Below are 69082 nucleotides of genomic sequence, written 5' to 3' on the forward strand. Positions count from 1 at the left end.
AACCGTGAAAAGTAAACCGCGTTATAACGAGGGATCACTGTATTTAATTGGTAAAAAGGAGAATAATAATATTCATATATGATATTTCTTCATTCATTCAGTCCTTGTCCAGACAAGTGGTCTGTAACCATAAAATCCATCTAGGTGCCATAAAACTTGTAAAATGAAGAGAACGTAATGTATGACGGTTTTATATTCAATTGTTTGTCATATAGGCATGTTCTAAAAATTGGAAAAAATGCCCTATTGTGTGAAAGACAGAGAACGGTTGTCGGTCGGTTGCGACCAGTCCAGAGGGTTCCGGCCTCTCGCCCAATGACGGCTGGGACGCGCTCCTGCATGAATGACTGAGTGTTTATGTTATATATAAATCAGCTCTAGATTGCACAAATAGAATTCTACTCAAAACTGTTGACATTTTATTGCCGTCTTTATAAACGAAAGCAACGCCTGACATTTATTGTTGTTTTCTAATTCCTGGTAGTCGATCAGTCCCTTTGTGCAGAATTTGACCTCTTTTGGATTTATCATGGCTAGCCAAAGCTAGCGGCCGCTAGTTTGTGTTGTTACTGCTAGCGTAGCTCGTTGCTCGTCTCTCTCGTCCGCTTCGCCTTAGTCACAGTAACACGTGCACCCGCGTCTCGTTTCTTTACTCGCTGCCGCTCACGACTCAGCAACGCTCGCTCGCTACGAACCTACACACACCCTGCGTGCAGCGCTTGTATAACATCATTACATAAAGGTGTATCCAAAAACATTTGTTTTTGTCCGTATTATCATTCGACTGCCTTTAAGTGAAAGAGGATTGCTCGCACCTGTTGGACCCGGAACCAATCCCAGCCGTCACGGGGACGAGGGGCGGGGCTTGACCCAGACAGATTGCCAAATTACACTTCTGACAACGATTTTTTTCCATTTTTTTGCAGCCTCTTGTGTTTCCTTTCTCAGATTTTGGATCCAGTCAGCTGATGTCTGTAGGAGCTGGATGGACAGGGAAGCAGGTAACCCCCCCCCATCCCGAGTCAGCGGCGGCGCGGCGCCGGCGGACAGTTCATCGGGTCCTCAGAGCAGATAAGACGTTCAGGGCGGAGGAGGGTGGAGTGTTATTGACCCAAACCCCCCCACGCTCCCCCCCCCGATCGCCCCCACATTCAATGGCCTTGTTGAAAAGCAGAGTCATAAACCAGGAGGATGAGCGGAGCGGGGGGTGTAGGGGGCAGCGCTTTCTCCCTCTCTCATGCCGTCTCTTTCTTTCCCTCTTCCATCTAACCGAAGCCCAGTTCCCCCCTGAATGTAGGGAGAGATGAAAGGATAAGAAGAAGAATGGAAACAAAAGAGAAGGGAGGTTGTGTTACAACCTTCCCCCCCCCCCACACAACCCCTGAAAGAGCGGCCATGAAAGGGTTCGGGGGTGGGAGAGACAGGGACCAGAAGAGAGGCGCGCTGGGGTGGAGGGGTGGGGGGTTAAAAAAATCTGAGACGCTAAAACGGGTCACTTTTGTAAAGAGAGGTGGATGAATTGTCGTCCTCACTCGGGAGCGTTGGGGGAGTGGGGGGGGGTCACACTACTCGTTCGCCAGGATGGAGGGCGGTGGTCGTGGGGGTTGGGGAGGGGGGTGTCCATGTCAGCGCGGACGTTGACTGACGATACGACCACATGGAAGACGGTGGTCTCCCTCCCGTTGGGTAGCGCCGCTAAAATTAGATTCTTCGCCCTCACCGATCTTCATCGAGACACACACACACACACACACACACGTCGGTGCCTCCCTCTCGGCGTTGAGTGTCACTGGCTTCCTCCGCTCCTACTCCTCTGTCTCAACTTGTCCTGCCTGCTTCTAGATATTTCCGCCTCGGGCCTGAATGAGGCGGGAGAAAGTTGGAAGGACAAGAGAAAGTTGTTTCTCAGGTGTGGACTGAGGAGGTTTGGGGGGGCGGAGGGGTCACAAACAAAGATGGCGCCCGGGGGGGTCGGAAGCCGACGGCGTCTCGGTGTTTGGGTGCTTGTCAACTGTTTTTGTTCTGTCATTTACAAGCAGGCTGGAAACAAAACTGTGACACACACGCACACACATGCATGCATGAACACACATAATAGCATGCTGGCACACACACACGTCACACTCCGTTAGAAAATGGCCTTCAGCAAAATCAAGTCGGTTCACTGTTACGGCATGATGACATCATCATTGTCCAATCAAATTCCAGGACTCGGGAGTTTAATCTGCAGGATTTAATCTGCCCCCCCTCCTTCCACGCGTTCGCCCCCGACGCCGACGTCCGATTTAAACGTCTCCCAAAGTTGGGCCGGAGTGTGCGGAGGCGAGATGTGCTGGGTGGTTCTGGAGCTCCAGAGGATCTGAGGGGGATCCCGCTGCTCCTCTGCAGGTCAGGGAACCCCCGCCATGTCTCTGCCCATTGGTCGCTTCGTGTGCACGTGCGTCACGTGCACCCGTTGCTGCTGTGATAACACTTTACTCACTACTGAAACACACTTGTGATTCTTTCGCAGATAAGACCAGACTCCCTTTCATGTGTGTGCATGTGTGTGTGCATAATTGTGCGCCTAGCTGTGTGTTCTGCTACGTTCAAAATGAAATCTAGAAAAAAAAACGCTCGAATGGACCAGTTTTGATATAATTGTCTGCAGTCTCATACAGAAATCAATAATTATAATTGATGAATTATGATGATATTATTATTATTATCAAATATAAGGATGCTGCAGGAGAGTAAGTTGAAATACTCCAGCAACTCACTTCCTCAGCATCCTGGGAAACCTGGAAAACAGACGTTCAGTCGCCATGGAAACCCCCAGCGTAAAATCCGGGTGCTGGTCTTTATCTTTCAAATATTACTATTTGAAAAACGTTTTGAATTTAAGCAATTATTGACTGATTGACAGCCCGTGCAATGACAAAAACGTTTTGGGGAAAAAATAGGAAAATAACGGAAAATTCTTGGAATCCTGTCGTAAAGATATATATCCTCCGGTCATAAAAACAGTCACCTCCCGCGGGCTCCCCTCCGCTTCATCACCTTCTCTTCCATCATCTATTTTCTTACTTCTATTCATGTTTGATTTACTTTCCATCGCCTCCTTGCTTCAGTCCATCACAAGCTGATTATCATTTCCTCTGGCTGGGACGCAGGCGCTGCCACTGTCCCCGCACACACACACACACACACACACACATACACAAGGAGGTATGGTGACATATGCTTCCAATTACAGGAGTAATGCTCGTCTCCTCGCTCTGCAATCTGACCCAATTACCTCCTCCTGGAAACATCCCAGCACTCACGGTGGCGGCAAAGAGGTAAGGGGTCAAAGGTGAGGTCATTCTCGGCAGGGAGGAGACGTGGGGGGGGGTCAGACGCTCCGACGATCCCGTCTGGTCGGCGCGAGGGCCGTCTTCGCACCAGCCCGGCGCTACTGTCTCGCTCCCGCGCAGACGTGTTTGGCACAGGTGCAGGACGCAGCTCATGCTTGAAATTGAATTTCACAGCTTACTAAAAGGTCAGGATGGGGAGGGGTGGGGTCTGGAGCCAGACCATGCAAAAAAAAAAAAAAAGCCGCGCATGCACACCCAGGAAAATATGCACGCATGCACACACAAACACGCGCGCGCCTGCATCAACGCCACAGCGCTCTGACAAACAAACAACACATGCGGCTGCAAGTCTTTCCTACATGAAACAGAAATTAGTGCATGGAATGTTCACCTTTCAGGGGAAGGCGGGCCAGGGGGAGAGCGAGAGCAGGGTGTGTGTGTGTGTGTGTGTGTGTGTGTGTGTGTGTGTGTAGGGGGGGGTTCGCCGAGCCCTCATTAGCTGAAACTGGGGAGCCGGTTTGGTAATTCTGTTTAATGCTTAATGGGAACCAGCTTTCATTGGGTGCAAAATGCAGCCTGGCGCTGCGCTGCATCCTTGCCAGTCTGGCCCGACTCTCCAGGACCGCCGCCGGTGCTGGAATCGGGTCCCGATCCACTCAGCAACATGGCTCCACAGGGCCGTACACACACACACACACGCATGCACATACACGCACACACTGTAGTCCGGCTTGTTTACATCGTCTGCATTGCGCCGCCTCTCCTCTTACAGCCCCTCGCTATATCTCCTGCCAGAATCGCTTCTCAGGAACTCCTCCTTGTCTCCTTATCTACCCCACCCCACCTCCACCCCCATCTCACCCGGGCGTTGGGTTACGGGGCCCGGTTCTCCCGCGGCGGCTTCACTTTCATTTGCCACCTACGCACCGGCAGATCAGACCCGTAGCCTGAATAGCGAATCTTCTATTTGCAGTGACGTCTTACTCTCTTGCTCCGCCGTTTTTTTTTTTTTTTCCTTCATCCACCCCGCGGCCCGCCATCCCACCCCCCCAACCCCCGCCCCGCCTCTCGCCCAAGCCACGTTTTGTCTTCCTCTTGCCAGGGGAAAAATGTTTCACATTGTAAACTTCGCTGACTGTACAACACCCAGCCGGCTTGGATTTCAGAGGCAGGCCTTGTGTTTGAAACGGTCGGGCAATTAGTTAAAGATCGGTTTACAGCGAGCCTCCTGTATGAAGGAGTGAACACACACACACACACACCCTACCCCTGTCGGGCCCTCTTCCATCTGTCACCCCTCTGGGACCATGTGGGGCTCCTCATGTTGACATAGTATTTTTTTTCCGCCGCCGGACGATACAAAAGCAGAGCGATTCAACCGAAACGCTGTCGCTAATGGAGCCGCTCGTCGACCTGGCCGCTGGAGCGATAATCCTCACATTCATCTGATTGGCTGGTTTATCATCGATCACTATTAAAACCGACCGGGCTAGTATTTGAAGGGTTAACACTGATTGACCAACCGCCATTTATTAATTTTTTTATCAATCTGTGATTTTATTTTTCTTTGGTTCAAAGAGTCGAACACTTCTGTGATAGATACTGATAATCGGAATCAATATTCATTCGGTATTAATATGAAAAAGCATTCATTAATAAAATCACAGTTGTGTAAAATGTACACAAAAGTCTCTTTTGTTCAGCTTTTGCGTTGTTTACGGACGCAGCCCCGGGGTCGCTGCAGGGTCACAGCGCCCCCCTGTGGGCGGGAGGTCAAACCATCGCACGCTAATGACTCCCTCCGAAAGTAGCCTCCTCCAGCGACGCCACTATCAAATTGAGGCAGTGAAAGTATCTGTGGAGGGATGAAGGGTGGCAGGGGAGGGGGTGACGTGGACGGGAGCGGCGGAGGGGTGGAGGGGTGGAGGGTGGAGGGGTAGTCGGCGCACCAAGCTGTTGCATTAATCTGCAAATTTTCCTCAGATGACGCAAAGGCTGTGACTCTGGTCCTCTCTTCATCCCTCCTCTCTTGGTCCGTCCTCCCCATGCTGGTCGGATGGGAGACGCCATCACTCAACAGGTATGTCTGTCCGTCCGTCCGCCTCCCGCCTCCTCCTCCTCCTCGCTTCCACCCGCTTTCCGTATTGTCACATTCATTTCTGTCATTCGTTGAGTCGCAGCTTCGTTCAGTGTCCGGCTGATCGTTCTCTCCCGGTGAGGTTTCGCCCGCCGTGGCAGCATACATGGTGTTTAGCGTCCCCGGTGGGTCTCCCGCGGGTACCGGTTGTGTTTTAGCTCCCGTCTGCTGTCGGCGATGGAGGAACCAGGAGGGGGAGTTGGGAGTTATGAGTTTTTCCACAGCGTCTGCGGACCAAATGCAATGATGGATTTACTGTTGAGAATAAATGAGTTGTGTGGAGCCCGGTTCTGCTGGACCGGAGAAACTGGGACGAAAGATCAAAAAGGAGTTTGTGAGTGTGAGTGTGTGAGTGTGTGTGTGTGTGTGTTGGGGGGGGGGGGGGGAGTTTATAAATAGCAGATCTTTGCAAGGGTGAAGAGAGCAGATGTGATAGACAGTCTGTGCTTAAGGAGTTCAAACAACAGATTAATACACTCAGATTATCCCAGAGGGGTGGGGGGGGCATGTGCTGGGCATGTGTGTATACACACACACACACACACACACACACACACACTCTCTCACACGCATAGTTAAAGACTAAGTCACACACATTATACCACACAGACCCCAGTGTTTTCGCTGTCTCTCACACTCCATTAACACCCAAGATGAGATACTGACAACAGACACACACACACACACACACACACACATGCACGCGCACACAAATTTACAAATGTTACCACATCATAACAATGTACTGACATCCAGGCCATCTCAGACGTGACCCCCAACCTGTTCTGACCCGGACCTTATTTTCCCATCTGACGGCTGACCTCCAGGGCCTCACACACACTTGTGTGTCCTGAAGTGGACCTACCCCGCCCCCAGCACACACTTTTACTCTGGGGGGCTTTGAGATCCGACGGCAGACGGCAGATGTCAGCTGACTTTACCAGTGTAATCGTGTACAAGGACAAACACACATAAACTCGCGTACATTTTATTCACTTTTGTATCGATGAATCTCTAAACGTTTCCCTGATGAAATGACAATTCGATCGTTCATTTTCTACGCTGCATATCTTGCAGTCGGGCTCATGGATGGATCTCAGCTGACTCCGGAGCAGGAGGCGGGGCTTAATCCGGTCAGCTGTCAATCACTGACACCCAGCCATTCATTTTTTCATTCACACCGCTGGAAATTTAGAGCCTTGGATGAACCTACTGGCTTTTGGACTGCTGGAGAAAGGTGGAGAACCTAGAGAGAACACACAGAAAGAGCCCAGCTGACCTAAACACCCAGGACCCTCTTGCTGATCCTTGCGCTGCTCTTCCGTCCCTGCAACAATATTTACTTTATTTTTTTATGGTCTTACGTCTCTTTAATTAATTCCTATTTAAATGCCACAGACTCTCTGAGACGTTTACCGAAGTTGAATAACTTCTAAAGTAGGTATGACTGCGTCGCGAACCGTTTCCCTAAAATCACTCGACGAAATAAAGAAAATAAACTTCATGGCCGATCAGATGCAGCCGCCAGGTTCTCACTGCTCCGCTGTGTTTACACTCACCCTGACAAACCAATTCCTCTTTGAGACTTTTCAGAATAAAATGGGCTTCCTGGACCAGACTCTGGCTCTGAGGGTCAGGGCTCTGTTGAATTAAGGTCAGATTTGTTCTGTTTGAGAGATCATGAGGTTCTGATCAGGTTCCATCCAACACTGGTGTCGGGATCTGTTAGCGTTCTCCCCTCTGGTCCTGGTAGGAACGTAGCTGTTCCCTCTGTAATCCCAACTTCCTGTTTCCTGTCTCATATTGCAAACAGGCAGGTGTGTCTTCTCTTCTGGTTCCACACGGTGGACCTCACATCCATGGCTCTCAAACTTATGTTTACCTCCTGGACCAGATCTTTATCAAAATCTTATCTGTTGCTCGGCGGTTCCTTGTGTCTCCTCCGGTGAGCATCGCCGTTACGTATTTCCATCTTCATGGGGTTTCCTCTCTACCCTCATCCTGTGTCCTCGCATTTAGTTATCAAGGATTTTATCTGGTTCTGGGTTGCTAAGCAACCATATGCACGCTGCGGCTGCGATGTCGGTCACGCTGTTGCCGGACTCTGAGAAAACGGCTTCGGCGAATCCCGACATGACAACTACAACTCCGTGGAAGAATTGAGATATGTTTGCGTAAACTTTCTGTGTTAAGAACCTGAACCTGTGTCTTTTACGACTCATTCTGTTTGTATTTTGATAATCGTCAAATACAGTTTCCTGTTCCTTTCTTGAAAAACAAAGGGAAAACAGATAAGACAGATTAAGCGCCGGGTTCATCCTCAGCTGATCGGATCCCTCGTTCGATCAATGGCGAGCGCCGTGGCGTGGCGTAGTGAGCATCCTCCCATCCCGGCGTTGAACGCGGAGCAGGTGGGGGGGAGGGAGAATGGAGGAGGAGGAGGAGGAGGAGGGAGGAGGAGGATTATATCCCCTTGCAAAGCTCACACCAAACAATCAACTGTCTGAAATAATCCCCCGGGATACACACAGACCCAAATATGGCAGGCACACACACACACACACACATTCAAGAATACTTGTAATGGTATTTTGAACAGATAAACTTGTAGTCCATGGATTGGGTGGATGGGGGGGTCAGTGTGTTTTGCATTTGTCAGTCACACAACCTGGAAATGTCCTCCGATCATCAACGTTCCTGATGTGGATGTCAAAATCTGTATTTTGCTCCATTAGGTGTGGATTCACCTTTCCCCCTTCCCGATCACGTGACTCTTATCCCGAAAAAACAGAATCACCGCAGCGAAACTCACTGCCGCCGTTATTCGGGCGAAAAACCGGAAAAGCACGCGTGACGGAGACGATCGTTTCTAATATTTACAATCCTGTTGGAGTCATTTCACAGACAACGTAAAGCTAGACATTGCTGTGTAAGAAGCGAGGCTTAACCTAGGAGGGTAACCTGTCAGTCACGTGCGCAGTCTTCAACCTGCAGAGAACCCAGGCAGGAGAACGTGGAGGCTCCTTTCAGATCGAACCCAGACATGTAAGACGGCGAGATGCCTGGCGGGAGAACAAACCAAAGTGGTGAAATCATTATCTGAAAAAAAAACAAACGGACCGCAGACTTTATCCAGCGTCTGTTTTCACTTCCTGGTTGGGTGCAGACAGAGCTTCTGATTAGTAAGGGGGGGGGGTTCTTTGCCAGTATGGCTTGCTGTGATTGGCTGGAGAGGTCGTGGGGATTATTAACATGTGAGACAGTGTGTTTCTCCTGGGGGGGGGGTGGGGGGTCTCTTAGCCTGCGCACCTTTACCAGCAGCAGCCTTGGTTCACTTATAGTGTTCAAATCCTTCTCTTCAAACCGGGGGGGATTAAGTCGCTCCGTCGACAAAGCCCTTTGTCTTGGAAACCGTGACGATTAAGAACATGTGTGGTGTATACGGGCCCGTCTGATTGCACGAGGGCCGCCCGTGTCATCTCTATCCAGCGTTGTCTCTGAAATATGCCGGTGTGCCGTAGTGGTGGTGGTGGGGGTGGTAAGAAGGCATGTAAACACAGAGGAGCGCCGAAGTTTCATCATTTCAACAGACCTGAACGCCAAGCAAACATGCACACATGCGTGTGTGTGTGCATTTATGTTTGTGTGTGTGTGTTGTGAGACGTAGACGTCCCAGAGCTTCGACAACAAAAATGGGCGTAAACATAGTTGTATAGAACCCAGATGGCGGCGAGGGGCCTCGGCTGGGGGGGTCAAAGGCTGCCGGTGCTGGTTCTCGGGCCCGCTGACATCCATCTGATCCCGGTGACCCCGGAACGGAGTTTACGATGGCGGTCGTGTGAACCGAGACGTCCCTGCTCCTCATCCGTTTTTTAATCAAATTCTGTTTTTTGCACTCAATTGTACTCAAAGTACTTCACATATAAAGTACAAGATGCGGTATATTTTTTTGTCCGGGGTGAAGTGTTGGTCGGGGCTCCGGCTTCAATCCCACACACACACACACACACACACACACACACACGCCCGTGCCTGCCAGCGCACGAGTGCATGTGTGCCACCAAACAGCGCTAAGATCACAACGATGGAAAGATGGAAAAGAGGATTTGTGAAGACTGTAACAGTGCCCCCCCCACACACACACACACACACACACCCACCCCTCTCGTGGAGGATTATACCTCCGCAATTGAAACTAGGCAGGAGATCCTCCGCCCGCTCACTCGGGTGCTGGAGTGAGCCGGGACTGGCCGCCGCTGCAGGGACTGGGGAGGGGCGAAGATGAGAGGGGCTTTGGGCTGAAAGTGTGAGGACCAACTGACCCGAGGTAATTTATACATCCGTGTCTCCGGATGACCCGCCGCCGTCGGCGGATCCGTCCGGTCTAATGGAGGCCTCCCTCTCAGGGAGCGGGACTGTTTGTAAATCAGACATCCAGGTCTCTGAGGAGGACCCACGGCTGCCGCGCTCCAGATGTGTTTATTCGATGGCCCCGCTTGAATTTTATGCATTTATACACCGGTGGTTTCACTCTCCCTCCCTCCCAACCCCCCCTAACCCACTTGCCTCATGCGGATGTGCGACCGTGTCGACAAGCCGCGGTCTGCGGCTCATTATTTGATTTTTGTTTTCTCGAGAGTTGAAAGGAAGTCGCTGGCAGGGGGGAAGATGCGTTCAAGGACCTGTGATTCTACAGGCGATCTTTTAGGCTCGATGTTACGGGTTTGTTTTTTTTTTTGAACCTGTTGTTTTTCAGATCGATCTCGGGATCCCTCTGGTTATTGACTTCATGCACCTGATGATTGAATGCATACGGTGTTTCTCTTCCTTTTACGTCATTTTGTTGACCTCGACGGCAGAACAACCAACTGTAGTGTTTTTTTGTGCGGATGCATCTCACCGATAGAAAGCTTGCGTTCCCATTTCTTACTCGTGGGTCAGACGCCCCCCACCCTCCACCCTCTGGTGGAATGCTGCCCTCTGTTGGTCATTGGCGGGGGTGTGAATTACAAAGTGCATCTTTAATCCCCCCCCCCCCGCACCTCTGTATGTCTTCAAGCAGAGACTGCAAAAGAGCCGTCAGCGGCCTCGGGAGAAATATCTGCTGCGCTCAATATTTATTAATGGGAATGTTGTCATGGCAACAAGCAGAGTTTGCCTTACGGTTGGTTTTCCTGACTGACAGAGGAGTTTCTGTGAGGATGTGAATGAAGGAGGTGACAGTCTGAGTATTGTGTGTGTGTGTGTGTGTGTGTGTGTGTGATGGGGGAGCGGTTTTGTTTCCATCTTTTATAAAATAAACCGTCAGGAGCGCCGATGTCTGGCTGAGTGTAGAGAGGAGGGGGTGAAAAGTCACAGGTTTTTAGGTTTTATTCATGTTTTGGTGTTTCCTCTCGGCTCCCCTCAGTGGGAGAACGAAGGAGACAGAAGTTGTATCCCCATCCATACACTCGACCCCTGCCCAGCTCGGTCGGAGGGGGTTCCTCCGCGTGGAGTCTTCATGTGTTGGTTCTCACCGGACTCTCCATCTTCCTCTCACGGTCCAAATAGTTTATTTGAAATTCTTCCACCGACGCTGCGATCACGTCAACTGGGATGCGATGAATGAATGAGTGAGTGAAAGCTCGATCTCGATCCCTCTCCGCAGGCAGGATGACAAACCAGCCGATGCTCAAGCAGTCCAACACCTCCAAGGAGAAAGAGAGGGAGGACAGCCGACGCGATGACAACACGGAGATGGCGTACAAGGATGCCGGCCACTGCAGCCGCAACACCCACAACCTCCTGCTGGGCCTCACCGTCATGGGTAGGGGCCGGCTTTCGGCGCCCCCCTTTTTGTCCACCGAGGAGGGCGGGGGGGGGGTCAAAGGGGGTCAAGGGGGGGCCTGAGGGAAAGCCCGAGGGAGACCAGAGGGAGGGTCGGGGGGAGGTCAGGAGGGGGTTAGAGGAGGATCAGAGGGAGGTCAGAAGGTGGCTATCAGTCAGAGCATTAGGAACACGGTAACCTTTTTTTAACATTTCAACATTTTCACCCCCCCCCCCCCCCCTCTCCCCCCCAGGTGTTGTGATGGGGGCCGTCTTTGGGATGCTGCTGCGGTACATGAAGGTGACTGACAGCTCCGCCCTCACCATGGTCTCCTTCCCCGGGGAGATCCTGATGAGGATGCTGAAGATGCTCATCCTGCCCCTCATCATATCCAGTCTGATCACAGGTGAGGAAGTGCACTTAGGTGCGTGCAGCGACACATAATCTTGACCCGATTCTGATATCCTCTTATTCTGACAGAATATTAGGGGTTGATGATTTATACTGGGGCAAAACAACGGGTCAGAGGTTAGATCCCCCCCTATCCCCGAAATAAAGCGGGACTGTTCCACAGTTCCAGATTCCAATCCAGTGTTCAACGCTCCTGCCTGGGTTCTCCTCAGGTTCTTTATCTTCCTCCGAAAGTCCAAAAACAAACTTCAACGCTTCCATGAAAGACTCTTAAATTGTCCGAAGGGGTAAATCAGAGAGGGAATGGTCGGATGATTGACGGCTGAGCCGGCAAGGTTAAGCCCCGCCTCTCGGCCAATGGACAGTCCAAAGAAAAAACGTCTCTGTCTCGCAGGTCTGGCTGGTCTGGATGCTCGCTCCAGCGGCAGGATGGGCAGCCGGGCCATGGTGTACTACATGACCACCACCGTCATCGCCGCCATCCTCGGGGTCATTCTCGTGCTGAGTATCCACCCGGGGAACCCTAAGCTGAGGGGGGGCGCGGCCGGCTCGGCACCCAAGAGCCAGGAGGTCAGCAGCCTGGACGCCTTCCTGGACCTGCTGAGGAACCTCTTCCCGGAGAACCTGGTGCAGGCCTGCTTCCAGCAGGTACCGGATCCAAGTGTTCAGGGTTCTTCTGAGCGTTGGAGGAGGTCCTTCTCTCCAACGGCTCCCAAAATCGAGCCCTGAACGAGATTAGCAGAATTACGACCGTAAAAGCCTTTTCTTTTCTTATGAATGGCCCCTAAATGAGCACTTTGCTACTACGGCAAAAGAAAAAGAAAAGGAAAATTAATATATTTTCATTGGCATGTTCTTCAGTGGGCCTTCAAGGTTTTTTTTTTTTGTTTTTTTTGGAGGGGTTGTTGGGCCGGGTTTATAGAAGAGCTCCAGAACAAGGGCGACATTGTGAGCCGAAATCTGGCGCTGCCGTCGGCTCCCGGCGATTATCTTGTTTTCGATAATTGTTTGTGTAGAAAAATGGACTGGGTGAAGTTTAGAGGAAGTAAATCACCAGCCATATGGGGAGGTGTGGTGGGGAGGAACAACACCACCTCCCGCTTGACTCATAGACCTCAGCATTCTTCTTCCGTCCCTCCAGGTTCAGACGGTTCTGAAGAAGGTTCCGGTCGCAGCTCCCAACCAAACGGAGGCGATCATCGCGAGCCAGAAGAAGCTGGAGTACAAATGGGGGATGAATGTCCTCGGTAAGCCACGCCGGGGCCAACTTTCCCTTCGTCTCGTTCGTCGTCGCTTCTTTAACCCCCTCGGTTCTCCGTTCAGGCCTGATCGGGTTCTTCATCACCTTTGGGATCTGCATGGGCAGGATGGGCGAGCGGGGGAAGATCATGTGCGAGTTCTTCAACATCCTCAACGAGATCATCATGACAATGGTCTCCTTGATCATGTGGTCAGTGTCTCTTGTGCGTGCATGTGTGTGTGTGTGTATGTGCGAGTTAGCCGGCGCTAACAACAGGCAGCTCTGTTTCCTGTCATTGGGCCGGCGGTTCTGTTGCTTTGACATTCTGGAGATTCCTCACATGGTGCTCACTGACAGTGACGGATAAAGAGAAGCTTGTGTACAGAGACGGAGCGAGGAGGGCGGAGACAAAGCAGGACGAGAAGGAGAAGGTGAAGGCGTGAAGGACACGCACAGATGGCGAGAGGGCTTTCCCCCGGATGTAGCGTCCGCGGTACGCTTGGGAGAAGCGAGAGCTGGCCTTGGTCCTCCTTCTGCACGGCACCTCCTCACCTCGAAGGAGGTGGCGCCCGGAGCGGGGAAGGGGCAGTTAAGGTGGCGCGGAAGGCGAAATAACAAAAAATGTCCGCCGCACCATCTGCACACGCAGCTGGACACCAGAGGAATCGCATCGCGCGGCTCAGGCAGTATAAACACATTACTCTTCGGTCGGCGCGGCTCGCCAAACACCCGAGACCAGTGTATACAGAAACAGCGGATGACACGGGGAATGCATCCATCAAGTCACACACATGGCGGGTTCCGCCAAACAACTGTCGCTGGATGCCAGGCTCAAGGCGAGGGGGGGGGGGGGGCTGACTCAGGGTGCAAAGGGTAATTCACAAGAGTGACAGTGGTGTGTATTCATGAGGGGAAACAACTGCCCACCAGCGCTGGACACCAGAGACCCAAGAATGCGTCTTTGCCCGAGTTCCAAAGACTCCCTGGAGCTGCGATCGATCCAGCGGCGTCACAGATGTTAGTCACTTCCTCGACCCCCCCTCCTCCCGGTAACTCTAAACCTGAGCCGCTTTGTTTTGTTTTCGTTTCAATCCCATGAAGTTTCCGGTCGCTGACGGTCGCCTCCGAGTTCACCTCCGGGCCAATTTACATCCAGGCATTCATGAGAAAGAACAGACATGGCGCCGAGCGCGGGACGCCGATGTCATCATTCTACCGCATGGCGTCAGTCAAGAATAATTCGCTCGCTTTTGCCAGGGAAGATTATTGTGAGGAGAGGAAAGTCCAAAATGATTCAACATTGATGTTTATCTTGAGAAGAAGTGTTTTTGAGCCAATCCCAGCTGTCAGTGGGTCGAGGGGCCGTGCTAAACCTGCCGGAGTCAATTCAAGCTTTCAGTCATATACAGACATCCAACCGCTCACTCTCTCATCCACATCTATGGACGATATAGAGTCTTCAATGAACCTGCTGAATGTTTTAAGACTCTGGAGAACATATTATTTGGTCTGTTTACTTATATATCAAACACGCACAAATGGATTGACTCGACAACTCCATGGCCAAACCTTCTTTGCGTTCTGGGTTCCCAGGTACTCTCCCGTGGGCATCGCCTCTCTGATCGCAGGGAAGATCGCGGCCATCGGGAACTTGGAGGTGGTGGCCCACCAGCTGGGAATGTACATGGTGACGGTCATGGTTGGCCTGGTAATCCACGGCGGTCTGATCCTGCCCGCCATATTCTTCGCCATCACCAGGAAGAGCCCCTTCACCTTCTACTCGGGCATCTTCCAGGCCTGGATCACCGCGCTGGGCACGGCTAGCAGGTAGGGCCGTAAGCTGGGAGTATTGTGAACAGATGGACGTGCTGTAATTGGTGGGGGGGCCTGTAAACTGGGCCTCAGTCAACGGGACTAATTCCATCGTGGTTTTCTCTAATTATTTTGTGACCGGAGAGTCCGGTTCCCCTGAGGGTGGAGCAGTGACAGACACCAGCTGGTAGCAGGAGGTTAAACACCCCGCTCACATTTCTGTAGATATCCATTTATCTCTACGTTCACCCCCCCCCCCACCCCACCCTCCCGCCCCATCGACCGCCATCTTTGTTTTCCTCTCTCAGCGCCGGGACGCTGCCCGTCACCTTCCGCTGCCTGGAGGAGAACCTGAAGATCGACAAACGCGTCACGCGCTTCGTGCTGCCCATCGGCGCCACCATCAACATGGACGGCACCGCCCTCTATGAGGCCGTGGCGGCCATCTTCATCGCCCAGATGAACGACATCTCCCTGGACGGCGGGCAGATTGTCACCGTCAGGTGAGGCGGGGGGGGGGGGGGTCGTCGTTGGTGAAATAAGCATCGGCAATCTACCGCTGACACGGGAGGGATAAAAAGTTTACGGTGTTCATCCCGCAGACGAGCGGGTTCACCGTCATGTCAGGAAACGCAGCACAGCTTCTACCCGTTTAAATATTTTTACTCACATATGCCGCAGATGTTCCTCCTGCTCAAGTCATCTTGTAAAACTATTTACAGCACAAGCCCTAATTATTAACCAGTTTGATCGTTTTTATTTGTGCGGTCAGTTTTGGCGACCCCCCCCCCCCCCAGAGGAAGTCATGTGACACGCCAGTTAGATTATTAGGCTCCAGCTGCAACCATTCTGATCTTCTTTCTCTCGGTTACCGCATTTTGCATTGACCCTTGCTGGGTTTTACTCGCAATGAGACTTTCGTAGCTTCAGTATGGAGGCCTGGAACATTTCATCCATATAACCCACCAAGTGTCTGGAGGTCAGAGGTCAGACCCGCCGCTTACGAGTACATCATCTTTTGAATTTTCCAAGATTTTCGATTTTTTGATACAAGCCAAGATCTGGGCTGTTGCCGTCAGTGAAGTGGTGTTTAAAACCAATTTATTTCTCTACATATTCTTTGATTCTATAATTCTTTGTACATTTTTTAATTCATAATTATTCATAATTAAAATTATTTAATTATTTAATTTAATTATTCATTATTAAAACGTAACAAAATCTGGATCTGGTTTTAATTCATTTCAATCGACAAGTCGTATTTGATGTATGAGAAAATTGGGTTACAGAATGAATGAAATTCGTAAGTCAAGGTATGACTGTATGTATGTACATTTATTTTGTGAATGATCTTTTTTCTCGCATTTCCCCGCAACATGAGGCGTTCGGCAGCCCCGCCCCCATCTATGACTCTGAAACCAACCACCAGAGGGAAATTATCCGAAGTCACGAAAAAAATGCGATTGGAACGTAATTGGCGAAGATTATCTACGTGCTCGAAGATGAGACACACACGCATAGCTTGCAAACACTAAACACAATTAGTGGAGGGAAGCGGTGAAGAATGGAGTTCCAGCGAAACTCTCAAGTCTGGCTGAAAAACACGCAGCTTCAAACGAACCGCGGTGGCGGCGGAGGGTTACAAATGACTCTGAAGCCCATAAGTTCTTGATCATGTCTCCGAGCAATGAATGTTTACCAGCAAATTCCAAAAACCTGATTCCCCAAACGCCCAGGTCACATGTGGAGCCGTTCTCTCCAAACCAGATCCACATGCAAGCGTGTGAGTCCCCGCAGCGGCGGCGGCGGCGGCGGTGGCAGCAGGGGAGGAGCGCGGCGTGTCAGAGATGATTGAGATGGAGCGCAGGGGCTGACATGGAGTAATGGCGGGCCTGCTCCGACACGCCACATTCTTCCTGCCGCTCAGAAGCTCAAAAACAGGAAAGATGTACGGAAGCATTTATAAGCTTCCCGGCACGATGAGACAACGTACATTTTTTCCTCCTGTTGTGAAATATTTTTCTTTTTACCCCAAAGGTCGACGTTCTATTGGCGGGATCAAATTATTAAGAGAGATTCGGGGACCCTTTGCACGGGGGGGGGGGGGCTGGAAGTGTGCACGCTGTGCTTGAAAAGGTGAATTAGCATGGTTGCTATGTCGCTGTGCATCAAGTCTAATGGCACTATCTTACACGGCGCCACCAAATGTAGCAGGACGGATGAGTCAAGATGTGAGAAGGTGGTTGCGTGATGAAGATCGACACAAACATTTAACTTCATTGCTTGAAATTGGAACCAAGAGCAAAGAGTAAAAGTAGGCTCTCACTGCGTGCTGGTTTTCTCCATGTTATCTGTCTTCGCTGTCGGTGTTCTCCCGCCTGGGTTCACTCCAAATTCTCCATCGTCTTCTCACAGCAGGTTCACTGAAGCCTCTAAATCAGGGGTGCCCACACTTTTTCGCCTTGTGAGCTACTTTTCAAATGACCACGTGAAAATGATCTACCTCCACTAAAAATGCTGAATATATCATCTACTGAGTATACTTAATACAATAAATGTTTGTGATTCTTGCAGAACTGCATGAACCCTTATAGCACACTACAACAGAGTACTTTTTTTGGTAAATACCTTATTCTGATGACTTGAATGGAGTCAGCAGCATGGTTGAAGTTAGAAAAATGACTGCTGGGATTTTAGTTCCTTCCCCTTTCTCCTTCTCAGCTCACTTTTGGAGGGAAGTCAGTGCTGTAGTTTTAATGAACGTTCTGAAAATGCCGCTCCGCATTTCTCTTTTTCGGTATAGCGATAGCAGACTAGCAGATGAGGCGAACGCAATTTGAAAATGAAATAGTTAAAAAAAGAAGGCCACCTCCCATTGATACATTTTAGTCTTTTCACTCGGTCCAGCTCCCCCACTCAATTTTACACCCATAAGTTTAGAAGACATAAATTGGAGGCTAACTCGCTAGCTTGCTAGAACACGCCGTTATGTACACATGCGCAGTGACGCCGTGTCAGAAAAGGTCAGATTGGACAGACCGACTGTCAGTAAAGTGACAAATTTCATAGTTTTAATGCCACGCCATCTACACACACTATCTTTGCGATCGATCGGTAGATCGCGATCGACGTATTGGGCACACCTGCTCTAAATTGTCCGTAGACGTGAATGAGAGAGTGAACGATTGACAGCCCCGACAGCTGTGATAGCTCCTCCCGCTAGTCATGCTATTTTCTAAGGAACAGATTCTCCACATGAAACCCAGGATACATGAGGTTGCCCCACAGACACACACACACACACACACACACACACACACACACAGCAGTGAACACTGTCCTCAACTTCTAATTTGCGCAAAAAAACCCATCTCAATCCAGTCCAGATTGCAGACTGTTTGGGATTAGAGAGCTCAGTTTGTGTCCTCATCACCTCCTCGCCTTGTTGACCACTCTCCCTTGAATTTTTTACAACTTTGATTTTATTAGTAGTTCCTCGCAGCAAGATACAGTTTTCGGCGGGACGATGTAAGAGGAGAAAAGTGGTTGAGATGGAGTCAGCAGAGCCGAGCCCTCCGGCCGATGGCTCCGTGCCAGCGATCCGAGCGGCCGCAGCCGACATGTTGGCAACCTCCTTCGCTGGGATGATGGCCGTCGCTCGTGAAAGCTGGTTTTTGGACGTTTTATTGACTCCTCTGGATCTATTAGTAGCCTGAAACATCCAAGTAACGGCATTTACTTCAAACAGAGGTTCAGCATGAGGTAGAAATACAATACCCCAATTTGGCGGCCCAGGCGAGACTTTATATGCACCCCCTCCATCGCCGATTTACGTACAACTTACGAAAAAATCGTTTTTTTTTTTTTCCATGGTCTTATGAGATAGTTTATGAGATAACAACATGTTTAATAAATTACAATTACATTCAGAAAATCTGAAATACAATATAAATACCCTTAACACAACACAAAAATCTTAAATAAGTGAATAGATAATAATGGTCATAGATTATGATTCGATGGGTTAAAAGTTAATTTAGGAAGTCCTTCTAATCAGGACTCTTTTACACCAGAGAAATCTTGATTAAAACACGTGGCCTGTTGTGTTTCTGCCTGCAAATATCTATCACGTTGATAACAGTTGAACTTTAAATGGATCTCCAGAGCACCGCCTGGAGGTTATCTGGTCTCCCACTCCACTTTGTCCCCTCAGCTGGGTTTGGGCTGCAAGTGCAGATGGTCAGCGCCACCTAGTGATCGGTTGACACCGTAAATATATCACAACTAAGAAAGGTTCATTTGAAATAGTCACTTTGTGTTTTGTCCACTCAAAATTAGGAAGTTCCACCTATGGAGCTTCTAAAGCTCTGGGTTTCGATCCGAAAATGGTTTCTCCCGGTTTCCTTCATTTGTTTCCTCTTTCCTCCCAGTATGACCGCCACCCTGGCCAGCGTGGGAGCAGCGAGCATCCCCAGCGCCGGGCTGGTCACTATGTTGCTGATCCTGACGGCGGTCGGCCTGCCCACCCAGGATATCAGCCTGCTCATCGCCGTCGACTGGCTGCTGTGAGTCAGGCGTCTGATGAGTGGCGGGGGGGGGCTCGGGTTAGAAATCGAGCGCCGTTGCGAATCGTTTTCCACGAACCTAGACGGGCTAGAAAGACGCGGGAGGACTCGGTGGCCATATTCTCGTCGATGACGCCCAAACTGTTCCGCCCAGTGACAGGATGCGGACCTCGATCAACGTGGTGGGCGACTCGTTCGGCGCCGGGATCGTGGCCCACCTGTCCAAGGTGGAGCTGGAAGAAATCGACGCGGCCGAGATGCAGATACTTCCCGCGGAAGAGGAGCTGGATTTCATCCCCCCGCCCCCCATCCTCACAGAGATGGACCTGGTGGACCCTCTAAAGCCCCCTGACCTGCCGCCCCGCTCCCCCCGCCCCCCCAAACAGAACCACCACGGCCACATTCTCTCCCAGTCCCAATCCATCACGTACTCGCCTTCCCGTTCCATCCGCTCCCCCTCGCCGCGCTCCATCCGTTCTCCCTCCCCACGCTCCGTCTGCTCCCACTCCCCCCGGCCCTTCCGCACCCACTCGCCGCGCCTCCTCCGCAGGACGGAGCCGGGCTACTGCGCCCTGCCTAGCCACGACAACCAGGTACCTGTCGCCTCCTTCTCCCCGTGCGTTCTGAGTTTCCGGTCTTATTGTTTTTATCGCTGGAGCAAAAGAGTTGCAACTGAAATCAACTGATATGTAGGGAAAGAAATAAAAGGGGGAAAAGGAGAAAAGATGACCGAACACCGTGTTGTTAATCATGACAATCTTATTATGATTAGGTATTCTATTCTGAATATAGTGATTATGATGATAATGGTCGCTTTAATTATGATTATTATTATCATTATTGTTATTGTTGTGATTTTGATGATGGTAATGATGTTGAATATTGTTGTTGTTGTTGTTTGTGGTGTTATTTCTTTCAATCTTTTTGCCATTTCCTGTAAGTTATTTTCTAAGCAGTCAGTATATAATTACCAGAGTAGCACACATTACAGTGAGGCAGTAATGGGTGGTGGCGGCGGAAAGAGAGGGGACAATGGCGTTAGGAAGTGATGTAAACGCCTCCTTGTTCACTCTGTCTGACCGACGTCTGGCTCAGACATCGCCTCGTGATGGGTTTGATAGGGAGGAGGTCTACTCCTGACATCTGCAGGCCGACAGTAGACGCTTTCTGAAGGTGCTTAACCTCTGCAGGGTCTTCAATAACTGAATTGAGACTCGAACAAGTTGACTTAGTATGTCCGACTGAAAAGAAATACTGACATTTTTGTCAGCAACTGTTTTACCCTTGTACCATCTTCTCCTTGTCCTGCGGCTACTCCCTTCAGGGGGCGTCACAGCGAATTCCTCTCCTTTCCAGATATCTCCAACCGTCTAGATTTCCCTAAACCTACGCCTTGCTCTCACGGCAGATCACAGTGTCATCTGCAAACATCATGGTCCATGGAGATTCCTGTCGAACCTCATCTGTCAGCATTTCCATCACCACTGCAAACAAGAAGGGGCTCAGAGCTGATCCCAGATGTAGTCCCACCTCCATCTCGAACTTCTCTGTCGCACCTACAGCACACCTCATCACTGTCTCGCAGCTAGCATACATGTCTTGCACCCTTCTAACATACTTCTTTGTCACTACAGACTCCTTCATGCAATACCATAATTCCTCCCTTGGCACCCTGTCATATGCTTTTTCTAGGTCAAGCTGCTCTCTCCAACCTTCTTTGTACTTCTCTATCAGCATTCTTTATACTGAAAATGCTGCATCTGTAGTACTCTTCCAAGGGATGAAGCCATACTGCTGCTCACAAATGTTGACTTCTGTTCTCAGTATAGTTTCAACTACTCATTCCCATAACTCCATTGTATGTCTCATCAACTTTATCCCTCTATAGTTACCACAATTCTGCACATCTCCCTTATTCTTAAAAATGGGCACAATCACACTTCTTCTCCATTCCTTAGGCATCTTCTCACTCTCTAAGATCCTGTTGAATAATCTAACCAGAAACTCTGCGACCACCTCTCCTTGACATTTCCACACCTCCACAGTTACATCATAAGGACTGCCTTTCCACTCATCCTCCTCAATGCCTCCCTCACTTCACCTTTACTAATCTCTGCCACTTTGTGCCCCACAATAGTCACCTCTTCTGCCTTTCCCTGTCTTTTACTTTCCTCATTCATCAGCTCTTCTAAGTCATCTTTCTATCTTCCCATCACATGTCTGGCACCTGTCAATAAATTGTCCTCTATATTTAATAACCTGAACCTACTGCATGTCCTTCCCATCTCTACCGCTCTGTTTTGCCAACCGGTGTATATCATTCTTTTTCCCCTTACTTTACAACTTATCATTCAAGTCATCATGCGCCCTTTGTTTGGCCTTTGCTACCTCTTCCATCCCGTTGCGCTTGATCTGCCCGTACTCCTGTCTGCTCTCTTCAGTGACCTCAGTGTCCGGCTCTCTCTTTGCTAACCTCTTAATATGCACCTTGCAAAACACTGGCTTAGCTTTGGCCATTTAAAGTCAGACGTGCATGAGGAGAAACCTTTGCCAGGTTACAAGCCTGTCTGGGACAAAACAAGCACACTGGCGCCGGCAGAGGCCCCGGCGGGCCTCTTTCTGGTCATTATACCGGACCCTCCTGCTTCGAAAAGCATTGATCCCGATCACTTTGCCAATAACGGCCTCTGAGATCCCAGGTGAGAAAACAGAGTTCGGGCTTTTAAAACACCAGAATCCCCTTTTGACAAGACTTGTGTTTATATAACGCGGAAGCTGGAGGCACACGGAGTCAGATGGCCCGGCATCTGGACGCATCGGATTACCCCTTGCTGCGACAATGACGTGATTCATCTTGTTCTTTGCAGTCGCGCAGAACTCAGTTTGGGTTCAGCTGCTTTTTTTTGTATTTATTTTTTTATTTTTTTCAAAAAGTCGGCAAGGTCACGGTCTAATATTGCGTGGCAACTGCAAGTTAGACAACATCCCTGGAGACATTTCTAGGCCATTTCTTTCCTTTCAATTGTATCATTGCTCTGAGAGACGTGCACAGCTACTCACATCCAGGAGAATTCTAACCCTGAGTTACGTCAGATTTTATTTATACAGTGCCAAATCACTGCACAGTTGTCTCATGATACTTTCCACTTAGAGCAGGTTTGGAGCACACATGGTGGAAATGATCTACAGAAACCAAACACTTGCTTATGAGCAGGCATTTGGCAACTTTTATCAGTCGCAGAAACTTTGGACGGATCCCAGCTCAATGCGGGCGGCCTTCCGTCTCGACCAGCAGGGTAGAAAGAGAGAGGGAAAAGGAAAGAGAGATAAAAAGCAAGTGTGTATGAGATTAGGGGTGTATGGGGGTTGGGAGAGACAGCGCCAAATGACCTCATACTGATAATACCAGTAGCGCTAACAGCTACATGGCAATAGCTTTAATATTCCTAAAAGAAATAAGAATGGTGGACGCCTTTCCAGTAGGTCGAGCCACACCCCAGAGAACCTGCAAAACGAGAGAGCCTGGGGACTCGGAAGTAGACATGAGAGATGTGCATCATGGGATATCTGTCAGCAGAGTTAGCCTAGGGCAGCATAGTGGCTATCCATTAGCTTGCTCAAAAACAATTCAAGCCAAAGATGGAGCCGCCCCCAAACCCCAAAGGCCTCTCGCCTGCCTTGCTCCCCCTTTTCTTGTCTCACCGAGGTCGCCTGACCCTTCGTCTGCTGCTCCCAGGTGCCGGCTCTTCCTCGAGGCTACCGAGAGAGGGACCGGGAGCGCGAGCGACTCCGGCGCGAGAGCGAAACGGAGGAGGAGGAGGAGCGGGAGAGGGTGATGTGCGAGATCAGCGACGGGGAGGAGAGCGACGACACCGCCTACGATCGGAGGCACGCGATCCCGCAGTGTGACCTGCCATAACTGGGCCGAGCCCGGCCCCCCAGAACCACCACCACCACCACCACCACCTCCCATCAGTTTGTCACCGTTCGCAGCAGCTCCCCTCTCTCCTGTCCACTTCCCAGCGATGAGGAGGGTGTTTTTAGACCAGCGGCCATTTTAACTTCTTAGATGTTGACGTCATGTGACCAGCGATTGATTGACAGGACGACTTCCTGCTTGCCGATTGAAGGGACTCTCGTGTTCAGTCCGGCCGAACCAAGAGCGTCTGGACCCTCGAGTTTGTCTTTGGGTTGGTTTCGCACAGTAAGAAAAGAAAAGAAATCAATCACCTCCCTCCCACACAACCCCAACTCCAAACCGGTCAGCCCCCAGGGCCCTGTTAAGTTACAAACATGACTTTTTTATTCCAGATCAATAAAATTTCCGTTTCCATCTGAGCGGCCATAGCGAGCGGCTGTACTTACTGCCCCCGCTTGCCTTTTATTACAAATTGGTTGATGTTCCATTTTAAAGGAAATATAGGAATTAGATTGGGGAAAAAACAGAATGGCAATCAGATTTGTAGTATTCGGAACTGCGGGTCTGCAGGTGTTTTTTTTTTTTCTACATGGGAACGTCATGACTCATGAGATAGAGAAAAAAAAGAACGCCCAGCATGTTTGTTTGTTGGGTTTCCGTCCAACGAGCCACGTCTGGACACGTTCTGGTTTGTTATTGTCTGAAAAACAGCTGCAGCTGGTTTCCCGCATCACGGCAGGAGAAAGCCTCGCTCCAGTCCCCGTCTGCCGGGACACAAGTGGCAGCTTTAATGACCAACATTAATGACGATGGTTGGTTTATTTTTCAGAGCGGGGGTATAAAGGAGGCATTGATTCTGCTTCTCCACCTGCAGGCACCCCAACATCACCACCTCCGGTGAATTTTCAAAGAACGCCCCGAGTTCAGGTCCCGAAACCCCGGCCTGTCAAAAGGTTCAAGGTTTTTTTTTTTTTTTACTTGATGCACTCAAAAAGTCAGTTTTTCAGGATTCATCACCCCCTTTGCTCAGAATAGTTCCCTTCCCAGAGTCCGAGGTGGCCTGGCGATGGGTTAGCCGGCGTGTTGACCGGCCTCTTGATGGTTCACTTTGCCTCCTCAATACCAAAAATTCAAAGGATTACATAACTAGCGTTTTTTGTTTTTCAGACCCTCCCCAACCCCGATACGCCCCAACAAAACAGCCAATAGTGACGTCGGTATCGTTTCTGCTCCAGTTCGTCTTTGCTTCGTGTGTCCTTGTCGTGGTCTGGTGTCTGAAACGAAGGCGTCGTCTTTGCGGAGATGCCATTTTCAATTCCCTCCCGTGTCCAAATAGCCGAGTCGTTTTTCTATATATTTTTCGGATCGCTGTTTAGTCATTTAATTGGTCTCTTCTCAACCCCCCCCCAACCCCTAATTGCCTCCTCCCCGGTCTGAGGCGGAGGACCGCCTCCTCCCGACCCCGGCCCCAGATGTCCAGGTCTTTGTGAATATTTTACGTAATAAAGTGTGGAGGTTTATCTAAAATAACGGCTCCTCTGGGTTTTTCTCTCTGCCGCCGGAGTCACTCGCACAATCCCCCGCCAAAGGATTTGCAGCTGAAAGGGGTCACACGTCAGTGTTTGGTTACTTGGGGGGGTAAAAATCCCACAGACAAAGAAATTACTGGATGGAAAAACAGCGGACGCACACACGAACGGCGCGCACGCGTCAACACAGAGCTGCCGCATTTAACCATTGATGAGACGAAGATATCAACTCGCTTAATCCTCTCAGGGGGGAGTTAGAGACGGGCGAAGGGCAGCGGAGGAGGCGGGGGGGTGGAAGGGGATGGCAGATGGCCACAAAGACGTCAATCCTTATTTCATTCTTCCCAGACAGCACATGGGCACTGTGGGTAATTGCGCGCAGGACTGACGTTCGCCCGCCGCTCCGTGCGCGTCGAACACCGGAGCCGCCGGAGAGGTGAATCGCGTCATGGGCAAGCCCCGCCCCCCCCGAGACCCGGGTCTCGGTGCTCGGACCCGCGTCAGCCCAGGCTTTTGGGTGCGCGGCGCCCGCGGAGCCCCACGCTAATCTGTCCCGTAGCATGAGAGCGAGCTGTCCCACAGACACATGACACGGGGATATCACACCATCTGAGGTGTCAGGGGGGTCAGGAATTTAATCACAGTGTGTGTGTGTGTCTGTGTGTGTGTGTGTGTGTGGGCATGTCATCTGCTTCCAAAACTCAATTTTCTTCACAGGAGCTCAACTCAAAGCACTAAACACTGAACACCAGAGCTGGAGAGTCCGTTTCCTGGTTCAACCCCCACCCCCACCCTTTGGCAGTTTAAACCGTCCATCATTCTTCATCACCATCAAGTGCCACCTCAAACAAACCCTGGTTGTTCTGCCTTTTGCCTCCTTTCTGATCCAGCGGAGTCAGAACCGCAGGTTAGTTCTGTCGCCCTGCAGAGCCAATTTCAGCTGACACTGGGGCGGAAGACTGGGATTAACCTGGATGGGTCAGCTGTCAATCGCAGACATCCAACCATTCACTCTCTCATTCACACCTGCAGACAATTTAGAGTCTTCAATAAACCTGCTGAGTGCTTTTGCGAGGAAGACGAAGAACCCGGAGAGAACCCAGTCAGGAGAACGCAGAAATTCCACTGGACGTCAAGTAGGAACCTTCTTGCTGACCTGTGCTCCTTGGACACTGTTGATAGGAATTAGTTTTTGTGGATCTTCTCCTGTCATTCTCCTGTTTCTGCCAGATCCCGCGACCACATCTGTCCATCTATGGTCCAACCAGTTCAGCGGGTTCCGTCGCTGATGGAACGGACGCATTTCCAGATGAAAAACCCTGTCAGAATGTAACTGACATCTTCAACCAGGTGCGGTTCTACTGAGACATCTGAACCTCAAGTATCATTTCAAAAATATGACAATTTTTATGAAATTCCTTTGTGAGGTCTCTGGTTAAAGTTAAACAACCTTTAACGAAAGACACTGCTTGAATTGTTGCCATCAGAATGGAACAATGGAACATTTTATGGTCTGAATGTTTTTTTCTTTTCAATCAAGAGCACCGGGAAACATCTTGAGATGCTTTACCGATTCACGAGAATAATAATTTATAGAAGTAGATGCGGATCTCACACAGATCTCAGCGGGAATCCATCTCGAATCCCCTCTAATCTGGTTAATAATCCCGCAAAGCCGTCGTCTTTTCAGAATCTGGATGAGGATCTCCACCTCGGGTTTGGCTTCGCCATGGAATCGATGGCGGACCCGGGAGGAGCCGGAGCGGGAGGTTTTGGGAGCACAGAGCTGACACCTAGAGGCCGGCGTTGTCATGGCAGCGCTCAGACCGCAACATCAGCCAACGCCGCCTCCAATCTGTTTCCTGTAAAGGGAAAAAGAAACAGATTAAAACCCCCAACGCTCTGGTTTGTTTTGATTATGTTCCTTTAAATCAAACACCTGTGCTTCTGTCCAACGTGTCCTCTGAGGGGAGGACTGCCGGCACCCGTTGTTCATCATGGAGTCTTCAGGCGGAATTTATTGTCTGTAGGGATTCGCGAACCCGACCGCTTCATTTTCTCGCAACACAATGGTTCCTTTTGTTTTCGGGGGGAGCCGGGTACGAAGCCTGTGTTTCTTCTATTATCGATTCGTGAGTTGTAATTTTAAATTCCTGCCAAGTCACTGACGGGAGAGAAGAACAATGGAGTCTTTGGAAATGTGAAGATGTGTTCCTGCAGCCGCCCTCTCGCGCTTCTGCCACGGTTTAGCTTCATAACATCCACTTCCAGGGTCGCGGAGGGCAGGTTCCCGGCGAGGAGCCCGGACCGCTGATCATCACCGCCGCCGTTGTACCCGCGTCCAGATCTCCGTCCGTGCTTTGGCCTTGTCTGCGAAAAAAAATGTCAGCGCACAAGGAGCTTCCCGTGTTCATCTCACTTTCAACCAAATCCCTGGTCTCATCTCTCGCTGGAACCCAAAGTATGTTTCATCTCATTTCCTGCACGGCACGTGTTGATCTATTGGCGCCATCTTCAAGCTTCAGGCTCAGGACCCGGCTCATCTGGCAGCCATATTTGTTTTTGTTTTTTTTTTATGTCTTCTAAGGTTATGGTGCCCCTTGGGCCTGTATAATGTGCAAAGTGAGCAATTTGTCATATTGATTGAGAATCAACACGTCGGCACCTTGTTTTTTTGTTTTCTCGCCGCGGATGTTCATCCCTGTTTACTATAGAAGCAGATCGAACATCTGCGGAGTCGCTAGGAGGTTCTTCGGCACAGTGTGGAGGTGTGTGTCGGTCAACCGGCGGACGAAGGCGGTCAGACCTGGGTGTCCAAAGCGTCCTTCAGGGACCGCGCTGTCCTTCTGTGATCGCACAGGCCAGACAAAATGGTCTTGTCCAGAGGTAGGCGGATGCTCCGCCCCGTGCGGCGGCGACAGCTAACATCCAGGGTCGTGGAGTCACATGCGCGATCTAATACCTTCTCGATCCCGCCTTCCTCTTCCCGCTCCTTCTCCTCCTCTTTTTTCTCGCCGTCCATCTCCCAGAGCGTCGGGGTGGCGTGACGGCGCTCGCTAGTGTCCTCGCACTCCATCTCGCGGTGGTAGAAGTAGCTGAAGTTGGAGACGATGACGGGAACGGGCAGCGAGATGGTCAGCACGCCGGCGATAGCGCACATGGAGCCCACCAGCTTCCCAACGGCGGTCTCTGGGTACATGTCGCCGTAGCCGACCGTCGTCATGGACACCACGGCCCACCAGAACGCCTCGGGAATGCTGGTGAAGGAAGTGTCGGGCCTGTCCGCCTCCGCGAAGTAGACGGCACTGGAGAAGAGCATGACGCCGATGAAGAGGAAGAAGATGAGCAGGGCGAGCTCCCGTAGGCTGGCCCTCAGGGTCTGGCCCAGGATCTGGAGGCCCTTGGAGTGACGGGACAGCTTGAAGATCCTGAAGACCCGGACCAGCCGGATGACCCGGACCAAGGCGAGCGAGACGGACGGTGCCGCGCCCGTGTCTTTAGCCAGCTCCGCCCCCAGGCTGATGAAGTAGGGAATAATGGCGAGGAAGTCGATGGCATTCATCACATCCTTGAAGAAGAGCAGCCGTCTGGGCGCACAGGCGAAGCGCACCAGGAGTTCGAAGGAGAACCAGCACACGCAGATGGTCTCCACGGTGAAGAAAGGGTTTTGGAAGGAGGCGAAGCCGGGCGGGACGTGAAGGGTCTGGTTCCTGACGGCCGGGTCCACAACTGTCGCCCGCTGGAGAGCAAAGAAACACACAGATGGGGAAGAATCTGTTTTTTTCGCTCGTGTCTCCGGCCGCCTGCTGTTTCTCGACATGAAACTAAAAGCTTTTTTTTTTTTTTTTTTTGCACGAAACAGGTTTTCTATTTTTAACGCGCATAAACTCGAGTTACATCCCATCTGGCCCTTCAGTTAACAAAGATACTGACAGGTTAGATACAGTTACCATGAGCTGTTGATTCCCCCGGCTGCCTGGTCGTGTTTCACCTCCGGGAGCTGCTCGGGAAAGGAAACCCCCGACAACCCCCCGCATCGAGTACGAGTTCTTAATCATAAAAAGTACAAGCGTCTTACCGCCGCTTTCCTCGGGGGGCGGTCGAGAGCTTAAATTCGCCGGAGCTTTTTGACTGACAGCTGTCACTGAGGGGGGGGGGAAGGGGCTCAACCCTGGATGTATCAGCTGTCAATAACAAGCTTTCAACAATTCACTCTCCAATTTACACCTACGGAAAAATTCCCAGTGTCTTCAACGAACCCGCCGACCGTGTTTGGCGAGAACCCACCAAACAAAGGCTGTAACTCGGGTAAACGAAGGGGAGCCGCGACGTCAACAGTTGGATTTGTTGGCTTCTTTTGGTCGTCTTGTGTCCACCCGGCAGTGGCGAGATCCACCCGGAATGAAAGACAGAAAGGGAGGCCGTTGCGCTAAACCTATGTAACGACAGTGTAATTGACAGTTGTAATCGGTAACGCGCGGTAGCGTCTCCCTTCGCTGAGGTGCCGCCGCGCGACAGTCACCGGAGAAGTGTATGAGTCATGGTGTGTGTTCATGCAAACACACCGTTGGATGGTGGACGCTATATTTAGCCCCTCGGTTCTCCAGAGACAGAGGGGTGTGTGTGTGTGTGTGTGAGTCGCTCATTTCTCCAGAGTTTCCACATTAACGGACCCGCTGGTTCTCGGTGGCTCCCAAATCCAACCCGGACCTCCGTGCTTCCCGATCCCCCCCCCCCATTGAACTCCCTGCTTCCTTCTCCTCCCTGACCTCCATCTGCTCAGATCGTATTTAACGACGCGTCCAAAATAATCTTCACAATCCTCTCACCTTCTCATCTCTCCTGCTCTCGGATTAATAAATCTTTTTTTTTTTTTTTGTTTTTTGTACCCCCTCAGGTCCCCCCCCACCCCTATCTGGACAGAGTTGTTACTTAGTGATGGGTCAGATGATGCCTGTCAGCACCTGTTGTCCCCCTGTCACCCCGTTAACCCTCCTGCGGTGTTAAGCGCTCGAAGCTTCGCGCTCCCTCCGCCGCGTGAGCGCTGCTGCCCCCTAGCTGGCCCCCCCCCTCCCCACCTCCATCTTTACGCACCTCCCTTTGCTCCTTCTCCTGCCTGAATTCGGGCAGCGTCTCCAGGCAGAAGATAAGTATGGAGATCAGGATGACCACAACGCTGATGATGGCAATGATCCGCGCGCCGCCAGAGGACTCCGGGTACTCGAACAGCGTCCAGAGGCGGCGCTGCAGCTCCACGCCGGGCAGCGGCCTCGCCTCCTCCTCCGGGATCCCCTCGTCGGCCCTGAAGCGGTCGATGACCTCCTTCCCGAGCCCGTAGAAGTGCAGCTCCTCCAGGAAGATGTCCAGCGGGATGTGGGCGGGCCTCCGCAGCCTCCCGCCGGACTGGTAGAAGTAGAGGACGGCGTCGAAGCAGACCCGGCTGCGATCCAGGAAGACCTCCTCCCGGATGGGGTCGAAATAGGGCAGCAGTTTGCTCGGGTTCCCCAGCAGGGAGTCGGGGAAGCGAGCGAGGGTCCGCGGCTGGGTCTCGTACCGCATCCCCGACACGTTGAAGACCACGCGCTCCCTCGGATCCCGGCTGCTCCTCCGAGAGAGGCGACGGCTACCTCCGTTAGCATTTCCTCCGGGCTTCCCCTCCTCCTCACACCCCGAGTGTTCCTGCTCATCATCGGCCTCCTCGTTCTTCCCGCTCTCCTTCATCCACTTCATTCTCCCTCCTCCTCCTCCCTTGTCTGTGTTCGCCATCTCTTTCTTTCTTAACTTTTCTCACCAACAAATGATTTTCCCTGCAAACACATGACGGAGAATGTTCTTCCCGCTTCTGCAGGAACAAAACAACGACAGCTCCGATCTCGATGCGTTCTGATCCGGGAAAGCAGACGGAACATGGAACAGTGCGGGAACGTGTTTCTGAGGTGAGCGATCTTGCGGGTTTAAAACCTCGGTGTCCGAGGTGGGAAGGAAACACTTGTATTCCCCCCCCCCCCCGCCGCGGTCGGAGCAGGGGGTTGCCGGAGGAACCGGTCTCCACAGCGACGCGAGGTGTTCAGCCGAAGTCTCGCCGTGGAAGCTCGGAGGAGAGAAAGGCTGGCGGAGCTCGAGGCAAAGGGTTTTTATGAACAAACAGCTCCTTCAGGCAATCCGAGATCCCGCCAATGACATGATCCACCTGGCGGTGTTTGCCGTGCACGAGTTCCGTGGGGGCGGGGGTTCGGGGGTGGGGGTTCAGGAGGAGTGCTAGCCAAGTAGCCTCCCTCCTGCACATGGACGAAAGCACTTTCCCCAGACGATGACTGAGAGTCGTAGGGAGTATAGTTTGAAGCGTGCACGCGTGTGTGCATGCATGTGTGTGTGTGTGCATGACCCCCCCACCCCCCCGCCGCCTCAGAGAACCTTCTCTTTCTGGAACCATCAACGTCTCCAATGCCTTCATCTTCATATCATCCCCCACCCCCTCAAACGGGATGATGTTGAGCTTGTTTGTAGGTTGCTGGCCATCTTCACTGCTCCCTTGGCGGGGAAGGACGGGTCCCCCCTCGGAAACGCTGTCGGGCCGAAATTCAATACTCGACCCTCACTTGCACCTTTAGCCCCTACACCCCCACACACACACCCACCTCCTACTTCCCCGTGCTGCCCCCTGAGCCTCGACCTCTAACCCCCCCTCACACACACAATCTGAAGCCAAAATCTGTTTGTCGCCACATAAACCTGCATTCTTTCTCCAAGTTCGGGGGGTCAAAAGTGTGTGTATGTGTATGTATGTATGTATGTGTGTTTGTGTATGTGTGTGTGATGCTGGCATGCACCCACACACACACACACACACACACACTCAGACCTTACCCCCGTGCTTGGTCCATATTTGCCCCCAGTGTGAATCTGTGTTTTTGATCAGACCCCCAGAAATGACATCACTGCAATTTTAGATCACGTTCATTTTCCTTAATTTTCTTATTTCCACGAGGCAGCAGAGTAAACACTGTGGTTCTGTGCGACGTAAAACGCAAACAAACTGCAGTTGTCTATAATGAGCTGAGGAGGAACGAACCACGCGCACAAACTCAGACCTCTTGGGGAACCTGGAGAAGCCATAAACTCCCCTGGGGTTATTTGAGATGCAGCAGATAGACGACGGCGCTGACAAATGTCGCTCCGCTATCACAGCAGAGTGACAGTTATGACGGGGGGGCGTCTTCGGTAAACTTTTGTAAATCATATCACTTGAGCCAAACAATGGATAGACTTGGTAAATCCTTACTATCTCGTCAGGGGAAAACACTGCCAGGCTGGTGTTCTGTGCTTGAGGAAGTGAGTTTTTTTTTTTACATTACATTACATTTGGCAGACGCTTTTATCCAAAGCGACTTACAAGGAAACACTAAGGATTGCAAATAACACTTGCAAATACAAGATGCAAGATTTTTTCCTTAATTCTTTATTTGACAATTAAATGTGTTAGATTTTTAAAAAGGGACTGAATCCTTAGGTGAGGTGAGGAACTGGAGGCCCGTCTGAACAAAGTTATCAGATGTGATATTTCCAAGGAGGACAAGGTCAAGGTGAGGTCGCTGCCTCGCAAAGACACGTTCACAGAACACGGAACGTCGGGATGTCCTACGTCGGACGTAAACACGCAGGGTTATTGCTCTTCCCGACTTAGGTTCCTCAGAATTTGACTCCTATTTGTTTGTTTGTTGCAACTTCCTGGTTTCAAAAGTAATATTTTTGTTCTTAAATAACAAGAAAAAATGTTAATAATAAAAACAACTGCACAAATTATAGTGCTAGAATATCAATTTTAGTGTATTTAAAGGGGATGTTTCTTTATTCTTCGTTCAGTCCGTTGTTCAGGTGATGAAAATGCTTTACTGTGAGGGGAATAGAAGATCTTTGACGTGACAAGAGGTGAGTTGTGACGTGGCGCTTCGTCCACCAGGGGGCATCATCTCCATGATTAAAAACCAGAATGCAAAAAAAAAAAAAAAAAAAAAAGGCCCACCCAATTTTACCTTCGTTAAAAACGATTTTGAATTATGTATAAAAAATTAAAACTTATGGAAAATAAAATAATGAAATAAAAAAAAACGGTTTATGAAAGGTATTCCCTTAGATCCATTAAGCTAAATACACATTGGATTCCCTTTGCCTTTTTTTTAGGTTGCTTCTCAAATTATACATATTTTTTCGACACGGCTCCACTCAAGTTACTCTTTCAGTTATTTGATTGTATACAAAATAAGAGTCAGTTAAATGTCATTGATCTGCAATTGAATTTATTTTTGTTTATATGTTTTGTTTGGTGGACTGGATACTTAATTCACAAAAAAAAAATACACAATATCTTTATTTTTGAAATTTAAAAAAATGAATATATCTGTAAACCTATTGAATTTTCATATGTTATTTTATGTGGTATATTAACTGATAATAATCTATAAATAAAATGTACATACATATGTATGTATATATATTCTATGTACCAGATTCCTGGGCGTGTTTGTGTTTCAGCATCTCGCCAGGTAACGCGATGACGTCACGGTGGGAGGAGCTAGCAGGTAAGGCGGCCATTAAGAATAAGAACAACTTTATTTATCCCGAAGAAATTGTTGTGCCAGAGTTACAAGAAAAATACACCAATAATAAATAATAGTAGAAAAATGTATAAACAGTAAAAAAAAGTTTAAAAAAACAGAAGAAAAAAAATGGGAGATTTTTTTTAACAAATCTACTTACACAACAAATCTGTTTCGCCAGGGGAAATGCAAAACAGGAGAAAATGTAGGGCGTTGCAGGCGTGCAGATAAATAATAATAATATTTCATCATTTATTAATCCCTCTTGGGGAAATTCTTTCTATGTAATTAACCCATCATAGATGAACCACGAGGAGGAGGCTGCTGTTTTTTCATTTAATTTTATTTATTTATACATATAAATGCAAAATGAATGAACATATATGCTCAAATAAACAAACATGGTTCCATTTAGATTTTAAAATAATTTATACTTTATTAATCCCTCTTGGGGAATATTAAAGTTGCTGTATGAGGGAACATAAAAGGGATCCGACGACAAAGGATTGGTGTTAAGATGATATACTATACTGAATAATCCATCCATCCATCCATCTTCTGCCGCCATAGACAGACAAACATTCACTCATTCGGGGCAATGTTACCAATTTTTTATACTAAATGATAATAATGATAATAATAATAAAGTAACGTAGATGATGCCGGTAACAATGATAATAATAATAATAATAATAACAATAATAATAATAATAATTTACAAAAAATATATACAAAAACGTGAAAAATACATTTAAATTGTTTCAGATGGAATTGATTAATTAATTTAAAATAGGAAAGTAAATAAAGAGGTGAAGGAGGTGTCTTCATCTTGTTAACTGGTAAGTACTGCCGGTCAAAGAACAGGTCAGTTTTTGGGCTTTCGGTCCTCTCATTAGTTTTAAAGATTTCATATAAGATTCAAACTCAGTCTTATCTGTAAATCATTCGACTTAAATTATTAACATAATATATACCATGTATACTGTGTACCATATACCAGACCAATACATACCATTTACATACTGTAACTGTGCTTATCATAGCCGCACTTGCTGATTTTTTTGCACTTCTGGTTAGATGATAAACTGCATTATGTTGCCCTGTTCCTGTACATGTGTTATGACAATAATGTTGAATCTAATCTAATCTACATAAAATCCTCTTCTGAAGTGGTTAAATTTGGAGGGACATTTCCTCAGAGATGTTCTTGTTCATGAGTATCGGTCCAGAACCCCACAGGGTTTTGAGCCACAAAGCAGTCACTGCACATCTGCTCCCAAAATGAAGCAGGAAGTCATGAATATTTTTTCCGTTCACCCTCTCTTATTTGACACTGCTTACATACAAATGAACATAAACTGTCAGTGAAAAAAATATGACGATAGATGAAGTTGCTGTATGATGGGACATACATTACATAACAACAACAACAATAATATTAATACAGATTAAGGAATGGTTACAAATTATAAATGAATGAATCGATAACATAAAGGGATTCAGAGTGTTACCTAAGGGGGAATAGACCTGTACAGTATCTGGGCTTTAGGTCCTTTCATTGATTTTAAGGATTCCATTTACAAATATAATTTTATTTTAATTTACACATTCTGTTTTCCTGATAAAGAATGTGACTAAACAAAAACATTAACTTTGAGTATTTCTATTTTGTTGTCTGGCCTTAAAGTGATGTCATCTCAATGAGGGAGGAACTGATGATGGAATATTTCAATTTGACCATTTTTGAATCTCCATAGGAAGTTGTAAATAAAGAACACCTGCGAACAGCCAGACATTTTAAGATAGCAAACAGGCTGACATTGAACGTCATCAGTTCTGCAGCTATTTCAATCTGTTTGTCAGTCATGCATGTATTTTTACATTTAAATATCTTTAAAATCAAACAACACAGTTGTTTTTACATTCGAAACAGACAACTGAGGGGCCATTTTTTATCATGAATTAGCTGCTTGTTTTTTTTTAGCTAAAATGATATTTATTTTCTTTATTTCTTGCTCATTTCCAGGTAAAATATCTTTTTTCGCTGATTTTCCATTACCCTCCTTAACAATCTCCTCCCCTGCATTTACGATTTTCTCTGCATTGTAACTCTGCTTGTACCTTACCGGCACCATTTCACGTTGGCAGGAAATGGTTGTTATAATTGTAGGGAAGAGTCGGAGAGTGAGTTCCAAACCCCAACACCCCAGGAGCTATCCCCCATCCAAACACACACACACTCACACTCACACTGTAATTTGAATATAAAAGACCAACACATTCCTTGAAGCATTTATCAGTGTCATACATCGTCCTCTTCAGACATTCAGGCTGAGAGGAGGTGAAACTCCAACAGGGGATTGCATCATGTTGTAGCCGCTCATGTGACAAAAGATCTTACAAAAGAAAAAAAAAAGCATTGCCCAATGTTTTTACATTCATAATTAAAATATTCAAAGTCATTATTCACAAAAGGAGAACATTTAAAAAAAGAGTAATGTTAACTGCACTATTTTCACCAGACACTGAGCAGATGTCACTGTTAATCATGAATGCAACTAAAGGAAAAGAAAAAATTCACTTGTCTTAAATTAAACGAATAAGAAAAAAAAGTTGATTTGAACAAAAGTGTTAATTTGCAGAGAGAGCAGATGCGACCGAACTGCTAATATTTGCAGGCGGAGAAAGAAAAGACCCAGGGGTGAAATATATATTTGCATTGCATCAGGAATCTCTATGGACTATGATGTTTGCGGATGATATTGTGATCTGCAGTGAGAGAAAGGAACAGGTTGAGGAAATCTAGAGAGGGGGAGGTATGTGCTGGAAAATAGAGGAATGAAAGTTAGTCACAGCAAGAGAGAGTATATGTGTGTGAATGAGAGGGACTCAGGTGGAGCGGTGAGGCTACAGGGAGTGGAGATCGAGAAGTTGGAGGATTTCAGGTGCTTGGGGGTCAACAGTCCAGAGCGATGGAGAGTGCGGAAAAGAGGTGAAGAGACGGGTCCAAGCAGGTTGGAATGGGTACTATGTGATAGAAGACTTTCAGCCAGAATGAAAGGAAAGGTGGACAAGACAGTGGTGAGACCAGAGATGATGTATGGACTAGAAATAGTTGCAATGACCAAAAGACATGAGGCAGAGCTAGAGGTTGCAGAGATGAAGATGTTCAGGTTTTCCGCGGGAGTGACCAGGATGGATAGGATCAGGAATGACTCCAACAGAGGAAACAACACGTGTTAGATATTTTTGGTCAGAGAAGCCAGACTGAGATGGTTCGGTCATGTACAGAGAAGGGATAGTAAATATATTGGTAGACGGATGCTGGAATTGGAGCTTCCAGGCAAGAGGTCTAGAGGAAGACCAAAGAGAAAATGTATGGACGTAGTGAGAGAAGATATGAAGGTAGTTGGTGTGAGAGAGGAGGATACAGAGAATAGGGTTAGAATGGAGAAGATTGATTTGCTGTGGCGACTCCTGAAAAGAAAAGCTGAATGAATCAGGTCTCATAAGAAGAAAGAAAAAGCTAGAATCCAAATCGAATGTGCACGGTGACGTGCATGGGGGCTGAGTAATCCGGAGGATAAACGGGTTGCAATATCAATCCCGACCAGAGTGACGGGTGTGGCGCCTTTTCCCCCTCCTCTCCTGCAGCTTCTGTGAAGCGGACCGACGATGGGTTCTCGGCGGCCGACGCCGCTTTCTGCACCGGGACGAGGCTGCTGCTGCTGCTGCTCAACCGAGCCGTCAAGAACCGGATCGCCCCCGGATGCAACCTCAGGGATGAGGAGCTTCAGTGCACGAAGAGCAAAATGTCTGCAAATCCAGCTTCTGAGGCAATAACACACCAGTTTTGACTTGGCTAAAACCCGCCGCCGGGCGTGAAACGACGTGTTCGGCATCCCGGCCAACAGGGCGGGGATCGGTACCCGCCCCTCGGATCCGCCAATCAGCGTCCAGTTCGGGTGACCTCCAAAAACCCCCTCCCGCCGCCACCGGCAGCACCGGCTGCACCCCGCCTGCAGGCGGCCGCCAATCGGTTGCCAAGCCGCCGTCACGCCTTCGTCCTCCTGTCGCGATGTTTCAATGAAACCCCCTTCCACGCACCCACTCGGTGACCTCCGCCGCGTTTCACGTACCGTGACGCCACGGCGTGAGTTCAAGTCGCACCCACGACAAGCCGGCTCCCCGCCTCCCCCTCCCCGCCTCCCCTCCCGGGCTCCCCTCCATAGTCAGCTCGGGGTCGGATTTCCACGCGGAACTCGACTTGACGCCGAGTGTGTTTCCACACGAACCACTTTCACGGCATCTTCACGGCGCGGCGGACATGGCGGCCCTCCGATCGGTGAGCGATTGTTTTGTTTTTTTTTTGTATCTGTTCGACCGGGTTAATCATTAACGCCGTTTTCCAGAAGCATCTCCCGTTAAGGGGCGACGGGCTTCTAGAAGCGGCTGCTCCCGGGGAGCGGCGGCCGGCGAGCCGCCCGTCTCACCGGCAACCGCCGTCCCAGCGACCGACCCTTCGTAAACAGAGGACGCCGAACCAAATCCCTATTATAAAACAACCGAGTTGAACCCCCCGCGGCCAACTCGCACAGTTAAACACGTAAAAAGACGCCTTCCAACCCGATACGAATCTTCAAGGTTACAACTTATAATCGGCCATAAATTCACCATTGGAATTGAATCGATTGTTTTAAATAGTCGATTTTGGAAGAGAGTCGACATGACGATGCGGGACATGCGAACGTTTCCATACAGTCGTCGGCGGGGTTATCGTGTTTTTAGCCAAAGTAGTTTCCCCCGAAACTGTCGGCCGAATGACAGACCGTCCCATTCGTAGTCCAAAACAACATAGTTTATTTTATTTTCTCTTATTTAGCAATCACGATCAGGAAGTTTATCTTGAATACCATCATTCTTCAATGGAGTGTCGCCTTTGAATTGCGCCACTGTGCTTCCCAACGTCCCTGGAGCGCAGACTGCGTCCTGCATGGAGAGGAGGGATGAAGGCGATATTCTGTTTTCATGACCCAAACACGGTGTCTAGCCCGAGCTGCCCGCCTAATTCGCGATAAATGAGCATTTCGGCCGGTTTCTGGGGGGCGAGGGGTGTCTCGTCTCAAGTCGCAACCTTCAGGCCGTGGAAGTTGGATTTTTCCGCGTCGTCCCCGCAAACAGACGCAACGGGAAACCAAACTTGCGTCATGCAACTTTTCACATAGACCCCCTCACACACCGAGGGAGAGGGGGGAGAGGGGGTGATGGTTTAGAGACCCTGGAAAGCACAAGGTTCTCCAGTCTCCGAGAACAGCTGGGATCTTTGGCCTCGGAGGGACCGGGACTTGGATCGGCGAGTCAGAGACCAAGGTCTTGTTCTGGATCCTGGACTTCAAGAGGTTCCTTCACTCGTTCGAAAAGTCCCCCTTTGGCTATATAAGTACAGAGGGTGGGGGGAGGGGGCCCGGCTTGGGTTGTTGTGTGTGAGTCGTTGGGAGAACGAATGGCCTCCAGTTATAGAGCTCTTTTTGTGGCCTTGCAGTTTGAAAGACGCCATTCACACACACACACACACACACCGACGGCGGGATCACCAGGTCTCAGAAGAAAATGGGTGTTCGCTGACAGGAAGGGCCGGGAATCTACCCGCCGACCTTCCGATCGGAGGGTGGTCTGTGCGCTGGCCGGAGACGGCCGACGGTTTATAGAGGGAAGACGCCATCATGGCGAAACAACACCTCGGCATCACTAAGAGCGTTACGATGACCGGGCCGGGAACTCCTGGCCCCTTCGCAGATATGTAACGGCCGTTTTTGACCCCCTCGCCCGCTCCCTTGTCAGCACCGCTAATCTGATCCGGTGATAGGATTCCACTCAGTGTGGAGTCAAAGGAGAAACCTGAAGTGTTGTGAAAAGCACCAACGCTAATCAGGTTTAACCACACCGGTGTGTCAATCTAAGCCCGAAGCCTAGATTTACATTCAGGGTTTATTTGTTTTTTTTATGAAACTATTCAGATGAGGCCATGAGTCACAAACGCCTGAATATGTGTGTGTGTGTGTGTGTGTGTGGGCCGTGTTTGCCCGCAGGCACTGCACAGACGGCTCGCCAGCGCCCTGTCCTTGAACCTCGGGTCACAGCGGCTGGCCAGCTCCTTCAAGGTAATACCGCTAACTTTTTGCACCGGCAGGTGAGAAGCCACCTGTCGCTTTCATTTTTTTTCCAAAAACACAAGGAAGTGCAAATGAATGGCTGCTTTGTTTTAGCCCGAGGTGACTGAGCTGTTTGAAAAAAAAAAAACAAAACACTTTCCTGTTCCTCCTCTTCTGTCTCTCCTCCTTCTTTTTCTCTTTTGTGTAATTTATGTCTCAAAGTTGTAATTGACATTAAGCGTGCAATTATCCGTTTTGGGGGTCGGGGGGTTCTCCGTTAATCGTCCCCCCCGGGGAAGCATGTCAGCCGTGATCCAGACACGATCAGCCCGCTCTGCTCTTGTCCCGTCGACCTCTATTTCTTCGTCCTCGTCTTCCGTCCGCGTCCCAGGCGGCCGACCTCAGCGTCGAGATGAACGCGGCGTGCAAGCCCAAGCCGGACCCCGCCACCCTGGTGTTCGGCAAGCAGTTCTCCGACCACATGCTCACCGTCAACTGGTCGGAGCGGGAGGGCTGGGGGACGCCGCGGATCAAGCCCTTCCAGAACCTGTCGCTGCACCCGGCCAGCTCCGCCCTGCACTACTCCATCGAGGTGAGGCCGAGACCCCGCCTCCGCCCGGCACCGGATCCAAACGCCTCCCAATTAGCTTAGCTCGCCGTGACTGAAATCACATGAGGGAAATCTGCTTCCCGGAGAGATCACATCACGTGGATTCAGGCAGGGGCAGGAGTTTGTAGGCCTTCAAATTCACAGAAGATGGTTAAGCCCCGCCTCCTGCCACCCCTGCTCGCTGTGATTGGCTGCCGCTAGCCCCCAATCCAGTGTGCAGGATAAGAATAAGAATAAGAATAAGAACAACTTTATTAATCCCGAAGGAAACTGCTGTGCCAGAGTTACAGAAAATATAACAGTAATAAATGATAAAAGAAAAGGCAGAATTAGAAATAAAAATAAACTATAAACTAAAAAGTGTCTCAGTGAAACTATAAAGTGTCTTGGTAAACAGTGATAAAACTATAAGTGTCTTAGTAACAAGTGAGGTAAGGAGTGCACAATAGTATGATAGAAGGGAAAATTGTAGTGTAGCTGTTATGAGATGAAATATTGCACAGAAGCAGTATTAGATCAGAAATGCTTGTTTTTTTTTTTTTTTTTACATTTTGTGGTGTTGAATCTGAACCTGATGAGTGTGTGTGTGTGTGTGTCTGTGTGTGCGTGTCCAGCTGTTTGAAGGCATGAAGGCCTTCCGAGGCGTGGACAACCAAATCCGTCTCTTCAGACCCATGCTGAACATGGAGAGGATGCATCGCAGCGCAGACAGAAGCTGCCTCCCTGTGAGTTTAGCCCCCTCCCCCCCTCGCCGTCACACCGCCATCTTTACTTTTGCATCCAGAACGACGCAGCAGCTCTGACCTCTATCCTGCCGCCGCACTTTTTTTTTTTATTTCCCCCCCCCCACCTGTCACCAGGAAATAGCCCGATCCCAGTTAAGCTCCGACACACACAAACGACGCTCACACCTTCAGCCTGAGGGAGAGACAGGTTCACCTAACAGAGTCTTTGTATTTCCTCCTCCTCTTTTTTACAGCTGTTTGACAAGGCGGAGCTGCTGGAGTGCATCAGGAAGCTGGTGGAGGTCGACCAGGAGTGGGTCCCCTACTCGCAGGACGCCAGCCTCTACATCAGACCCACCTTCATAGGAACCGAGGTCCTGACACCCCGCGATGTCACCGCATTAGCTTATTTCGCTTGATGTCGACTGACGTGATCCCCCCCCGCCCCCCGCCCCCCTTCCAGCCGTCTCTGGGCGTGTCTCGGGCAGGGGAAGCCATGATCTTCGTCATCGTCGGCCCGGTGGGGCCCTACTTCGCCACGGGCTCCTTCAACCCCGTCTCTCTCCTGGCCGACCCCTCATTCGTCAGGGCCTGGAAAGGAGGCGTGGGTGCCTACAAGATGGGCGGGTGAGAGCCGATCGCATTAAAAAAAAAAAACAAATTTGAAAAACTCAAGGGCCCCTCAGGGGCCACTGGGGTTACTCTCTTTACCGCGGCACAAAAATGCTCAGTTTTTACTTCGACGGGCTCAAATTGGGGGTGGGATTGGGATCCGGCCTGCAGTTTATGTGTGCGTGTGTGTGTGTGTGAGGGAGGGAGTGGGAGAGAAATTTCTGCTCATTCATCCAGAAGAGTGTATGTGGTGCAGCCTGGGGGACGGCAGGGTGGGGGTTCTGGCTCGTAGCCGCTGTTCTGGTTCTTTCCAAAGATGTGGGACGGGGTCCTGGTGGTGACCACCACCAGTGGTTTGGTCGGGTTCCTTTGTGCCAGATTGTGTGTGTGTGTGTGTGTGTGTGTGTGTGTGATGGCAGGGTGGGGACTTTTAATGTTTGACAGGCAAACATATATCTGACCTCCAGGAACTACGGCCCGACCATCGCTGTGCAGAACGAGGCGGTGAAGAGAGGCTGCCAGCAGGTGCTCTGGCTCTACGGTGAAACAGAGGAGATCACCGAGGTCGGAACCATGAACCTCTTCATCTACTGGATCGATGAGAGCGGAGGTCAGGCTCAGGGTTCTCCTTCGGGGCCCTAAATAATCCGTAGGCGTGAATGACGAGTGAAAAGTTGGACGGCTGTGATTGACAGCTCTCCCGTCCAGGTTAAACTCGGCCCAGCGGCTCCTGCGATTGGCTCTGGGACGAGCGGTGCGGTCGATGACCAGAGGAGCTGAATGAGCTGTGACTAATCTTGAACCCGCGTTGAATCTGATCCTGAGCCGTTGGTTAAACACTTGTGTGTGTGTGTGTTTGTTTACAGAGAAGGAGCTGATCACCCCTCCCCTGGACGGCATCATCCTCCCAGGGGTCACCAGGCAGTCTCTGCTGGACCTGGCGAGGGCCTGGGTGAGAACCAGAACGCACCCCGCGGGAGTCCGGCGTCAGCACACCATCTGATGATCCCTGCACGCATGTGTGTGTGTGTGTGTGTGTGTGTGTGTGTGTGTGCGCATGTTTTTTTTCAGGGGGAGTTTAAGGTGACGGAGCGCACCATGAAGATGAAGGAGCTGCTGGAGGCTCTGGACGCTGGGCGGGTCCTGGAGGTGTTCGGTGCGGGGACGGCGTGCGTGGTGTGCCCAGTGGGGAGCCTCCTCTACAGAGGACAGGTGGAGCTGGAAACCACTCATATCATAACTTTTTTTTACTATATTATTATACCGCTATTATCGAAATAGGCATTTTTGTAAACACTGTGCATGGCCGGCGGTGTCAGAGCTGCCCCACAGCGCCCCCAGTGGCTTGAAACAATCCTCTTCCTCTTCAGACCATCCAGATCCCCACCATGCAGAACGGGCCAGACCTGGCCAAGAGGTTCTACAAAGACCTTACTGATATTCAGGTACCGGCTATTTGTCACTCCTTTGCAACTATAAATTGTATCATTTGTCTATAAAATTCTTCTATGTACGCCTCTGCACAACATTGAATCCTTATTAGCATTAAAGAAACGAAAGAAGTATAGATCCACTTGCAACAAAGAATAACATAATAGTGCTCGCTGGTTTACTGAAGTAGCTTTCACAAAGCGAGATGATTGTTGGCAATATTCGGCATGTTTCGCTGAAAAAAAAACTCAAGTGGCTTACCAGCGTAATAGGGGTTTATTGTCTTTAAGTGAGACCGTAATTTATTTTGCTTCATGCTGTCCGCTTCATGTCTCCCGCCGTAGGCGTAGTGAACCCAAATAGTGGGTCAAATGCGCCCCACTATTTGAGAAGCAATGTCCTAGGGTGAAAAAAATATGTCATCTGTGCAACCCTTCCCATTTGAATCCACCCGAGCTTCAAAATGAAGACAAACAATGTGCTAACATTGATGCGGCTAGAGTTGGAAAATGTAGGTGCTATGCTAACAGAGAGGGAGCGTCTGTTGTAAGGACCTCCGCTCATCAGCTGTTCCCTGTAGACTTCTGGAACGCTGTGCGGTTATCGTGCCATCGCCGGTCTTTCATCGTCAGACGCTTATTCCGCAGTGGCGGACTGTTGACGACCCGGCAGGAGAACATCCGGCATCTCCTACCTGACATACCCTCTCGAAGGATCTTTTGACTTCTTGTGAAATAAAACCGCCGGCTTTAGACTCCGTTTAAAAGCAACAGCACCTATGAGCTCAGCTAGATACATCAACACGCTCCGTATCCTTACACGTGCAATGACAATAAAGTTGAATCTAATCCAAATGATAGAATCAGTGAGAATTCTCAGCAATTTGCATGCATCCACACATCCAGCAATTTTCCACTCTCTTGCTGTCCCTGGGAAAGGTTTGTAGACAGGCATCAGTCCCTTTGTTTCCATCGGACTGGAAATTGAACCCGAAAGCAGCACAATATAGCATTATCACCCTACACGCTGCACTGTACCGAGCCAAAACTAACACCAACAACCTGAGTATGTCAACAATCAAGCATGCGTCGTGCTAGCCGTGCAGGCAGGTTGAAATGTGTTATAGATCGCGATATTTTTAGAAATATAAATTCTTCCGGCTTTTTTTTAACAACACGTTAAAGTATAAGACAAACATGGAAGCGTATTTATGCTAAATCGTCCACCCAGGGGCTTCCCTTTAAATATCAGCGGTAATCGGACTTTGAAATGTCTAAAATACAGATGCAAAGCAAGACGCAGAACATTCGACTCTTAGATGGTTACTTTTCTTCTTCTCTCTCTTTTTCCTTCCCCCAGTACGGACGTCAGCCGAGCGTATGGGCGCCGCTGGTCTGTTAGACCCCCGACCCGCAATTCCACTCCGGACAAAACGGCCGAGCCACTCCCTCAAACCACTAATGCACTCCTGCTCAATCCTCCAAGCCCCCCGGGAAGGGGTTTCCCCAGAGGCCCGGTCGGCGGTCGAATGTACGTGGAGAACAATATTTACGTTCTGTAACTCCTTTACTACATAGTAATAACAGCTTTATAGAAGGGAACGGGTTCAGTTCAAGCGCAGTGATGATAAGGTGATGGTCCAATCCACGTCGCCCGCTCTCCCGTCACAAAAAGCGACCCGGATCGAAACCCGAGCCGCCACGGGGCGTTCGATTTTTACCCAAAACAGCACAAACACTCGGCATTCAAGCAAAAATATAAACGAGGCACAAAGTGTTCCCGCCGTAGGAGCCCGGGAACGTCTGCAATACAAAGTTGTGATAGTACTTGAACTCGGCAGTGGCGTTTTATCTTTTTTTTTTTTCCTTCTCCCTCCTTACATCCCATAAGTTTGTTGGATGTCGTGTCTTTTCTGCAGGGGGGGGTTAACTTTTTAACTGTTACAGGCCAGGTGATAGGAATCCTGCTACCGGACGTATTTGTTACTAACGTATTCACCGACAGGCCGCTCTGTTGTCGCCAGTTTGCACTCGCCGGGGTTGACGTCAGGCACCCGGCGGTCACCGGAATGATGTGGGGATTAAGAGAAGAATTGTAATTTTCGGGAAAAAAAAAAAAAAAGAAACATCTCGAAGTGATCCCTGAAAAAGCGGAGAGGAAGCGGCTGATTCGGGTGTTTCCTGAGAAATAAATTCTCGATTTTTGAAATAGGATCCGACCTCCATTCCGGTCCCCCCCCCCCTCCTTCTCCCCGACCCTGACGCCACTCGGCTTTTAGAGGTAATATTAGCGATTTCTGCGTTTGCTGTTTTTTTTTTTTGGTGTTTTTTGTTAGAAAAAGTTCAACAGCACAGAAACTAAAGAGGAACAAAATCTGAAAACGGACGCGGGGGGCGTGAAGCGACGCCTGCGCCGTTTTGTGTGTTTATCGTTACTGAAGCGAGAGTATAGGAACTTAAACTGTTGTTTTTAGATTTTTTTTTCTTGATGTCAAATTCGGACGACTGTCTTCCAAAGTGATGGAGTGTGTCCCGTGTGATGTTACCTGCTTCTTGCCCCCCCCACCTTTGCTGTATCTATATTTGCACCCCCCTCCCCCCCCGAAGTGCCTGCTGACCCGGGTGTGTCAGCATCCTGTGGACCCTCAGCTGCTGCGTCGTTTTTCTCTCTCACCTCTAAAGGGTTAAACGTAGGAATATTTACAGAGCGACGGTCCTGTAGTTGATATTTTCTTTTCGTGCTGTCACTTTTATCCAGCTTTGTGTTTTTACAATAAACCCTATCAAGTTTCCTTCCGTAGCCGCCTTGGTTTTTTTTTTTCATCTCTTCACCGCTCGAGCTGAATAAACGTGAGTTATTATGGTATTATTATTGTTATTATGCAGCAACAATAAGGGGAAAAGATCACTGACACCTGTATCTTTGCTCCCTACACATTGACAGGCAGTTTAAAAAAGAAACAACAACACGTGGGGTGCATTTTAGCAGCACTTCCTGGTAAATCCTTTATTTGGGGGTAAAATCAAGGGTTAATCTGAACAGATTAACCCTGACGATGGAGGCAGGATGGCTTCACGCGGGGTCTGCCAACTTTACCACTTAAAGAGCGATTTGGACCCATTTTCCCACACAACCCTTTTGAAATATAAAATTAATATACACCATATAAACACCATATCAATTTTTTTTTCTACTATGTATAACCAAAATACGTGTTGCATTTATTTAAAGCAATGAACTGCAGAGAAAATGAAATTACATTTCTGCATGCAACTGAACATTTAGAACTGTGAAAAAAAAAAAAAAGGTCACTTTAAGCAAAATACTTAAGACCAAAAAACTTAAATTATCCACCGGCACCAAACCAAAATTATTATTTAGATGTAAGAAGATCGCCACAAATGGTATTTTTAAAAAAGGAGCAGACTAAAATACATTTTCATTAAAAACCGGTTAATTACTTTCAAAAGCCTCAGGGAGGTTAAATACTTTTCATCTTAGACTCCAGACCATTCACTTGAGGGAAGTTGTCTTGCCGTGACATCAGGCCTACAGAGCCGCTTGTGTCGTCTCATGCGTCGTCCCCTCGAAGACAACCGAGGTTTTCTGACCCTGCGGGTTGTAGATGACGGTGTCAACTTCCCCGCCGCCGTTCTCCGTCTTTTGAAAGTGGATGACCAGCATGTCCTGCAGGTTTTCCCGCTCCATAATGGGCGGGATCCCCGTCAGCAGCACCATCTTGGAACACGGCAACATAGCACTCTAGGGGGGTGAAGAGATATATAGAAATACATATATTTAAATATCTGCACGTATATTCACATATGCTTTCTCTTTGGCTGCTTCTTCCATCTTCTTCTTCTCTCAAAAAATGTGCTTTATGTTCTCTTTCACTCCATCCATAAATCTTCTGTAGATACATATATACCTATGTAGTTTCTTTGCATTTATGCATGTATGTGTGTTATTTTATTTTATATTTTTGTCTGGTCTGCTGGGCTGTTAAATGACAGGTCTGACCTTTGCTGACCTCTGGTGGTTTCAAAGCTTCCTGCACCCTATTTATAAGAATAAGAATAACAACTTTATTTATCCCGAGGGAAATTGTTGTGCCAGAGTTTCAAGTAAAACATAACAATAATAAATAATAGTAGGAAACTGTTTAAACAGTAAAAAAAAAAGGGGGGGGGCAGAATAAGAAATACAAATAAAACTATAAAGTGTCAAAGTCAAGGCCATAAAGTGTTTTAAGGTCTATAAGAAGTGCAAATATTTGAAGATATCCTGCAGCTGAAGGAAGAGGAATTAAATATAAATTAAATATATAATAAATATTATAATGGTCTACCACGATTTTCATTTTCATTTTCTTCATTAAGTCCAACTTCTAGCCAGGAGTGAGAAAACCCCAGATGTTTTGACATTGGCGAGCAGAAATTATTCTATTAGATTGTCTATTGGGCACATAAACGTTGTAAATACTTCCCGTATCTGCTCGCGGTCGATAATACGACATTTTCTTTACTCCTGTACTTGCAATATCACAGGTTTCCCATCATCAGCTTAGCTTTTTTTTTCAAAATAAGTCAGTTACAGTGCAGCAGCAGCGTACCTCCAGGTTGGAGATGGTCCCCTGCAGGTGGGGCCCCACTCGCACTGAGTGCCGGTCCTTCAGATTCACCTGGTGGTATGGCTTCTCCATCAGGCGCTTGGCAACTGCGGGCGGAGAAAAATCCATCAGCCGGGAGCCAAAACGGTGCGTCGCCGTGGCGATGGAACCTCGTCAACATGCAGGAGAACGTGTGAGTACAAAAAGAAAAACATTCGATACATCCGTTGGCTTTGCTAGTGTCTGTATTTCATTTTAATTTGGGATTTCTTATAATAAAAGCTGTGAGAAGCTCCGACCCACCGTTCTCGTCCTTGCATTTCAGGACCACGGTGTTGGCGTCCGGCAGGAACTCGCTGATCTTCACGTCCACCTCTTCCTCCTCCTCCTCCTCTTGGAAGCTCTTGGAGAAGTGGTTCTGCAGCTTCAGCATGTCCTCCCCGTCCATCCTGGGCAGCTCGGAGATCTGGACGCGCTGCGGACACACCACCATGTCCAGCTGAGGACCGGAACACAGTTACTTTTCAGAAAGACACAAGGATTATTTGAGAATTTTTAAAAAAGTGCAAGAGAGAGAACCTCACTGGTCTGGTGTAATAACACTGTAATAAACAGAGAAAGAGCGACGGCCTCCAAAGGAGAACCAGACATCCGAGGAGCGGTGTGTGTGTGTGAGATACCTCCACCAGTCTGGGCTGGACCAGATGGACCTGCTGGCTCTCCACCTCTATGAAGCAGTTCCCTTCCAGCATCACCTTGTGGGACCTCCTGTCCAGCACACTCCTGGCCACTGTTGACAAACGGCGAACATCAGGAGGACTGAGACCACCTGACCTCCAAAACCGGGTCCCAGTGGAAGACTAGAGGGGCGTCAGGACGGGTGATCTGCTCAAACCGTGATCCGGTTCCGCAAAGACGGGATTATTTAATCCCGACTTTAACCTTAATCTGAATTCGAGACGACGCTGTTCCAGAAGTTGTTCCTGGAGTCGAAGTGGACCAAGAATCCCATCCCAAGGAGCGACTCACCCCCTTCCTGTTCGAAGGCGATCAGCGCCGTCCCCCCCCTCATGGGATAAACAATGCGAGACGTCATCTCGAAGGTGTGGCCGCCGTCTCCCTCCACCGTCTGTCCCTTGAAGGCCACCTCCTTGCAAGGCAGCAAGGAGAACACCTGAAACCCGTGGGTGAGAGGTTAACCAGGCGGTGTGTGTTTGTGTGTGTGTGTGTGTGTGTGGGAGGCGGGTGAAATACCTCACTCTGTTGCCCCAGGCGGAGGTTTTCTGCTTTGGCCTCTGCCAGAGCCGCCTCCATCTCCTGGACCGTCGCCTCCAGCTGGTGTGCCTCCTCTCTTAGCAGCCTCAGCTTCTCCTAGCGGACCAAACAGTGTTTCTGATATTACAGTTACTGTATATATTTGTGAAACTTGCTGAGGTTGACGCCGTACCTGCTCGCAGGCCATCTGCTCACTCTGCTTCACCTCTTCTTCTTCCTTCATCCGCACCAGTTTCTCTGTCCTTTGTTTGAAATCTTTGGTTATCTTCCTCTTCTCGTCCCTGCTTAGGACCAGCTCCTCCTGCTCCTTCACCGTCAGATCATACCTCCTCTGTGGACACCGGGAAACTTCTCTTAGAACACGGAGCTGGCTGGGATATTCTTTTTAACAAGAGTTCAACAAGCTGTCAGAATATTAATACAACATATCTAATCTTCTACATATTCTTCTTCTTCTTCTTCAATATTCAACTTCTTGATCTCCATTACCTGCAGCCTCACCGCTCCTCTCGAGTACCTCTCATTCACACACACATATACTCTGTCTTGTTGTGACTAACTTTCATTCCTCTCCTTTCCAGAGCATACCTCCACCTCTCTAGATTTTCCCCAACCTGTTTTCTGCTCTCACTACAAATCACAATGTCATCCGCAAACATCATGGTCCTGTCTAACCTCATCTGTCTGACTGTTGACTGGACTGTGGGAGGAAGACCCGGAGAAAACCCCAGCAGGGGAACACGGAGGGAACACTAGAAGAGAACCAAGTCCTACCAGCTGATCGAGGAAGTACAACCTCAATGATCAGTAAAAGCTTAAATCGGAAAATTCCATATTTCATTTCCTCGAGTTTAAATGTCCCATCCATCTGGTCAGATGGGAAGGCTGACAAAAAAAGCAATGCACACCCCGACCACTAGGGGGCACCAGAGATCAATCTATTCTAAATGTAAAAAATCTAAAGGATCAGTTGATATGTGTCTAATCCCTTATGTGAAAGATAACAAATTTAATTAGGCAGTTTGCTATCAGGGAGAGGAACCTTAGAAAACCAGTGCATCTTTGCACCTCTCCTCACCTGGCACTCTGAGATGAGGGTCATGGGGTCCTCTCGTGCTTCCTCTGAGGAAAGGGAGTCCATCATCGACTAGCTGGAGGGATATGTATATGTATATATACTGCTCAAAAAAATAAAGGGAACACTTGAACAACACAATGTAACTCCAAGGCAATCCCACTTCTGTGAAATCATAGTGTCCACTCAGGAAGCAACACAGATTCATTTTGACTTGTTTTAAGGACATTACATCAAAGTTGGATCAGCCTGGAGTTTGTTTTTACACTTTAATTTTGAGTGTGATTCTTATCCAGGCCTCCATGGGTTGATACAATTGATTTCTATTGATCATTTTTGTGTGATTTTGTTGTCAGCACATTCAACTGTGTAAAGAGCAAAGTATTTCATAAGAATATTTCATTCATTTAGATCTAGGATGTGTTTTTTAAGTGTTCCCTTTATTTTTTTGAGCAGTGTATACATATATATATATATATATATATATATATACACACAGGACTGTCTCAGAAAATTAGAATATTGTGATAAAGTTCTTTATCTTCTGTAATGCAATTAAAAAACAAAAATTTCTTTTTCATGATATTCTAATACTTTGAGATAGGATTTTTGAGTTTTCTTAAGATGTATGCCATAATCGGCAATATAAAAATAATAAAAGGCTTGCAATATTTTAGTTGATTTGTAATGAATCCAGAATGTATGACATTTTTGTTTTTGTAATTGCATTACAGAAGATAAAGAACTTTATCAAAAAATTCTAATTTTCTGAGACACTCCTGTATATAAATATATATACACATACATATGTGTGTGTGTGCAAGTGCAAGTGTATACATATACAGGTATATATATATTTATATTAATTTATACAGGACGGCTCGGTGGCGCTGTGTATATATATATATATATATATATATATATATATACACACACACACACATACATGTATATATATATATATATATATATATATATATATATATTAATTTATACAGGGCGGCTCGATGGCGCAGTGGTTAACGCTTTGGCCTCGCAGCACAAAGGACCCTTTCTGTGTGGAGTTTTCATGTTCTTCTCCCATGTCTGCATGGATTTACTCCACAGTCCAAAAACATGCAGCAGGTTCATTGGAAAAAAAAAATGGCAAAATAGCCCTGAATGAGTGAGTGAGTGAGTGAAGGGTCGTCTGTCTTTGTATGTGGCCCTGGAATAGCTGAGTGCTTGATAAGCGGCAGAAGATGATGAATAAATGAATATATACAACTCTTGAAATGAATGAAGACCACTGTAAAACTATCAATTTCTCTGATTTAGCTATTTAAAGGTATATATTTTTTGTTTTATTCTATGAACAACTGACAACATAACTCCCTAATTCCAGCAAAACACACAAAACAAAATAACTATGAATAGCATAATTAGAGAAACTAAAGAAACTAAGAAAATAAATGTAAATACATATATATATATATACACACATGAACGTGCATATGTGTGTATGTATATATATGTATATATATATATATATATACATATATATACACATACACACACACACACACACACACACACATATATATATATATATATACATATATATGTATGCATGTGCTCACACACACACACACACACACACACACACACACACACACACATATGCACAGTATATTACATATATATGGTATATATAGTGTAGGCTTATTTGTTAAGTTAACTTTAATTTCTAAATATATTTTATAGGGCATATGAAATGTTTCTTATTAAATTTTTTCTATTTGTGATCTATTTGTCAATATGAATATAAAATACACATATATTTAAAAAAAATAACCATTTACTCAAATTTACACTCCAATGAACCTCTTATAGGTTTTGGATGGTGGGAGGGAACTGGAAAACTCCGGGGAAAACCACCAACCTTTCTTCACCTCTTCTCCATCTCTGGACTGTTGACCCTAAGTACTTCAGATCCTCCAACTTCTTGATCTCCCTCCCCACAGCCTCACCATTCCACCCGGGTTCCTCTCATTCACACACAAATATACTGTCTTGCAGCTACTGACCTTCATTCTTCTCCTTTTCAGAGCATACCTCTGCCCACGACCTGCTCTCACTACAGATCACAATGTCATCTGGAAACATCAATGTCCATGGAGATTCCAGCCTAACTTTGTCTTTCAGTCCGTCCATCAGTGGATCGCGACCTTCACTTCTGCCCTCCGGAGTCGGTTGCCAATGTCACTGACAGATGTTTCAGGGGTTTTTCGTTTAAGATCTTACGGTGTTTCTGTCGCCGACTGTTGATGTCCTTGGTCAACCACATTGCCCTGGTTCTGTTTTGATTGATTTCCCTTCCTCTCACATCAGCTTGTTTTTGTATTTTCCCCATCAAGAGTTGCCCCTCGTGTTTTCAGATCTTTTACACGTCCAACTTTAAATACAATCTCAACAAGTTAAACCCAAAAGTTGAAACCTGGAGTGGACGTGCGCTATTTGTAGTTTAAGTGTTGAATGTAACTGAAAACACCACACATGTTCCAGTGGTTTGGCAAATGAAAGCCATGCGGTTGATCTTTAGTCTCATATTCGTAGTTAATTGTCAAACCCCATTGTTTCAAGTCTACAGCCAGAATGAAGGAACCGACTTCACTGTTCTGTTGTTCCGTGTATTTACCATTATTAATATGAAAACAGTTTCAATTCTCCCTTCCTGCTGCTGGAAATAAAGTTCGAGCTCAGTTGTTTTCCAGTTGGTTTGTAATAAAATAAGATGAAAATGGAACCTCACCTGGTCGGATGATATCCTGCGGCTCGCCCCGGATTAAACTCGGAATTAAATATCGCAGATATCAAAACAACGTATCTTAGCGTAAACCAGTGGCGATGTCTTTGTTCCTTTATGTCCTCGAAGTCTATGTCCGAGTTAAAACGATGGTTTGTCTTGTCCTGTAAGTGTTCTTTCACTTTCGTTTTCTCGTGAAGCGGACGCTTCCTCCTTTGTCCACTAGATGGCGCTGCTGCGTCTTTTTGCGAGAAGCCGCTGTTGCGTGCAGGAAAAGTGGGAACTTTATGCAAGTTTATGCTTTAGGTTCACTCTTTCCCAGTGAGTTGGGGAAAAACATCTTTATTGTCTAGACTATATGTCGTTTAATCCAGGTTATGCAACACCAAGAGAACAAATTCTGTTTTTTAAAGGCAAGTTGAGGTGGTAAATTGAGTTTAAATAGTTGCTGTCAATCAGGAATTAAGGGATGTCAATCATAATCTGAACCGTGTTACATTTTTTTTTTCAAGATAAGTGTTGGGGAGTAATTCTATATATAATATAATTATATTACAATTAATATATATAATTCTCTATATATTTATGCTAGTCTAAGTTGAAACCTATAAAGAGGAGACTGAGGTTATAAAAAATAACAGACAAGTAAATACTCTTTGGTGCTCTGCAGAGGGGGAGACTCAGAGCGCTCTTCGGACAGAATCCCACTGAGTTTCTCCTTGCTCTGCCTTTTAATGTGTGAGTGTGTTTATTACGTAACAACTTTCATTGGATAATACCCTTCGTGCAGCTCATGCTGCTCCCGTGAATAGTTTTTTCATACAGTTCCTTTGTGATTTGTGATATGGTGTCCGAGGATGACATGCTCAGGGAGGATAGGTTTCTGTTCAAGGATAACTGCTCAAAAACAAAAATTATGCTCAGGGAGGATACGTTTCTGTGTAAGGATGACTGCTCAAAGATGGAAAACATGTCTGGTTGTCCTCATGTAAGAAATCAAAATAACAGTCACAGTATAATACATTCAGATTACATAGGTATGAATATAGAGAGAAAACTAACAGTGAGTCCTGTTAACATTTCATATGCATACAAAAATGGACTTGTGTTGAATGTCATGGTAAGCATATGTTAAGTTCCATGTGTGAGTTGCTGTACGTACAGAACATGCAGGGATTTTGGCAAATGTACTGAGCCGTTTAAGTGAGGGACTGAAACGTGCAGGTAATGTAGCATTTCTGACACGTTGCTGTTCCCCATGTGTCTAAATGAACAGCTAGCACACACACACACACACACACACACACACTTTTTTGCCACTGCTCCAAAAGGCTTAAGTACAAGAGTGGGTTTTTAAGCTATGTATTTTTTTTTTGCTTGTTTGATAGTTAAAGGTTGAGACAATTTTGTTTTCTTAACATAGTAGTATTTTGACTATTTTATAGTATTTTGAGTATTTTTTTATGATATACTGACATTTGACTGTTTCGTATTCACCCGTGAAGCTTTCCAAGAGGTGTACATTGTATACAGAAATACTTTTTCCTAAACCTGATGCCACAGACAAGAATCTCTAAAGAGAAACGTGGTGGTCCAAAGAACGAGAGCAGCCTTCACTCCAAGATCCAAATATAAGTAAGACTGGCTGGGGTTGTATGATATCCAATTTAAAAAATATGCATCATAATTGCACTGGCAGACAAGGTCAAGCTTAACATGTGTTCCTCGTCGATCGCTCATATTTTGGGCATATGTATGTTCATTGCACTTTAGCAAATTCTCAAAAATAAAGGTACAATTACCAAAGAAAGAATGTTTTTTGCTTATTGGAGAAATGAACATTAGCAAGTATTTGCCCTTGGGTGGAACCCTTGTATTTCTAAGACCATTTCTTTATTATTGTCATTACTGGTGAAAATAGCTAATGTACAAGCTATGTGTTGAAATGTGTTGAACTTGGATCTGGTATTTTCACAACTTATGTGACACTCCTGTATAATAACATGGAGCACAGGTGTCAAACTCTGGCCTGCGGGACAATTTTGTCCTGCACTGTAATTATATTTGGCCCACAAAGTCATACCAAATGACTATTAGAGCTGACCCGTCAGTATAGACTATAGTGCATGTATCGCTAATTCTACAAATCCCAGAATTTTCTGCTGGTGTTTTGGCACGAAAATCCTTCTTGTCACCTCTTTTCTACGCTCTCCGTTCATCTGGGCTGTTGACCCCAAGCACCTGAAATACTCCAACTTCGTGATCTCCACTCTCTGTAGCCTCAAAGTTCCACCACTTTGTCCTCTGCTCTGCCTTTGTCCTCTTGATCTTCATTGTCACCAGTCATCCTACAAACCAGCATCCTATGCTGTCTGGCTACACTCTGGCTACAACTACTTTGCAGTCACTGATCTCTTTCAAGTTACCTCGTCTATACAAAATGTAGTTTACCTGCGTGCTCCTACCTTCGCTCCTTTAAGTTACCCTATGATCCTGTATTTTCTGGGAAAGGGTTCACTATAGCCATTTCCATCCTTTTTGCAAAATCTACCACCATCTGTTCCTCTGCGTTCCTATCCTATATACCAAATGTGCCCCTCACTTCTCTGCCCCCTCTATTGCCTGCACAAACATGCCCACTGGTCTTCACCAATTCTCTCTCTCATCTCTGGGAATACTATCAATCACTTCATCTAACTCATTCCAGAACTATGTCTCCTCAAACTCACATCCCACCTGCAGGGCATAGCCACTAACAACATTGAGCATCACACCTTCAATTTCCAGTTTCAGACTCGAAAGTGTATCTGACATTCTTTTCACCTCACATTCCTAACAAACTCCTCCAAGGTGACTCCTACTCCATTTCTCTTCTTGTCAGTACGATAGTACAACTTAAAGCCTGCTCCTAAGCTTCTAGCCTTACTACCTTTCCACCAGGTCTCCTGGACACAGTATATCCACTTTCCTACTCTGCATCATGTCCAACTCTCTACCTTTTCCTGTCATAGTCCCTACTCTCAGTGCCAGACTCTTGCCTTTCCTCCTCTCCTCCTTTACCTACTGTAGCCCAGTTTCCATTGGTTGCCTGCAGGTCATCGGTACAAACTGGACTCGTTGTTAAACCGAGCCTCGACCGTTCCAGTTTGATCTAGTTATTAGGTTTGACTCCTATCTTTGGTTTTGGTAAAAGTTTTACACTGGATGCCCTTCCTGACAAAACCCTCTGCATTAATCCAGGCTTGGGACGGCTAAGGGAGACATCGGCCTGTGCCGCCCTGAGGCTGTGGGGAGGGTCATAAAGCATTAAATATATTAAAATAGAAATATGGTCATTACTTCATGGATTTTTGTTTATCTGGGATAGTTCAGGAATGTAACCACCATGATAAATGAGGAACTACTATAAAAGTATAGAAAATATAAAACAAGTCAATGAAAAAGAAGAAAACCATTTTTTAAACATTTATTTGTGAAATAAAGCAAATTCAGAATCGGAGCTTCTGGAAGAACCACTTGTTCTTGCCTGTCTTGTACCTGAAAACAGAAGTTAGGAATTAGGTCAGATATGAGACTGGGATATTTTTCTGCAGCATCCAAGACGTCAGCTGCTGCTCACCTGACCTCCTGAACTAAAGCAGACTGAACTCTCTTAACAGTAATACGTCTGACGGGATTCAAAACTACAATTTGATTCATTGAATCCAAGAGATGCCTCCAGTGTAAGGCTTGAGACTTACCTCTCCTCAAACTTGATCTTGGCCTCCCGCCTGGCTTTGCGTTTGAGGGCAGGGTCCCTGAAGACATCCTTGTTGACCACAGTTTTGTCCAGAGGGATGTCAACGGAGTATCTGGGAAGGAAAAAAATACAAGTTTTTTTACTGCAACAACCGTCAAGCACGGAAACTTCAGAAAGCTCCTCCTCAAAGTTCAGGATTCTCCTAAACCTGCCTCCTAGGCGGTATCTCGGGTACACAAACCTGACTCCACAGATTAATACTACAGTCTGGAGACAATAACGTGCTCAGTAGTAGAAGCATATGGATGTGATATGAAGGCCATCTGGTTGAGGACCAGAAAAATTTCCCTCCAAAACCCAATGTTCGATTGTTGGTGTGGTGCAGGGGGTAGAGCAATCATCTTTGGAACAAACATTCCTGGATTGTCGAAGTGTTGTTGAGTAAGAAACTGAACCCCTAACTGCTTCCCTGGTGCTGGAGGACGGCAGCCTACTGCTCATGGTTCATCCATGAGAATGAATTTCTCCACATTGTAAAATGCTTTATTATCATCATGTTTAGTTCAGATTATTATCAGTTATTAATCTACCCACATAGAAAATCTACATCTGACACAGATCACCTCAAAGGAATTTAGGTATCCAGAGAACAAATTTATCATCGTGGATGAATAGTGGTCAGGGAGGTGTCACACCTGAAGCTTAGATTCTAAACCAAATTTCGAAAAACTACCAAGTAAATGAAAACTTTAGAACAGACATGACTTCCCTGCCGAGGTCTACATCTGCAGGAGAACTCAGAACCTCAGGTTTAATCAGACATGAACAGAGTTGACAGGTTCTGACAGAGCAACCAGTTTCCACTCTGTCAAGCACGTGCATGGGGATACAAGTAGCTGACCACATGAATCACACACACTCACACCAGTTGCAATAACACGCTCACTGATGTGCCCCTTATCAACAGCGACAGGAACATTCAAGAAATACAGCTTTGTATCAGTGAACCTAAACTAGAAATCAGTCAACAGAATGAAGTCCACTTCTTTTTTCACCAGGAGTGAAATTAACCCAGCTAGATAAAACTTAAAACATACACTAGTAGGAAATACTGAAAAAGCTAAGTTTGGGATCAACAGTTAATTAGACAGACAGACTGCTTTAAGTTTTGCTCTTGTCTCAGGAATCTTTATGCAAATTAGTACGGAATGTCACTGACCTAGTGGGCATGAGGTGGTTGTAGTTGAAAACCTTGACGAAAGCCTTGATCTTGGACCTCTTGGCAATCTTCTTCTTGCCCATGGTGGTGGTCACCTTGCGGGGGTAGCGGTCAATGCCGGCGACCAGTGCGTGGCTGTAAGGACGGTCGGTGGTGCCATCATCAATGTTCTGCAAAAAGATAGGCAAAAAAAGATCACCTTATGATGCAAACTCATCTGACTTTTCTGCTGTCAGCTGGATCTATCAATCCCCCCCAGAACATTTTCAGAGAAATCATGAGAATGCTTGTGCCCACAGGTGAGGGGTTTCAAGTCTTAACAGCTGCAGTCACTTGTAATTGTTCATATTTGTTATCAGAATGAAGCGACTAGCTAAAAAAATCAACTCATGACTTTTACATCTCTATTTGTCCCTAATAGATAAAAACACATGACTGAGATGTGGGAGAACCTGCAGCTTCCTGTCTACTAACGTTTAACTGACCAAACGCGAGCCTTGTAAACAGAAAACTTTCACGTTCCTCTCACATGTTACCATGGGGCTTTACCATAGAAAAAGCGAAAAAGTGGTCCAAAGGAAAAGACAAGAATGTTGAGGTTCTCTTTGAAGGTGAGGAAAGCTGATTGGCTCAGGAGGGACAGGACACATTAGAAGTTTGTAGGTCTGGTCATAATGAAAGCATATTAGGTTATAGCGTGGAGTAAGAAAGCATACATTAAGATAGTGAATGTCAGTAGAAGGATGTTCAGGTTTGAACTGCAGGACAGGGTACCTTGAGGAAACCCGGAGATGAGATTGATAGAGGTAGTAAATGAAGACATACAGTTATTGTTGTGAGAAAAGAGGATAACATTCAACATGTAACCCTAACCAAGACGGCTGAAAGATTGGTGTGCAACACGGAAAAAAAAACCCTCCCTGATCAGTGAACACAACAACAATCGGCGTTACTGGAACCCCGGATAGAGCGTGTGTTGGCTATAACCTCGGCATGGCGGACAGTGACCATCCAGGAGCGTCTTACCTTGACGATGACTGCTTTGCGACCGGCGTAGCGTCCGGCCAGCACCATCACCACCTTCCCAGGCTTCATAAACTTGCCCATGTCTGCCGAAACAGGGTTACTGATTAATACCGCTCCATAAGCAAAGGATGTCTGAAATGTATAGGGGGTTAAACTAGCCAAAATAGAGTAGCTAGGCTAGCGTTAGCTGCCGGGTTGTTTTCCTTGAAGCATTAGCAGATGGGCGAAAGGAGCCCCTGTCTGTCACACGAATTAAATGCTTAAGTTGATATGAAATACGGGGCTTGACTCCCGAAGGGACAAACACTGCCTGCCGGAACGACCAACGAAAGAGGTTCGTTCAATTCGAGGCTGTAGGTCTCCATCACGGCTGCCATGTTGGATAGAGCGCTCCGGGAACGAAGTGCGACAGCAAAGTCCTTTTCCCACGCAGGAGGATAAAAATGTGTACAGATAAAACACCCATCGCGGACCGTGAGGTTTCTACCGTATGTCTGCGTGGAAAAAACAGTTGCGGAGGGCGCATTGGAGTGGATGTTTGAGGATTGATTACGGGGAAATTTCACTTACTGCTTGTGCTGTTGGGCTGGCGTCAACAGGAAAGACCGTCGGAAAGGCTTTCGTGAACTTTGACACCAACCGGGTTCTGACATCACTTCCGGGTACGGATCCGAAGTGACAGCGTACACATTTCTCTCCCGTCTGAAAATGATTATTTTTTTTATATTTTATATTTAAATATATTTTTTTCCACATTGTACTCGTTGATTCGTAGGCGCGTTTGTCAAATTATTTTGGTGATGAAAAACAAAACCTAAATTGGTAAAACTCTTAATCTTAGTCTATGTTTTGTTCCTCGAACTTCACGCTCTCTGAGCCTGGCGAGCACAAGCAGACAGGAACACAATTACGTTTTTTCCCCTTCATTTTCGCTATTTTTATATTGAATATATTTATATTAAAAAGAAAACACCATTTCGTATAGAACCTAGGCTTAAGCTAAAAGGATTTTATAATTTGATTATATAATTGATTTATTTGTCTGCATAGATTTTTTTTTCACATTTACATCGACAATATAAACTGATTTCTCACAACATGCATCTTAAGTTGATGGTAACAGCACTTCAATTTGAAAATATAACATATTCCAGTGACAGATTGCTTTTTCTGTCCTGTTACAAGACCATAATTCAGGGACAACATTTTTCTGAATAGAATTAGTTCAACTAAAAAAGTAAAGCCACTGCCATTTAACATTAAACTACCGGTAACTTATTTAGGATAAATGAAAAAGGAAGGACAAAGACTTTGAAGCAGCGCAGTGTTTTATTAACCATCTTTGACTTGCTTACAACCGTAGCTCTGAGTACACCTTCAAAAATATGTAAATATACACAATATCTTCAAATACCTTACTACAGTAGCGAAACAGAAACAGCATAAATAATTGATCCCGTGTGTTTCGAGAGAGATGCAGCTAAAATATACTACACAATAAATAAACATTTCGATACATAAATAACAAAACAATTAAACAGTACAATGAAACTAAACGAAGACGTAACGAGAAAGGTGTATACGAGTTATCCGTTAACGTTCATTTATTCATCCGTCATCTGTAACCGAACCAATCCCAGGGGACACTGGAGCCTGGGGCTGGGTTTAAGCAGGACCTGTCAGGCATCTTAACCTTTGGTTCCCACTGACACGGTGAGGTAAACACCATGCCCCACGTCTGCGTGGATGTAAAATGTCCTGTTTCTGCAAACACCAACACACTGCTTACTACCATGTAATTACAGTCTCAGTCCCAAGAGCAGGGATGAACAGTTGGAAAACATACAGCAGATATACCTCGGTTTAGGAATCATACATTCAACACGGTACGTGCAGACCTTATAAAAAGCGTTTTTTTTCCCCTCGAGTTAAATACATAAAATAGAATCATTAATAACCTCCAGTCTTTTTAATGCTAACACAGGTGACCGGTCCCCTGCGCATTGGAGGAAAAGAAGCAGCAGGCAATAGAGGCAGGAGTCTGGAATGACCATACGGACGTAAAAGCAGCACGTTGATAGATTATTTTTAATCCCGTCGCACGGACAGAATCTCACTCCCGGCTGACCCCAGTCTGCAGGACCGGCCTGTCTGCCAGCCCACAGGAGCGGCTCCACCAAAACCCAACTGTTTTCTTTTTTCCAGGAGCTCAACTTGAGCTTGCTCGATCAGGAAGCACAGTGATGGTGTGCAGAATACTTCACAATTATACACCAGGAAATCTAAACAGATTGAAAGTTGTCGGCAGGGAAGCTTATGCCTCTGCAAGAATCAACTTGTGATACTCTGAGATGAGGCCGCTACTTATTTCTGAGGGTAAACTCGATTCGTTTCCCCGGAGATGTGGGATCCAGGAGCGTCAAAACATCTCGTAGTCAGTGATAAGTTAATTATCATGCACTTGTAACTGTTCTTCACAAAGGTCGGACTTTGTCTTTTTTTTTTTCCCGAGAACCCAGTGAGGCCTTCGTTGTCTTTAAAAATGACCCTCTGGGTCTTTTAAACAGGTCTTGGGCCTTTTTGTTTTGCTGTTTATATTTGGACTTCACTCCTTGGTTCCAGTTTTTGAGCTTTCAATGTTGTGTTCTTCATTGTGTCCACTAGAGGGTAGTGTTGTGCTAATGTAGCTCAGTTAGCGCTGCACCGAAGATGACAATAATATTAGCGATGAGTAGACTAAATACTTTTGATAACTGCCCCACACCCCAAACGGTTCAATGCATAGTTCAGGTTCCTGCTTGTCAGCGTGTCTAACCGTTCTCTAGACGAGAGCATCTTTGGGTTGTTGTTGGCCAGCTGCGCACAGAAGCATTGCCTGATCATTCTGATATCACCGATTTGGCCGTAAATTTGGTGGGATTCATGGGAAGGGCTAGACAAGTGTCGTGTTTTCTGGTCGATGGCTCGCTATCATAGGTGAAAGTCCGCCTGTGACTGATAGTGTTTAATAGGTTTCCACAGTAACGTTTAGTCTAATTTCCTCTGCGTTACTATTTGATGTGTGCATGTGTGTCACTGGTTGATATGAAACAGATCTCCTGTGCGGCGGGTTCTGTCGATCCCTGCCCACCGGGGTCCTTGCCTGGTCCTTGCCACACCAATCTGTGGGACGTGTTCTTGTACTAGTCAAACTTTTGGTAAAACTTGCTGGTAAAATCTTAATGAATAAAATGTTAACCTGCAATATAATGGTATTTGATAAATTCATCAACATCAGATCTTCTTACTCCAGTGCTGGTGCCGGCAGATCCAAAGACCCAGGCTCAGCTCAGTGATCCAGTACCTGCCCTGATTTGTTTTTTTTTTTTTCCTCACCACCCCAGACATCCACCATCGGTTGAGTTGTGTTTCAGGCGTTACCAGGAGGACCTGTTCTACGTTTGGGATCCACGGTACCAGCAATGGAGTCTGGCTGAAATGCTTTAAGTGCTCGGACGGATGTTTTCTGTACGCTCGAGGGGATCTTTCTGGTACCTCCTCAGAAGGCATCCTTGATGTTCTTCAGCTGCCGAACGGCCAGATCGACGGGGAGGTTAAACTTGAGGTGGCTGATGCGGCCCAGGATGCGGAGGGCGCCCTCGAAGCCGGTCTGGGCCATGTAGCTCCAGGGGTAGTAGTGCGGGTGTATCAAGGTGCTGGACTTGCAAAGCAGGTTGAGCCAGGACACCAGGCGCTGCTCGTTCAGGGCCATGCACACCAGCGCTTTGAACTCGGTGTCCGGCCCCCGCTTGTATCGGTCGTGCTCCTTCAGCACGGAATGAATGGCCCACAGCAGGGACTGTTTGGGGGTGACGGTGACCGGGCCGCCCCCCACGTGCAGGCTGAAAGACTGCGACAGCTGTCGCGCCGGTGACTCCACGAAGGCCTTCCCGTTCTTGGAGTGGTAGAACTTGACAAAAAGTTCCCACGGATGCATGTTCTGCGGTGCCGGCCGGTGGGGCAGCAGGCAGGAGATGGGGGCCAGGACCAGGCTCATGGTCTGCGAAGGCGAGAAGAGACCGTGAGCCAGCAGGTCCTTCAGCGCGATGGCCAGCTCCTTCCGCACAGATGTGGTCAGCTCATCCCGGGGACCCAGGGCAGTGTTACTGGTGTAGTTGACCACGTGCTCCAGGGACGGCTGCCTGCAGGAGCCCATCACGCGCACTCTGTCCACAGCTGCTTCCAGACGCTGCAGCAGGGGGCCATAGTCCTGCACCGGTGTCTCCTGGGGCCACATACTCTGGGGGACCCTGCCGGCCGAGCAGCCGAACTGGCTGGCGGCGAAGATCTGCAGAACGGCCAGAGCTTTCTGGATCAGCTGCAGGCCAGTGTCCCGCATCCTCTGAGCCTGCTGTGGATCCACTGGAGCCAGAGAAGGACCACTGTCAGAACATAAATGCACGCAAGACACCCGATCGCATTGACAGACAATACCGGCGACTCACCTTTTTTCTTCAGTGGGGCTCTGGCGTTGGTGCCCGATGCCAACTGCGAATGGTTTTGCCCACCGTCCGACAGGAGAGGGTTCCCCACCTCATCTTTTGGAATAAAGTTATTTCATCAGAGCCATCAAAAAGGCAGACTGTTTGAAAGGCAGCAATGAAGGAGGCCGTGCATCTGGGACTTTGGTCTTCTTACCCTGGATGAAGTTGATGAACATCTCCAGGTCCCGGATCTGGGTTTTCAGCTGCTCCACCAGCTGCTCTTTCACCCTGGCGGGGTTGACGATCTGAGCGATGGCGGCATCCACCCGGTGCCTCAGCTCCTCGGGCGACAGATTACCGATGTCCTCATTCAGGTTCACGTCCAGCTTTTCGATGAGCTCGTCGATGATAACCTGGGGGCAGAAAGTAGGGGCGTCGGGGTCAGTTGGGCCAAATCTCTGTCTCGTTCTTTAATACAAGAGACATTGCAGTGGGAGAAGGCGGCGCTAATCTACAGTCATGTAGCTGGGAGGGGCTCTCACACCTGGTTAGCCTGCCACCAGAACCCTCAAAGCTGAAATTCTGCATGATAATGTTTTAAATGTGAGAGACAGCCACTCTGGATAATTTTCAGTTTGTTTATATAAAGGTCAATTAAAAAAAAGACAAAGCTATAATTTCTTTAATTCCCAGCTGCTGCTTGGGGGGAAGGGCGGGGCTTAACCTGGGCGGTTCAGCTGTCAATCACAGATGTCCAGCCATTCACTTATCCCTCATCTTATTCACACCTACAGATAATTTAGTCTTCAGTGAACTGCCAAGACTGCTTTTGGACTGTGGGTTGAACAGAGAACCTGGTAAGAACCCGGGTAGAAGCACATGGAGAGAACGCACATAGAGATCCAAGTTGGATCAGAAACAGGGACCTTCTTCAGGTGAGGTGACAGTGCTGAACCGCCTTGCCACCCAGAAGCCTTCTTAATGTGATCCACTTTGAAGGAACAACTCCTAGAACAAGAGACGGGCTTCAAATCCATTTGGGTCAGTGACGTGGCAGTGGCTGCGACAGGCTCCTCACCTTCTGTCTCTCCATGACGACAGACTGCGGCAGGGAATCGTAGCTGCCCTCTTGGTAGGCGAAGTGCTCCAGGTCGTCCAGCTGGGTCTTCAGCTGGAAGATGAGATCTTTTTGCTTCTCCCTCTGAGCCTCCAGGCGCTCCCTCTTCTCCCGCTCGCTCTGGGACACAGGAGCACAAACATTAACAAACCATCAAAGAGCGTGCCAGGACCAAACCTCGCATGTTTCCGCTCAATGTTTGCTGAGGAATATATTAATTCCTCCCCCAGAGTGTTTGCTGAGTGGCGATGTTCCTATAGCCTAAAGGAAGCTCAGGGTTCAACCACAGAAGAGAGTTCTCCGGGAGAAAAAGCGAGGCAGGGGAGGACCTGTGGCTATGACTCACCGAGCAGCGCCGCCAGGGAAGAATTAACTGTATTTGTAACTGTGCAGCTACACAGTATCCGAGTAACCATGGGCGTGTTTGAGCGTATCTCTGTTTCAGACCCAGCCTTTTTAAACACATAACATGTTAAAGGCAGCCATTTGGCTCGTTTTTTTCTCGGTCAGAAACTGAGAAATAAAAAGTTGTTCGCCATCTTGTAAAACACATTACGGTAGAAACATATATTATTTTTCCACGAAGTGTGTGAAAATGATGAGGCGACTGAGTGGCTCTTTTTTAATTTCCTTTTTTTTTTCTTTTAATCTATTTATGGGCTCGGCCTTGTTTAAATGTCTCCTGCTAGATTAGATAAGTTGGGTAAAACCTGATTACCCTTTGTTCTCTCCACAGTTGGGGGTTTGTGTGCAGGTGGCAGAAATGGCAGGAGGAACATTACTAATGAATAAAATATAAGAGGGGGGAGTGTATAAAACTGGATCAGGAGGAAGAAGATAAAACAAGACAGATAATGAAAAAGAATATGAGCATGTGTAAAAATGATAGGAGTGCATCCTGTTGACGTGATTCTCCACTCTATCTGGATCTTTCTGTCACTGCTTTGTTTCTGAAAGACTACATCTGTTCATTGAAGAAACGCTTTCATTCACCTTGTAAATGTGGAATTACACCGTTATTGAAACAAGGATTCCCGCATGCATCAGTAACAGCTGTAAACCGTTCGCTTTTACATTTCGTGCTGATATTTTGCTTATTTTTGTCACTTTTATGAACTAATTTTGACATTATCTCTTCCAGATTTGTTCCTGTGTCTGCTTTTTTTTTGTCGTCCCTCACCGAGTTCTCCAGTTGCTTGGCGTCCAGAGCCCTGCAGCCCACGACGTGCGGGCATCCGCGGAAAGCGAACTCCTCCAGCTCGGCCAGCATCCTCTCCTTCTCCTCGGCCTGAGCGTGGACGATCTGCTTGAGTCGGAACTGGACTTGAGCGAAGTGGGACGTGAGAGCGAGCAGAGAGGAATTGAGCAGGTCCTGCTCTTCCTCTAGCTTCCTCATCCTCGACGCCATTTCCTCCTCGCCGGCCGGGGAGGAGGCTCTGCGCCCCGGCTGGCCGGCACTCCCGCGCTCATCCTCGGGGCTGGCTACGGCGCCCACCGGAGCCCATCGCTCCCCGGCGCCGGCGAAGGCGAGCTCGCTGTCCGAGGCGGACAACTCCTCCGTGGACATGTCGGTCGAAGCGCTCCGGTGTCGTTGCTCCGCCGCCGGGGTTCTCCTGCCGCCTCCCGAGAGGTTTGCGTTTGTCGAAGAGAAATATTAAATTATTTCGCTCCACGACAAAAACAACAACAACAACGGCGAGGATCACCGCCGACGAAACAGGTGCATCGCCATCTTGGGAAGATCGGTTCTTACGTCAGAGGAACAGTTATGCGTCAGGCCAATCACAGACGACGAAAAGAAATACCGGAAGCGGAAGTACACATAGATTAATCTTTTTTTTACATTTGCCCGTATTAGACACGGCCGACTCATAAATTAACATTAACGGTGACAAAAGTTCAGATTTTAATAGTAACAATGTCGCTACATGACAGAACACAAAAGGGACCTTAATTATTTTATTTTATTTCCATTTTTATCTATCATGGGTTCACAGTGTGTTCACAGTTTGACATTTACCTCATGGGAAATGTCGTTAAAATAACGTCTAGGTTTTTTCATTGGCTTTAAGGATTCAAGAATAAGAATAAGAATAAGAACAACTTTATTTATTCCGAACGGAAGGAAATTGTTGTGCCAGAGTTTCAAGTAAAACGTAACAATAATAAATAATAGTAGGAAATTGTGTAAACAGTAAATTTAAAAAAAAAAAAGGGGGGGGGGGGGAATAAGAAATACAAATAAAACTATAAAGTGTCAAAGTCAAGGCTATAAAGTGTTCTAAGGTTTTAAGCACAAAGAGTTGAAGATTCCCTGTGGCAGAAGGAAGAGGAATTAAAAAGTTCCTGTACAATTCAAGTTATTTTTAAAGTAATTAACACAGGAGTGTTTTTGTTTGTTTAGAATTGTATGGCAACTGAAGTTGAAAGTTTTTTCGATTGATAATATTGACTGATATTACCAAATATTAAAACAGTTGTTTTCTTGTCATCTACACCAGATCATCATCTACATTCCTCCTTTCTACTATTATCTATTACTGTTATGTTTTTTACTTGAAACTATATAAAGTTGTTCTCATCTCATCTCATCTCATCTCATCTCATCTCATCTCATCTCATCTCAGATAATCCACAAAGCAAATCAAACTGACTCAATTAAAAACTCAAATCAAAACAGCACTGTTTTTATTAAATTCAAACACTTTTATCTGCTTTTAATAGTTGAAGTATTTTTATTGTCGTTGCACCTCCTGATATTTTTTTTTTGTCAGCATTTGTTTTCCATAAAGACCATTTTTGTTTGAGTATAGAATTCCTGGCAAGAAATTATAAAGTTACCTCAAATATACTCTTACTCTACTTAAAACATTCTGGTTTGCATAAAACAACAAAAAATGATAGACTCCTCATCTTGTTTCATGGACGTTATGAGAATATCTGATGATACAGTTTTTGAAATCCATCTGCTCTTAGCTGCTCAGGTCTTGGTTCTGCCCAACAGTGGAGAGTTTTGGGGGTCAACCATGGGACCCATCCACTACTCAGTAGGAAGGGGTGGTTAAGACCTGGAGCAGCAGATTGGGTCATGTAAGTGGGGGTCATTGAAGCGCCCCCTTTGTCATGTGACCATTTGGGTCTCCTTTGCCCCAAAAGGAGAACTTCTGTCTCTGAGAAAATGGTTGCAAGCAGGTTTTCAGATATTCTGTTAACCGAAGCTCCCGGAAAGCAGCCGGATGCGTCATGTTAGCTATGATTACTCCTCTGTTAGTCAAACAAACATCACCTATGGATATTAGAATAAGGATAGATTACTTTGCTAATAAAGTAGCCTAGGGCTACTTTACACCAGAAGCATGTTAGAGGCCTCTCCACTTCCCATCTGCACACAGTGTTAGTGGTGCTCCTTTGTCCCACGCGCCCAGGAAGTGATATGGGTGATTTTTTTTTTCTTCTGCAAAATACTCTCTCGGGCGACTGTGGCTCAGTTGGTAGAACTGAAGTTTGAAGGTCAGCAACATTGATTAGCAACCCTGCAGTTGTCCTGGGAGCCTCTGTGGTGCAACACACTGGCAGATTCTTCCCCCACCCAGTGGACCAGAGGTGAAGAGGGGGATAAGTGTTCCATCTGCAATGGATGGATAGACTAAGGCAGTTGGAGGAGTGAATGTCGGCAAGGACGTGTTGTTCCACAACTAGGTGCCTGCAGTGATGGAGAGCTGCTCCAGAATGCCAGCTGTTATTTACTGTTAGAGACTTCACTGATGTGATGCATTGCAGTGTCATGAAGGTGATTAATAACCAGGCCTACCTGAGGATCTACCCGATGAAAGATGGATCCCCAAAAACCTTTTCGGTGTCAGATGAATTACCAGAATGGGGTTTTCTGAATTCCCAGCTTTATTTTTGAAAGTCTTCAAGTGGAGGTCTTCTTAAAGATTTAAGGTTGTATTTGATCCCAACTGAGAACGCGGTGGGGATCTTTGATTTCTTGGGCTTGTCGTCCGTCCCAACAGTGAGGCGTTTCACCAGATTTCTTAGAACGACGTCAATAAACGCGTCGTCGTCCCGTGAGGTGGCAGACGCCTTTAGCTCTGCAGGGGAGGTGAATTCAAGGAGGACGTCCTTCATGACCGCCAAAGTGACTTCCTCCATTTTGTTTATGGTCTGCACAGAATCAAGGAGCGGATAGATTGTTTCCACAGTGGCACAATCACATAGACGTGCAATGACATACTGAACATCGTTCATCTGCACGCTTTTTTCGGGTAGTCGCCAAAATAGCTGCAAGACCAGACTGTGCATGAGATGCACGGACAGTTGGTATTTCTCCTTTTCAGCTGGGGGGTGCAACCATGTTCTATCAGTTGTTAAGTTCTCATTCGTTCCCGGGGCCTCCTCCTCCCCTTCCACTGCCGGAGTTAGTTGCTTTGCGATGAATTTAATTATATCATCCGCTGCACCGCAGGCTTCCTCAGCGTTCACAGTGAACCTCAAGGGTTGCGTCTGCAGCCAAAGGAGCATCAGCTGGACAAACTGCACCAGCAGGTCATCGGTTATCATACGTAAGGTGTTCAACGTCAGCCCTGCTCTCCTGGGGGGAGGGTTCTGCTCGGCCAGGTGTTGAGACATTTGCTCGCTCACCTTCAGGGAAATCCCAATTATATCGTCCTCCGTGTTTTTGTCGGCGCCGCTGCCGCTGGACCAGCGTTCCTCCGGTCGGCTGAATCTGTTGAACCACTTCTGCAGGTGCCCTTCGATCAGGTCAAATTCAAACAGCGGATACATGATCTCGCCCCCATCCAACATGCTGCTCCCCCTTCCGGGTTCGCAGTCCGGTCCCAGACTCACCAGGAAATCTGTGGGCCTCTGCAGAGCTTTCGTCAGTTTTGC

General features: G+C 47.5%; 6 protein-coding genes across 10 annotated transcripts; 2 read left to right on the forward strand and 4 right to left on the reverse strand.

The window, feature by feature from the left end:
- The first annotated feature begins 5294 nt into the window (after positions 1 to 5294).
- On the forward strand, positions 5295 to 23889 carry slc1a9 (solute carrier family 1 member 9). 2 transcript variants are annotated; one of them, XM_086175573.1, is made up of 11 exons: positions 5295 to 5415; positions 11120 to 11278; positions 11532 to 11684; positions 12084 to 12337; positions 12831 to 12936; positions 13013 to 13139; positions 14523 to 14756; positions 15050 to 15244; positions 19172 to 19306; positions 19461 to 19899; positions 23043 to 23889. In XM_086175573.1, the coding sequence occupies exons 2-11, from the start codon at positions 11125 to 11127 to the stop codon at positions 23223 to 23225; spliced, it is 1980 nt and encodes a 659-aa protein (XP_086031699.1). In that variant the 5' UTR covers positions 5295 to 5415; positions 11120 to 11124; the 3' UTR covers positions 23226 to 23889. The 2 variants fall into 2 exon arrangements, with proteins under 2 accessions (XP_086031699.1, XP_086031700.1); XM_086175574.1 differs by lacking the exon at positions 5295 to 5415 and adding an exon at positions 9705 to 9799.
- A 1384-nt stretch (positions 23890 to 25273) lies between these two features.
- On the reverse strand, positions 25274 to 30843 carry LOC147217528 (potassium voltage-gated channel subfamily A member 7-like). The gene is made up of 3 exons (XM_086175575.1): positions 29849 to 30843; positions 26694 to 28493; positions 25274 to 26616 (listed from the first exon to the last, which is right to left on the reverse strand). Exons 1-2 carry the CDS (start codon positions 30518 to 30520, stop codon positions 27555 to 27557), a joined length of 1611 nt encoding a protein of 536 aa, XP_086031701.1. The 5' UTR covers positions 30521 to 30843; the 3' UTR covers positions 25274 to 26616; positions 26694 to 27554.
- Positions 30844 to 37012: 6169 nt separating this feature from the next.
- On the forward strand, positions 37013 to 45668 carry bcat2 (branched chain amino-acid transaminase 2, mitochondrial). Its single transcript, XM_086175576.1, has 11 exons — positions 37013 to 37696; positions 39441 to 39512; positions 39895 to 40095; positions 40728 to 40838; positions 41093 to 41212; positions 41302 to 41465; positions 41918 to 42060; positions 42317 to 42402; positions 42522 to 42662; positions 42821 to 42895; positions 44241 to 45668. The coding sequence occupies exons 1-11, from the start codon at positions 37679 to 37681 to the stop codon at positions 44280 to 44282; spliced, it is 1173 nt and encodes a 390-aa protein (XP_086031702.1). The 5' UTR covers positions 37013 to 37678; the 3' UTR covers positions 44283 to 45668.
- A 206-nt stretch (positions 45669 to 45874) lies between these two features.
- ifi35 (interferon-induced protein 35) lies at positions 45875 to 52801 on the reverse strand. Of its 4 annotated transcripts, none has more exons than XM_086175978.1 (9): positions 52632 to 52801; positions 49844 to 49887; positions 48938 to 49096; positions 48745 to 48861; positions 48520 to 48664; positions 48171 to 48280; positions 47794 to 47989; positions 47494 to 47597; positions 45875 to 46643 (listed from the first exon to the last, which is right to left on the reverse strand). In XM_086175978.1, exons 2-9 carry the CDS (start codon positions 49865 to 49867, stop codon positions 46431 to 46433), a joined length of 1068 nt encoding a protein of 355 aa, XP_086032104.1. In that variant the 5' UTR covers positions 49868 to 49887; positions 52632 to 52801; the 3' UTR covers positions 45875 to 46430. The 4 variants fall into 4 exon arrangements, with proteins under 4 accessions (XP_086032104.1, XP_086032102.1, XP_086032103.1 ...); XM_086175976.1 differs by having other exon boundaries at positions 49844 to 49916; XM_086175977.1 differs by having other exon boundaries at positions 49844 to 49943.
- A 3276-nt stretch (positions 52802 to 56077) lies between these two features.
- On the reverse strand, positions 56078 to 59261 carry rpl27 (ribosomal protein L27). Its single transcript, XM_086176126.1, has 5 exons — positions 59180 to 59261; positions 58610 to 58692; positions 57584 to 57753; positions 56366 to 56476; positions 56078 to 56162 (listed from the first exon to the last, which is right to left on the reverse strand). Exons 2-5 carry the CDS (start codon positions 58688 to 58690, stop codon positions 56114 to 56116), a joined length of 411 nt encoding a protein of 136 aa, XP_086032252.1. The 5' UTR covers positions 58691 to 58692; positions 59180 to 59261; the 3' UTR covers positions 56078 to 56113.
- A 2700-nt stretch (positions 59262 to 61961) lies between these two features.
- Positions 61962 to 65934, reverse strand: rundc1 (RUN domain containing 1). The gene is made up of 5 exons (XM_086175577.1): positions 65370 to 65934; positions 64151 to 64309; positions 63287 to 63485; positions 63094 to 63186; positions 61962 to 63010 (listed from the first exon to the last, which is right to left on the reverse strand). Exons 1-5 carry the CDS (start codon positions 65754 to 65756, stop codon positions 62148 to 62150), a joined length of 1701 nt encoding a protein of 566 aa, XP_086031703.1. The 5' UTR covers positions 65757 to 65934; the 3' UTR covers positions 61962 to 62147.
- Between the last annotated feature and the right edge of the window lie 3148 nt (positions 65935 to 69082).

This window comes from Fistularia commersonii, chromosome 28, assembly GCF_037954325.1.
Source record: "Fistularia commersonii isolate RoL2024-O1a breed Wild chromosome 28, RoL_Fcom_v1.0, whole genome shotgun sequence".
Taxonomy (NCBI): Eukaryota; Metazoa; Chordata; class Actinopteri; order Syngnathiformes; family Fistulariidae; genus Fistularia; species Fistularia commersonii.

Bases quoted from the DNA above. Each gene is read 5' to 3' on its own strand.
- ifi35 (XM_086175976.1), bottom strand. From the start codon at position 49,909: ATGATGGACTCCCTTTCCTCAGAGGAAGCACGAGAGGACCCCATGACC. The intron at 48,665-48,744 runs GTATTTCACCCG...CACGGGTTTCAG, and splicing joins GCCTGGGGCAACAGAGTGAG to GTGTTCTCCTTGCTGCCTTG. The intron at 48,281-48,519 runs GTGAGTCGCTCC...GTTTGTCAACAG, and splicing joins CGCCTTCGAACAGGAAGGGG to TGGCCAGGAGTGTGCTGGAC.
- slc1a9 (XM_086175573.1), top strand. From the start codon at position 11,125: ATGACAAACCAGCCGATGCTCAAGCAGTCCAACACCTCCAAGGAGAAA. The intron at 12,937-13,012 runs GTAAGCCACGCC...TTCTCCGTTCAG, and splicing joins ATGGGGGATGAATGTCCTCG to GCCTGATCGGGTTCTTCATC. The intron at 14,757-15,049 runs GTAGGGCCGTAA...TTCCTCTCTCAG, and splicing joins GCGCTGGGCACGGCTAGCAG to CGCCGGGACGCTGCCCGTCA.
- bcat2 (XM_086175576.1), top strand. The intron at 40,839-41,092 runs GTGAGTTTAGCC...TCTTTTTTACAG, and splicing joins CAGACAGAAGCTGCCTCCCT to CTGTTTGACAAGGCGGAGCT. The intron at 42,663-42,820 runs GTGGAGCTGGAA...CTTCCTCTTCAG, and splicing joins GCCTCCTCTACAGAGGACAG to ACCATCCAGATCCCCACCAT.
- rundc1 (XM_086175577.1), bottom strand. From the start codon at position 65,756: ATGTCCACGGAGGAGTTGTCCGCCTCGGACAGCGAGCTCGCCTTCGCC. The intron at 63,486-64,150 runs GTGAGGAGCCTG...TTCTGCCCCCAG, and splicing joins TCGTCATGGAGAGACAGAAG to GTTATCATCGACGAGCTCAT. The intron at 63,187-63,286 runs GTAAGAAGACCA...TTATTCCAAAAG, and splicing joins GTTCATCAACTTCATCCAGG to ATGAGGTGGGGAACCCTCTC.
- LOC147217528 (XM_086175575.1), bottom strand. From the start codon at position 30,520: ATGGCGAACACAGACAAGGGAGGAGGAGGAGGGAGAATGAAGTGGATG. The intron at 28,494-29,848 runs GTGCGTAAAGAT...TTTGCTCTCCAG, and splicing joins AGGAGAAGGAGCAAAGGGAG to CGGGCGACAGTTGTGGACCC.
- rpl27 (XM_086176126.1), bottom strand. From the start codon at position 58,690: ATGGGCAAGTTTATGAAGCCTGGGAAGGTGGTGATGGTGCTGGCCGGA. The intron at 57,754-58,609 runs GTAAGACGCTCC...ATCTTTTTGCAG, and splicing joins GCAAAGCAGTCATCGTCAAG to AACATTGATGATGGCACCAC. The intron at 56,163-56,365 runs GTAAGTCTCAAG...TTCTGTTTTCAG, and splicing joins AAGATCAAGTTTGAGGAGAG to GTACAAGACAGGCAAGAACA.